A 72,089-nucleotide genomic window follows, 5' to 3' on the forward strand; every position below is an offset into this window, starting at 1 on the left:
TGGCCTGAGCTCTCTGTCTGAGCACCTTCCCCCAACACCTGTGAATACCAGCCATCTCCAAAGCAAAGGGACTGAACCGCAGGGGAGGACACGTGAACTCACCTGGTGGTGTGACAATGCAGTAGGAATAGGAACACCCACCGAAAGTATCTGCCACCTGATTTCTACTCTATGAATGAGGAGTAGGATAACTGCAGAGCTGTTCCCCCTCCACAAAGACTGGGAGCAGGGAAATGTGGGCGTAGGAAAACAGGAAACAGTATTGTGATATTGTGATTTATAATAAGAAGTACATATTTGGTCTTCATTTCCTTCCTGGCACAGAGCTCCTAAAACTCTTGGAATTTCCTGAACGATGAGAGTGATCAAGGAGACTCTCGTTATGTTAATGAGGCAACTTGGGCGTTGCACCTAAGGATAGGGGCTGGTTGCCCAAAGGAACCAACAATGTAATGGGCTGGAGGTTGAATCAGTTGCCAATGGTCAGTGATTTAATCAATCATGCCTCTGTAATGAAGCCTCCATAAAAACCCAGGACAGGGTTCAGAGAGCTTCTGTGTTGGTGAACACGTGGAGACGCTAGGAGAGACATGTGAAGTTCTGCATCCTCTCCCCATACCTTGCCCTATGCATGACTGCTCCTGAGCTATATATCCTTTTATAATAAATGGGTTATCTAGTAAGTAAAATGCTTCTGAGTTCCGTGAGCCACTCTAGCAAATTAATCGAACTCATTCGAGGAAGGGGTCCTTTGACCCTCCGTGTAGCTGGTCTGTCAGAAGCACAGGTTACAACCTGAACTTGCATTGGCATCTAAAGTCGGGGGCAGTCTTTGTGAGACCGAGCCCTTAATCTGTGGGATCTGATGCCATCTCCAGGTAGTGTCAGAACTGGGTTGAACTGTAGGACACCTGGCTGGTGTCAGAGAATGCTTGGTGGTGTGGAAAATACACGTATTGGAATTGGTGTCAAAACTGTCGGTATCTTCATCCCTTTGCAGATTCTGGACGCAGTCCCAATGGGCGAAGGCTAGTGTGATGAGCAGAGGTATGCTTAACATGTGGCTGCCAAACCCACTGTCAAGTGTTGTTACAGATTCATGCTGCATTTCCCATACAACTCCTGGACCTGCAGGCATTCCTAGCAGCGTCTAGGTCTTAGGGTCAGCAATAAACCCAGAAAGGGATAGAGGGGAAAAACAGACACTCTTGTTAGTCATAATGCATGTATTGGAGAACTGAAGACAACACTGGAAAAAAATTCTGCTTCCCACACACCTGCTGCCCCCAATTCTTTCCCCAGTAAACCTGAGAAATATAGAATTTTCCCACTTGAGAAGAACTTAAAAGGATGTATTAGGAGAACCTCTATGAGACCCTTCAAATGTGTTCTTCAGAATCCCATGAACAAGATCTAGGACTTGTATTGATATCTCTACACTCACTGCTAGAATAGCACCTTTTAGCTGATTAGTGCTCTGGGCACAATAAATATAGTAAAAGGTGGGAAAGCAGGGTAGTAATATGTGCTTTCAGTTGCAGATTTATTTACCTCTGCTTGTAATTAAATGGTTGCATGGGAGGAGATGGGCCCTGACTGATAGATCCTATGTTGTGAGTCAGATCCTGGCCTCAGAAATACTATTTCTCCTTTAGGTTCTGTAGAATCTACCTCTGGGGACTTCAAGATAGAAAATGAGATTGACCGGGAGAAGAGCCTGGGGTTACTAGATTAAGCAGAAAAAAAAAAATGACACCCAGTTAAATTAAAAATTCAGATTAAAAACCAAACAATTGGGACATGCTAATATTAAAAATGTATCGATTGTTTATCTGAAGTTCAAATTTCTAGTGGGCTTCGGGGATTTTATCCAGCAACCTCAATCTTCCCCTTCCCCAATGGGAAAGAAATTTGACGGCCCAACTGGAGAAAAAGAAACAAGCTGGTGGGGCTTCCCTGGTGGTGCAGTGGTTGAGAGTCCGCCTGCTGATGCAGGGGACACGGGTTCGTGCCCCGATCCGGGAGGATCCCACAGGCCGCGGAGCGGCTAGGCCCGTGGGCCATGGCCGCTGGGCCTGCGCGTCCGGAGCCTGTGCTCCGCAACGGGAGAGGCCACAACAGTGAGAGGCCCGCGTACCGCAAAAAAAAAAAAAAAAAAAAAAAAAAGAAACAAACTGGTAATTCCTTTTTAACATAAAGCTAATATTTCTAGATTAAGATAAAATAGCCTAAAAATACACTGAGTAACAAGTTTTCCAAATGTCATGGGGTCAAAACGTACGGCAAATTACATTAAGGTTATAATTACAGGTAGAATTGAAGGTCAAGTAGAATTATTCGCTTCAGTACTTCATATACTTAGTAAGCACCACTGCATGCAGGCAGCATGCTCAACACCAGGAAGATGGAGAGCAGGCTCATCGTCTAGTAGAGGAGAGAGACAGAGGAGGTGGTACACGGGTGGTACAGGCAGGGATCCGAAGGACACGTGGACCTCATGCCTCTCTTCTGCTGCCCAGAGAACCTGGTCTCATGAGTAAGGAGGTGAAGACATGTATTTTAAATACATAGACCATAACTGTCTGTACTGACTCTTGGTTAACGTCAAAACCTACATATTATCTGTCAGATGATAAAATATCAAAGCTGGAAATGACCTTAGAGACATCCCCCCGCATGACCGTTTGATAGAATGGAAGCCGGAAGTCCCGCAGCCGCTGGCATCAGGGCGGCCGCCCCCTGCTGTACAGACTCCATCTAAGTCTTATCCTGGCTGCTGCTTCCCCTGGGGAGGTCTGGCCACGAGGATGGAAGGGTCCATATCTCAGGTTCCAAATGACGAATAAATTCACGTTTCCAGAGACCAAAACTACCAAAGCCGAGAGAATTTTTAAAAGAATTGCAAGAGAGACTGCTGCCATATTGTAACAGTTCAGTTAGAGCAAAGTGAACAATGCGCTAAAGCAGCAACAAGAAGACAGTGATTTAGCCAGAAGTGGTGTGTGCTTGTTCAGCAGGTAAAATCTACTCGTGCCATCCTTGGTCCTCACACAGTTGTGTCAAAAGGCTAATCTCTGGGTTTAGTAAAGCAAACATTAGGAAAATTCACACAGTGTTGACAATCGGTTCACCAGGCAGAGAGAAGGTAGAAATCGACTTATAAATTACGGAAGCTAGTTATTCACTGCCAAGGCTCCGTCTTCCCTCTACTTGTTACTTTAAAAGAGCAAAAGGACGGGGAGGAAGAAGAGAGAATAGAGCTGAGATTCAGTCTCTGGGAGAAAAGGGTAACATGACCTCAAAGTCGTGGAGTACTTGTCTTCATTTTCCTCTCACTTCCCTTTCTTCAAATCCTCCTTGACTTAGGATATCAACCTCTCAGAAGTCCTCGAGGTCAGGCTGGGAAAACCCTGTGTTGTCTCCCCCGTAACCACCCATGTTCCTTTATGCATAAGTATGGGCTGACCTCTCCTAGAAATAGGAAAACGGATCAGGACGATTCCATTAAAATTAAATGATTAAGAGTTTCTAATCTTCCCGATCCACTCGCAACATTTTCCTGTTTTAACAAAACTGATGAGATTTTATGCATCAACACAGAGGTATTTTTAGTCATTAAGAGCGTCTTTCTCTGCTCCCCACCATCACCTCTAGTAGTAAAATATCGAGACTTCTGCATGGACCACTTTTATGGTACCTACTGGCCAGTCCCTAGTTCACTACCCTTCATTTCAATAAAATGCCCAATACTCATCTACCTTTTGCCCCATCATATTCAAAACTTTCCAACTTTTCTAAATTGTATGACTGCAGAAAATATTTATGTTTTATGCCTAGGACACCTCCTCTTTGGCTTAACCTATTTTGCTCTGTTGAGCTGAATCATATAAGCTCCCATATCAAACTAAACTACATCCAAAGAAAGCCCTACCACTGAACTTTTTAGTTTTGTGAGCAATAAGTTACCTCTTTCCTTATGTAGTTTAGATTTCCTATCATTTTCAATGAGAAGAACTTGATACAATTCGTATACTTAGGAATATCTGAGACACTAAATGAGGTATGCTGCTCTGAAAAGGGGTCAGAGCCCAGAAGGATTCTTAAAAATCAAAACTATGATCTAAATAAAATTTTCTACAGAGGCCTAGAAGAGAAAGTGGAAAAAATCCCACAATGTAAACCAAAAAGGTGAAGCAGTGGAAAATGTGGGAAAAAAAAAAGTTGGAGAATGGAGAATAAACTGAGGAAGTCCAATATTAGCCAAATAGGAATTCAGGAAGGAGGGGAAACAGAGACAACTAAAGTAAGAAAAAATTTAGAGTTAAAAAGACATAGGTCTTGGGAATTCCCCGGCGGTCCAGTGGTTAGAACTCTGTGCTTCCACTGCAGCGGGCATGGGTTCGATCCCTGGTCAGGGAACTAGGATCCTGCATGCGGCAAAAAAAGAAAAAAGAAAAAGAAAAAAAGCCGCATAAGTCTTCAGGCTGAAATGCCACGCTAAGATAAATCAAAAGAAATTTATACCAGGGTATATCCTTATAAAATTGCAGAATTCCAAGGAAAAAGTGAAGATCCTAAAGGTTCTAGAGAGTGAAAACGGTTCCTACAAAAGAATGGAATTCAAAGTAATATTAGATTTCTCAACAGGGTGCCTGAATAACATAAGACAATATCTTAAAAATTGGAAGGAAAAATTGGTATGGCTCTACAATTCTATATTACATAGTACTGGTCATCCAGATCAAGGCGATAAGATTTTTTAAAGATAAGAATTGGAAGGAAAAAGATAAAACTGATTATTTGCAGGTGATTTGATCTTCAAATCAGTCAACTCTTAAAGATAATAAGGTAATTGAGCAAAGTTCTTAGATAAAAGATAAATTAATCAATAGTGTTATTCCACACTCACCAATTAGAAAATATAATTGAAAGTAAGATACCATTCAGAGCAGCAAATTCAAGCATGAGGATAAAATTTAAAGTTTTATAGATATGCAATGACTCCTTTGACACACCCTTATGGAAAAAATTACATAGAAGCTGAAAACAGTGAGACTAACCCAGAGTATGATGAAAAGAAATTCCACAATGACAGCTAATCAGGACGTTTTAATAGCCACATATGTGGCTAGAACCAGACATTAAAACGTGTACAGAAGAATGTTGGAGTGGATTTCAGTCATCAAATCATATGATTTAGAGGCTAAAAGAACTAACTGATATGGCAAAGAAGCAGTGGTTCTACCTCTCAACAAGAATTTAAAAGAAAACTCTGAGAAAAAAATTTTAGAAACTTACCAAAAAATCATGGGCCAAATAGGAAGCATTTTCCTTCAAGTGGTAAAGTTTTGGTGAGGCAGAAGTATATTTGTTTCTCTATTGGTCCCATTCTACTGGGTCTGTGTTAAATAATATTATATTCCCACTCACAAAAATTAACTTGAAATGAATTAAAGACTTAAATGCAAGATCTGAAACCATAAAACTCCTAAAAAAAACATAGGGTAAGAGATCCTTGACATTGGTCATGGCAGTGATGTTTTGGATATGACAACCAAAAGCACAAGCAACAAAGCAAAAGTAAACAAGTGGGACTACATAAAACTAAAAAGCTTCTTCACAGCAAAAGAAACAATCAACAAAATGAAAAAGCAACCTACGGAATGGGAAAAAATATTTACAAACCATATATGTGATAAGGGATTAATATCCAAAATATATAAGAAACTCATACAACGCAATAGGAGAAAACCCACAAAAGATTCAATTAAAAATGGGCAAAAGGGCTTCCCTGGTGGCGCAGTGGTTGGGAGTCTGCCTGCCGATGCAGGGGACATGGGTTCGTGCCCTGGTCTGGGAAGATCCCACGTGCCACAGAGCGGCTGGGCCCGTGAGCCATGGCCGCTGAGCCTGAGCGTCCGGAGCCTGTGCTCCGCAACGGGAGAGGCCACAACAGTGAGAGGCCTGTGTACCGCAAAAAAAAAAAAAAAAAAAAAAAGGACCCAGAAACAGAGCAGTTGGGTGGTTGCCATGGGCAGGGAGGAGTGGGGGAAATGGGTGAAGGTGGTCAAAGTGTACAAACTTCCATTTATAACATGAGGGCTGCAGTGGACAACATGATAAATACAATGAACACCACTGTGTGTTATATATGAAAGTTGTGAAGAGAGTAAATCCTGAGTCCTCATCACAAGGAAAGAAAATTTTTTTCTATTTCTTTAATTTTGTGTCTATATGAGATGATGAACGTTCACAGAACTTTCTGTGGTAATCACTTCATGATGTCTGTGAGTCAAACCGTTATGCCGTGCACCTTAAACGTATACAGGATATCAATCATATCTCAATAAAACTGGAAGAAAACAAATCAGCCTCTCTGTTAACAATATCATTTTCTTTTGTGTTGTGAGCTAAATATTTCTTTATAGGGAAACAGCTGACGTTAGTGAACGGGGGCTCTTTTTTAGTTAATCAGATCTGTGTTCAAATCTCAGCTCTGTTTCATACTATCATCCATTAAGTGCAACTGGCTTGTTGATTCACTTTTCTCTCAAATGAGGACAATGAATCTCAAACAACTGTTATGAAGACAATATAAGAGATAACACAGAAAAAATGCTTTGGCACAGTTTAGTAAGAACTTGATAATTCATGGCTATCCCTATAGTCCAGTTAATGAAAAAAAAAGAGATTTTTAATACCTATCTATTTATGATAACTTACCACATATTTGCCATTTAATATACAATAAAGTGACAGCAAGATTAGCTGAATTCCTCATCCTAGAATTTTCTCTCCATACCCATTTTCAACCTCCAGTTGGGAGTAAAGATTCTCTACCAATGAGGCAGAACGTGAAGCCACTACAGATCCTTAGCTAATTGGCAATAGGATGGTGGGCTGATAGACTGCAGGAGAATGGAAACACAGGGATATTCATGCCTTCACTTGTTTTTTATTCCCCATATGTGTATTTACTAAACAAACATGTATGTCAGATACTGCTGGGTTCTGGAGTTAGAGCAATTTTTTAAAAAAAAAAAAAACAGGAAAGAAAAGAGAAACTTTTAGTGAAAGATTATATTCTTAAGTTTTTTGGTGCTAGGGGCTATTTATTGACCATTTTAGGACCCTATTAAGAAGCTCTCAGAAATAAAAACTAGTTTATTGCAGAAAGCCAATGAAAATATAACATCCAATAGATATTTTCTGGTCAAATATGTCTTTAACTAGAATTAACCCAGAGAATTAAATATCTTGAGAGTAGACAGGATAAAGGAGAGAGGGCTTGCTGGGCCCTACCTTCCCTGGGGAGAATAGACTAGCTCTGCCCTGTAGGTGCAACAGGGAAGCAGATGCCTTGCAACAAGAGGGAAGCTTTCTCCATGATCAGAGCTGTCTGAGGACCGAAAGGGCAGCCTAGGAAGGGCTAAATCAATGGACACAGAAGCGATTGGGTGACAAATGCAACTACCATTTTTTTTAAAACTACCATTCCTTTCAACTCTGAGACTTTTATCAGTGAGATGTTTCACATTGAGAGGATGTTGCCTCCAAAGTTTACGCTGAGAAAATAGACACTTGGGATATATTTTTGATACAATATTTGACCCAGTATAGATAGTGGAATTACCCAAGCTGCCACATAGTGTCAGACAAAACGGAAGAGAACTGAGTTAGCCTAGCAAGTCTTTTAGGGCCCTCGGATCAATCTGACACTAAGGCCCAAATAGAGTTAACCATCTAGAGAATGGCTGCTTTTACTCCGGCTTCTTTATGGATTGTAAGCCTGTCACATTTCACTTGTTTCATGACCGTCATCTACAAGCCACACTAAAAGTTAATTAGCGAAACAGAATCGTCACTGCGATTACAGGATGCAGAGAGTCTAGAATCAGGAATGTAGTGTTCGCCATAGAACTATCTGGCGAGGCCACAAAGACAGGAGGAGTGCCTGACCATGAGAGGAGGATGAATGGAAGTTCCCTAAGCAGCTCTTCCGTGGTGAGCTCAGAGTAAAAGAGGAAGAGATGCAAGGGCCAGTCACAGTCAGCACAACTCCAAACAACGTGATCAAACTGCAGAAACGGGTAGAAGCCAAGCTGATACATCAGTCAGAAACAGCAGCTAATGTTAAACACGTGACAGTGTTATAGGCAAAGAGCTTCAAGTGCAGACATTGACAGGGCCTAAAAATCCCACGTGATTCCAAACTTGAGGACACTGTGGTAGACAGGGGCAGCCGCCAACGGTGACTCAGGGTCACGTCCGTGCTGTGCCCTTCACTGCTCTCTGCTAAGAGATCTCACCTCTCTCTGAGACGAGAGATGGCACAGGGTTGGGTTCATCACAGGGTACCTCTCCCACCCTGGCCATGATGCTGGTCCAGGGTTGGACAACGGCCAAACCCTTAACTAGGAAGCAGACTCCTTATTGCCTCTGGAATTGCAGCACTGGAGGGGGAGGATTCTGGAGTGGCCTGAGCCTTGTTCTCTACCACTGGGGAAAAGCTCCTCTGAGATACTCTGTGGAGGCAAACAGGAAGTCGACCTGTGCCCAAGTTCCAGTGGCTTTCAACTCTCTGCGTCCAGCCAGCCCTCAGACTGATCCTATGCCTGCCCTTTCTGCAGTTTGTCCATACGAACCAACGCATTCTCTTTGGCTTTAATTAAAGTTGGGTACTGTCCACTTGAAAGCGGCCTAATGTCTATCATATGTGTAACGAGTTTATGGGAGAGTCACAGCTCTTTGGGGGAGTAAATGTAAAACAATTTTTTTAAACTATTGCCTTGAGCTCTACTGCATTGAGTGTCCCTCTCTTATCTTTTAAAGATATGGGCAAATTAACTGTCTTTCAGTTTTTACAGGGGTCACTTTTTCTGTAAAGAGGCAGATAGTAAATATTTTAGGCTTTGTGAGTCATATGTGATCTCTGTTGTATATTCTGGTTTATTTTGCAATCCTTTAAAAAAATGTCAGGACTTTCCTTGTGGCACAGTGGTTAAGAATCCGCCAATGCAGGGGACATGGGTTCAAGCCCTGATCCAGGAAGATCCCACATGCCACGGATCAACTAAGCCCGTGCGCCACAACTACTGAGCCTGCGCTCTAGAGCCCGCGAGCCACAACTACTGAGCCTGAGTGCCACAACTACTGAAGCCCATGTGCCTAGAGCCCATGCTCCACAACAAGAGAAGGCACTGCAGTGAAAAGCCCGTGCACCACAACAAAGATTTAGGCCCCGCTCTCCGCAACTAGAGAAAGCCCACGCGCAGCAACAAAGACCCAACGCAGCCAAAAATAAATAAATAAAATAAATAAATTTATTTTTAAAAATAATAAGAAAAAATAAAGAAAAAATGTCAAAACCGTGGGCTGGGGCTGGATTTGGCCCGAGGGTTATTAAAACACTTTTTTTTTAATTGAAGTATAGTTGATTTACAATGTTGTGTTAGTTTCTGGTGTACAGCAAAGTGACTCATATTTTCGTATTCTTTTCCATTATGGTTTATTACAAGATATTGAATATAGTTCCCTGTGCTATACTGTAGGACCTTGTTTTTTATCTATTTTACATTGATATAGAGTAAAAGTTTGTGTCTGCTAATCCCAAACTCCTAATTTATCCCTCCCCCCAACAAAACACTTCAGTTTTGAGCTTCAATCCCACTGTTGGGAGAGGCACGCTGCCCCGAGTGTCCCTGCACATTTCTGCTGAGTGTGCTAGACTGGCAGGCTTATGTGTCTTCTGACACTGAGCGTAGACAACTAAGTCACATGGACAACTGAGTCCAGGTGACTCCCAGGTAGCCCAGCATGATGAGCAGAGCCAGGATTAGGGCGAGGCAAGCAAGACACCCAGAGCACAAAATCTAAGGAGGCTCTCATACTTAGGTGCCAATCCTGCATTTGTGCAAGACTGAATCCTTCCCTAAATTGTGCACCGTGGGTGCCGTCCCTTGCCCCATCCTCCTCCCAGCCCAGACGCGCACCACCTAACCGCTCATTCTCAAGAAGAAGGAAACTGGCCTTCTTGCTCTTTCCTACAATGTTTACAGCTGGCTCAGAAAGCATTAGGCGTGGGCTTCCCTGGTGGCGCAGTGGCTGAGAGTCCGCCTGCCGATGCAGGGGACACGGGTTCGTGCCCCGGGCCGGGAGGATCCCACATGCCGCGGAGCAGCTGGGCCCGTGAGCCATGGCCGCTGAGCCTGTGCGTCCGGAGCCTGTGCTCCGCAACGGGAGAGGCCACAACAGTGAGAGGCCCGCGTACCGCAAAAAAAAAAAAAAAGTTCTTACTGAATATCCTGACACAGGTATATCTGTAAGACATGGGTCTTTTAAAACCACGCCAGAAAAAATCGCAGGCATTAACTTTGCGTCATTGTTAGGGTCCACTCTAAACTGGATCCACAACAGGAAACTTTTAGTATATATGATGATAGCACAAAGGAAAGCTGGTCTCTAAGGGAAAATTTTCAGGAGAAATTTAGAACCCATTCAAACATATTAAACAGAAAAGACAACTTCATCAACTGGAAAAACAAGTGTTTCCTTACTAGAAGGATAAAACTATTTTCTGACTCGATAAGAGCGCTTACAGTTCACTTCAACGTTCAGATTGCTTTATTGTCTTGTGCACCGATGGTTAACACAACCAAAAACATCTTCTTGTGTAGTTTTAGGGTTGGCCTTAAGGGGTCTAGATCTTTAGAGCAGTGATTCTCAAACTTCAGCATGCGTGTGTCAGACCCCTTTGGAGAGCTGGTTAAAACCCTAATTGCTGGACCCCAGCCCCAGTTTCTGACGCAGTAGCTACTGTTGCGGGCAGGGGAGGGAGCCTGAGAATTTGCACTGCTAACAGGTTTCCAGTGATGGCAGTGTTGCCGATCTGGGAATCACATGTGAGAAACATTGCCTAGGGCATCATTTTCTAGCTCAGAGCATCCACTGCATCCAAGCCAACCTGTCGTTTCTTTATAAAAATAGTTCTATGGTAGTGCAATCACATTCATTTATTTACTTCTCGTCTGTGGCTGCTTTCTTGGTGCAACTGCAGAGTTGAGTTGTTGCAATAAACTTTAAGGCCTTCAAAGCCTTTTTTGGCCCTTACAGAATATTTTCTATTTGGTGCTTTATAGAAAAAAATGCTGATCTCTGGTCTACTACATCATCATCTAGCCCTAGTAAACCCTGCCACATCATGTCCTGGCCTGAGGATAATTACAGAGGATAATCCTATAAGGACGTTGCCATGACTGGGGCTTATTTCACTAAATGTGCAATTTCATAAAATTTTATAATAACCTCAACTTTGCATGGGTCAGTTTACAGCTATATATAAACTAAAGATATTTGCTCAAAAGCCTGCTTTATATTCAGGTCATTATTTTAATTCCTTGAATGTAAAGGTTTTTTTAAAAAGGTCTCCATACACCTTGGAGGATAAAGAACTACTGAAAATATCTATGTTACCCAGTCACAAAGGAAAATTGGAAGGATACAGCATTTATTATGGTGGAGCTGCATCTCGTGCAGAGTTATATACACAAGAAAAAAAATCTCATGGAGTCAAAATTATGCTTGGAAATCAAAGTCACCTTTAAAAAATACAGTATACAACATTTACAGACCATGTTGGAAGCAGATTCTCAACGGTCCAACACAGCCAGTTTTTCCTTCAGTGTTCAAACAGATGGCTCAATCTTTGGGTGAGCACCAGATGAAATAGTTGGCTTGCATTTGAGGCCATCTTGTATAAAAAAATACTTATCTTTAAACACTAGAATCACACTCTGCACAGTGAGAAGCTCACGCCACAAGGCACAAAGAATCTATGACCAACTGAGGGAGCTCACTTAGTCTGGGGAGTATTCAAGAGAAATGGTAGTCAGAAGTGACCGCATGACTTAAATCCTCAAAGTCTCTCTTTCCCTCTGGCCCAGCACATACACTTGGACTCATAAAACTTCAATGTGCCTCTGATGGGACTCCCCTATGTTCATGAAGACACTCACAATAAAATAAAGGTCTTTGAGGGCTTCCCTGGTGGTGCAGTGGTTAAGAATCCGCCTGCCAATGCAGGGGACACGGATTCGAGCCCTGGTCCGGGAAGATCCCACATGCCGCGGAGCAACTAAGCCCACGTGCCACAACTACTGAGCCTGCGCTCTTGAGCCCTTGAGCCACAACTACTGAAGCCTGCGTGCCTAGAGCCTGTGCTTCACAACAAGAGAAGCCACTGCAATGAAAAGCCCTCGCACCGCAACGAAGAGTAGCCCCCGCTCTCTGGAACTAGAGAAAGCCAGCGCACAGCAACGGAAGACCCAGCGCAGCCAATAAATAAATAAATAACATAAAATACAATAAAGGTCTTTGAATGGTGGTTCATATCCCACTCCTGGTACCAGATTCTGTTATTGCTCTGCTCAGGTTGTAAATAAAAAACATGCCCAGCAGAAACAGAGACAGAGATGTAGAGAACAAACGTATGGACGCCAAGGGGGGAAAGTGGCGGGGAGGGGGAAGGGGGAGGGGAGGGAAGGGGGATGACTGGGGAGATTGGATTGACATATGTACACTAACATGTATAAAATGATAACGAGTAAGAACCTGCTGTATAAAAAAATAAAATTCAAAAATGCAAAGAAAACAAGAGTACTCAGAGATAATGGAGATAAATCTAAAATACAGTCAGCTAAAAGAGTTGGAACTGATGCCTCTGTGAAAGTTGAAATGGGGGAAAAGGTAGTGGACTGCCTTCTGTTTTCATAGAAAACCTTATAATACTTGTTCTTTCTTTAAACCATGCATATGTATAACTTTTGTTTTTAAAAGAATATAAGTTTCCTGATGGCACGGACCATGAGAGTATTGTTCTATTAAAATCCCCAGTGCTTCACCTGAAAAAAAAAGAAACATGCCCAGGTAAACTTAAAGGAAAATGATTTATTTTTAAGATATATCAGCATCACTAACGGCACTAGTACTTTGACAGTATCATCTCTGTTTATGTCAGGGCTTTTTAGCTCCAAATAATCCTAGTTAAAAAGCTTATTGGATCATTTTGTCACCATCCACCATCTCTGACCCATGAATAGACACCATGGCAAAATGCAAACACTCCTACGCCATTTAGACAAAGCTGCCATGGGCTACTTTCCTCTGACAAAGGCAACTTAGCAGGCTGTCATTTTAAGGCCCCAACTTCATTTAGTACAAATACCAAATACCAAGCCCTTCCAAATGATCACAAAGATTGTTTAAAGCCACGTTTATTCTTCACAGTAAGTTCACATGAAATTGTTTTTTAAAAAGATAATACCTGGTTTAAAAATTTTTGTTTTAAGATTTTTTTTTCTTTTATTTATTTGTTCTTAGTTCCCCGACCAGGGATCAAACCCAGGCCCCCTGCAGTGGAAGCACAGAGTCCTAACCACTGGGGCGCCAGGGAATTTCCTGTTTTAAGATTTTTAAGTCCAAGTTTACTTTCATTTCAAATAATATTAAAATATTGTCTAAATTGAGCCTCGCATAAATCTTGTGAAGATGGGTGTTAACCTTATTTTGCATATAAGAAATTGAAGAGCATAATTAAGTCATATAACATTTAGGATAGAGCTGGACTCTAAACCCAGGTCTCTTCTGATTCCAGGAAGCTGACTTAGTAGGTTTCTTGATAAGTAAATCAATGGCTAACTTCGGCATAATCATTACAGGAACATGAGAAGTATTTAAAATAGTACACAATTATTTTAATCGTTGAATGTATAAGTCCAAAATAGGATAAGTAGCAGCCCGGGAAATAAAAATTTTAGTTTTAGCAACGTGTGTAACAGGGCTAGTGAAAACTAGGAATGCCATCGATACCTATCTTGCTGAAATAGGATAACAAAAGTTTAAAAGGTTCCTGGTAAAATCGCCTTTCCCTTAGCACATTATTCATCTGACTAAAGCAAAAAGATCGAGTAAACAATCTGCATAAAGAATCACAAATATAGTTGTAGCTTAAGAAGTTTAGATTCATTAGAAAAATGGATAGTTTAATGTGTGAATATAAAATTAATGTAAGGAATTGAGTATAGTTACTCATACATCATTATTTGTTTGACTCAGTTTAGTAAAATGTAATTGTTTCCTACATTTAGTGTTTATGAGTAGAGATTTTTTAAATTGACCAAGCCACATTGCATTATAGCATCTGTCAATGATTAAAGAAACATCTCCCCATTAGTGATTTAGGAGTTCATGATCTCCTAAAGGCTACCATAATTCTCCTTTGAGATTTAATGAACATACATAACACAAAAAAATCTTCTGTCCCAATTTGTTTCAAAATCTGCAGCTGCTCATTTATGCCCAGATAAAATGTAAAATATCTGATCTAAATTTACATAATATTAATCAGTAAAGTTATGGTATTATTACCTACACACACTCAATATGTTTATTACCTGCATCTCTACTTGCATGGATGATCCTCAACACTTGGGACTTTCCTGAGTACTGGAGGACATTTGGCATCCCTGGCCCCAGCACACTAAGTCCCAATAGTTTGTTCCATTACTATGACCATAACAAAGGGTGGGCATGAACCGTACACGTGCCCCCAGACATTGTGAAAACCCTATACCACTCTCCTCATCCCCTTCAAGAACCACTGTGATAGATGTTATAGCAGACCTGGACAAAGTTGACCAAGATAGCCAGTTCTTTGGAAGAGGTTTCTAGGAGACTAGATATATTCAATGTAAGATGTAGCTGGGAAATTTTTCTATACTAACTTATAATTTGACTTGCTGACTTCTTTACTATTGAGCTGGGTTTAATTTTGGAGTAATACATCCCTACGATATTGATTAGGAAGAACGAATATCGTTTATTCTAGTAGATAATTGTGTTCATTTAAGTTACAGAAGGGTTCTGAGTCAGAACTCGAAACTCGGGAATACTTTTCTCTCTTCCACCCCACCCCCAATCATCACACAGGACCTGGACCTCTTTTTAACTTGAAAGAATAAAATATAATGGAAAATCAGGCTACCTCTATAATTTTCACATATCATTTCAAAATTTTTCTTTAAAAAAATTCAGACTTAATAAATTACTAAGTCAAATATTACTGATTTTATAGATCACATTTATATGTTAGTTTTAGACATACTTTTGGAAAATTGTTATGCCTGTACGTATCACAAATATATTACACTGCAGAGCCCTTGCACAATTATTTATAAGAACTACAAACCAGAAAGCCTTAACTGAATAAGACTGCATGGAGGCAACTATTAAAACACATGTGAATCTGAAATCTAAAAAGTAGGTAGAGAATCAATCTGCTTTCATCCTTTTTCTTGAATAGTTCATCTGCAAAAGAAGGGGGGAGGTAAAATTTCATAAGAAAACTTTCAAATCTTCAGCTGAAATTGAAACCACTCCTGAGAGAGCACACAGGCACAGAATCTTTGTACTGAAAATAAACCAATATCCATTACATTTGTGTACTTGATAGTTATAAATCATAATGTACATTATAGATCCCTGCATCTACATATGCACATAAACTGGCTGTATTTACTTTAATAATGAGATTGCTTCTGTAGAGCAAATGATACAATAAATGTTCAACTATTTTGAATGGTTGCTATTTCTATTTTATAGTCTTCATATGTCTTCATTGTTTTGAAAATGTAGACAACTGAAATTAAATAGTCACTACCATTCCTCTACAGTAAGTACTGATATGCTATACATGAACACAAACACTTATAGAAACATACTATGCATTCCTTTGAAATAGGTGAAGAAAAATAACAGCCATAACTTGCTAAAAAGTCATGTAAGATAGCTGCCTTTCTACTGATGACATTTTCGCTTCTACAGTTGTGAATTAATATTTTTTAATTTGGAGAATTTATAAATATACAGGAAATGTGTGACACCCATTAACCAAGCCTCACAAACCAACATAATTCCATGTCTATGTAATAGTAGAAGCTGTAATTTATAACATATACCAAATAACAATTCAAGCTTATTACAACTATCAAAGGCTTCTTCATCCTAAAACATTTATGCTTTTGAATAGTTGCTAGCTCTAAAATGTTTATGTCCGTTTTAAGTATTCAATTGATTAAATTGAAACCTTCTCCCCAGCAGTGCCTTGAGAAATTTTTGAATTATATTCTTGCCCTTTTAATATATTTTTACTTGGATCATGACCTAGATTCTGGGTATCTGGAGAATCCGAACATTTGTGGGTATATGTGTTGTCGAAATATTTTAAAATAGGTAATACTACTGGGGGCTGAAATAAAAAAGAATTTCAAGGTTAAGAAACTTCAAATCTATAAAGAATATCTGCTATCAAATAGGTGGCACCATGCTGGATGCTATTTAGGGTACCCTGACATTTATAACGGGAAACACTTCAGAAATAAGCCCAAGGGCAAAATGAATACACTAAAAATCATACAAAAGCTGAGTAACTAATAAAACAGCAAAGATATTCAACTAAACATCAATGGTTTTGTATATAAGCTTTTGCTCTGAATTTCAATTTGAGCAGTTTCTGAAACCTGCTGGTTGGAGGAAAGGGGCTTTCCTGAACTGAGCAAAAAGTAACATCTCTCACGAGACCTTTAGATCTTAGAGGTACAAGAACTAATTCATGGTTTTCAACCTTGGCTGTATATTAGCATCACCCCAAAGCTGTTAAAAAATACCCATGCCCTTGCCCCATCCCCAGAGACTGGTTCAAGTATCTGGAGTGGGGACAATGTTATTTATTAAAAGCAGGCAAATAATCCTAATGTGCAGATAGGGTTGAGACCCACTGAACTAGGTGCAAGGATCAGAGAAAGCAGATCGTAATCTAGGAGTCTGATGATCTTTCATGGAAATAAACTCATCCATGCTAATATAAAAAATATGAGTGACTGGAGTATTGAGACTGAGCACATTCTCATTCTGGCTAATTTTAAATAGGCTTAAGATAAAACTAATTCAACTTGTCTCCTTAGTCCACTAGGAATTTAATAATAGTAATATCAGAAAATTCCTAACTGGCCAATCCAGCAAGTCTCTGTTCAGCCTTAGAGAAGGATCCAGAGTTCAGCTATCAAAAGAGCAGTGCTTCCAGCCCTCCTCTGGACTACACTCGCTTCTGAACCTCATTCTACATTAAGTGTCTCTTTTCTATATCTTCTCTCTCTAGGATCCATCCCACTAACATCTAAACATCTCAGTCCCTCCTATCTTAAAGCACGCATCCCTATATCCCTTATCAACACCCTCGCCCACAATCCTATTCTTCTAGTGTCCCCTAGCTCAGTGTCCAACAAGCCCATCAGTGCAGCTGCTAAGGATCCTGGGGGTCTCCCCTCACAACGAATCACCATGTCCTTCTCTGATAATGCATTAAAAAAACTCTCAAACGTGACACCTCTCTCCATGCCCACTGCTTCTTACCAAGTCCAAGCCACCATTGTCCCTGCATTGCAAGTATGGTAATAGCCTTATAATGTGGTATCCTCCGATCCATTCTTCTTTTCTCAGGCCCATTCTCCACATGGTAGCCTAAGTAATCTCTTGGGCAAATTACCAAACCCATGTTTCAGTCTTTCCTTCCTTCCTTCCTTCCTTCCTTCCTTCCTTCCTTCCTTCCTCCTCCCTCCCTCCCTCCCTCCCTCCCTTCCTTCTGCACGAGGGATCTTCGTTGCCGTGTTTGGGATCTTAGTTGCGGCATGCAAACTCTTTGTTACGGCATATGGGGTCTAGTTCCCTGACCAGGGGTTGAACCAGGGCCCCCTGCATTGGGAGAGTGGAGTCTTAGCCACTGGACCACCGGGGAAGTCCCCAATCCACTTTTTAAAAATTAACAGACCTCATAGAAGTATTGAGATCAAATGAATACTAAACAAGAGCAATTAGCAACTGTGAAGCATAATAAATGGTAGTTATTAGTTTATTAATGTACAAATACTTAATAGCAATTGAACTATTTGCATTAGTAGAGGAAACAAAATATTCAGGGACTAAAAGGGCCTACAAAGTCTTGTTTAATCTGGCCTCCACCAACATTTCCGTCTCATCTTAGACTCAACACATCAGCCTTACTCTTACTTAGCCTTCACAAAGCTGTTCCTTTTGCCTGGAATGCTCTCCTTGTCCCACTTGGCCAATGAATTCCTGCTCATCACTCAAGTTCTGGCTTAAACTTTAATTTCTCCAAGAAGCCTATCTTGACTCCGCCATCCCCCTTCCCAGACAACATCAGGTCTCCCGAACCTCCTGTGCTACTTCCAGGTACATCATATTTGTAATGAGCTGTTCCATGATCTTCCTTCCTTCCCACTAGGCCATGAATCCCATGAAGGACCATGTCTATAACTCCATCCATCAGCACCATGACTGGGACAATATAGGTTTTCAAATGTTTAATAACTAACTTTAATGACCTAACTGAAACATACCCTCAAGTGTCAGCATGAGTTGGTAATTGTTGGCATTTCTCCATCACTTTGTCTCCATTGAGCTTCACCAACCAGAGTAAGGAAAGTATCTTCTTTTTCCTAGTATTAAACTTGTATTTCTAACATAAGTTATGGAGGTGACAAACCATCTGCTTGGCCTATTTTGCTATGACAACACTAAGAAATGGTATAATGAAGGAAAAAAGTTTATCTGTTTTCCCATCCTGTATCATAACTAATAGCTCAGTGATCAGGATCTTAATTTAGAATAATTTTTCTTTAACTCATTACCTTCTACCAGCCTACACTTGCTACTTACTATCCAATCAGAGAAAAAATTCCTGTAGATTGTCATCCCCAAGAGTTTTACTACATGTTTCCACAAGAAGTTAAATAAAATACTAGTAGTCCTTAATACCAAGCACCATAAGTATCTTCATCCAGAAGTCTTTATACATTGTTTATCGTCCTTCAGTAAAAAAACACTAGTTTTTTACTGAATTTAACTCTCAGTGGGACCGGAAACACTTGGATTTCTTCTCACTAGGTACATCTTGCTTTAATTCCATGTGTGTCATGTGAATCTAATATTTTTTTAAAAAGACCTTATATCGCCTGGAAGAACTTGATACATTAAAAAAAAATCAATAAAATCAAAACTAAAAGTATAAATGCCCATGTAAAGAAAGTTTTACAAAGCTTTATTTTTACATACGAATTTCCTTAAAGCAGTACACTTTTTCTCTGAGTTTCTACATGGAGAGGTAATGATTCTTTTTCCCTTAAAATGTTATCTCCTAAAATGGAGCCCTGCCTTCTAGCTCAACTCTTTCAGTCTGCCTTAGGGTTTTCACTCTATTTTTTCATTCATTGGTAAGGTCAGGGTGACTGATTTTCCATGTATTGCCTTTTTCCATTACTTACCTACCAGTCTTCTAGTGCATTTATCTTAAGCTAAAACTTTCCCTTTTTTCCCACCAATCACAAGATTACTTTTTCTTCTGAAAATGTAACTGGATATCTGAAATATCTGTGTCCTAATAAACTATCCTTCCACTTGGAATATTTAAACATGAGAAAATGGATACTTATGCAACTCATATTTTCATGTTTAAGTCCTTATTGGAAGAGAATAGATTAGAAAAGAACCTCGGGAAACAGGCTAGTCCCGAAGCCATCAGTAATGAGGAGGCTTGGAGCTAGGCTTCAAGGTGGGCTTGATAAGAACGGGGCAGGGCAAGAGGAGGCACAGCTTTGAAAGTGCCCTATGCTGTTGTAACTTACAAAATAAACACGCTTAGGAATGAAGAGACAAAAGACACAACTAGGGCTTCCCTGGTGGTGCGGTGGTTGAGTCCGCCTGCTGATGCAGGGGACACGGGTTCGTGTCCTGGTCCGGGAAGATCCCACATGCCGCGGAGCGGCTGGGCCCGTGAGCCATGGCCGCTGAGCCTGCTCGTCTGGAGGCTGTGCTCCGCAATGGGAGAGGCCGCAACAGTGAGAGGCCTGCGTACCGCAAAAAAAAAAAAAGACACAACTAAGTGGTCAAGGGTACAGCAGACCAGGTAAGCACTGAAAGAGTTTAAATGGTTAGGAAAGACTGGCAACAGCCCAAGCGGGCAGAGAAGGCTCCGTGGAATAGCCTTGAAGAATAGATAGAATTTGGTCCTTTGAGAAAAGAATGCATTTACTGAAGACTAAAGATGTCAACTCAACAACTAAGAATGTCAGATCAATTAGAAGAGCAGGACAGGTTACAGAGAATATTGAGAACATAAGAATAATTTAGATTTGACACAATAAAAGTCACTAAAGGCTTAAAGCTAGGAGAGTAGAAAATAAAAATATATAATTATTTTGGCAACTATTTGGTCACTAAGAAGGACCTCTGAGATTTAAACCTCAAACCTGGGGAATTCCCTGGCAGTCCAATGGCTAAGACTCCATGCTTCCACTGCAGGGGGCATGGGTTCAATCCCTGGTCGGGGAATTAAGATCCTGCATGACACGCAGCACAGCCAAAAACAAAACAAAACAAAACAAAACAAAACAAAAACCCCAAACCTGACACTTATTTGTTACATTTAACTCCAGTTATTTTATTTTCAACCTTCAGTTTCCTCTGTAAAATGAGTACTAAAATCCCAGCTCACTGGACCCTTGGGATGATTAAAGGAGATTACACAAGTAAAAGCCCAAGTACATGGCCTGGAATGTAGTTAACGCTCAAGTAATGTTACATGTTACTAAGAAGCAGGTGGCAGTAATCCAGAAGTACAATAATTACTCCAAACAAGAGAAGACTCAAAATAACAAATACCCATCCCCTAGACATGGAAGTACTACTATCATTGTTAGTTTACCATAATAACTCATTCGTAAACACTCCCCAAATGTTGGGCACACACAGTATTACACTCCATAGTGTGGCAAACACTAAGAAAACCTAAGAGATACTCCCTCCCCTTACAGATCTTGATCTCAATAATAAGTAATATACTTATGGAAAGTAACGGACCATAAATGACAGGTCCCAAACCTAAGTAAGTACCATAGCAGTTAAGATAAAGAAAGAATCATGGGGTGAAAAATGACCACAGGGGTGTAATGGATTTGAATAAAAAGCAGTGGGAAACACTTTGTACAGTGTGCAAGTTGCAAATATTTTTATTAAAGAAATGGGCATTTCTCTTTAACGTGTTAAAGAACTTCTGTAAGTCCAGTAAGAAAAACCAAATCCTTCTCCCCCTGCCAAAAAATGAAAAAGGACAGAGACAACTCACAGAAAAAAATAAACAGCCCTTAAATACATAAAAAGCTCACTCTCAATCATAAGCGATCCATTTGTTTAGACCACAAAGGGCTAAGTATGAGATAACACAGTTGGAGAGAATGAAGGAAAGCAGGAAACCTCATATCCTGCTGGTGAGAGAGGAAACTGGAATAATTTCTAAGGAAGCAGGAACTATCTAAATTAAAAGCCCTCACAGCCTTTGACGTAGCAATTCTACATCTAGGAATCCATTCTACAGATATACTTAGGTAGCAACATTTGTAGAAGCAAGGGATTATAATCAAAACACTGGTTAAATAAACAGTGGAACATTAGAATGTTAACAATGTGAAGCTGTGAAAGAAGGAAGCTACTTTATACAGGGATATAGAGTAATTTCTAAGATACGCTTTAAGTGAAAAAAGTAGGGTGCAGGGCATTATCTTGTGTGGGACAAAAACATGAAAAAGTTGGTAAATTTACAGACTATCCTTGATGGGCACACAAACTTAGTAGCAATGGCTGTCCCTGGTGAGGGGAACCAGGTGACTAAGGTTCAAAGGAAGAGTCACTCATCACTGGATACCTATCTTGAACATGTTAAAAAATTCAAAGTGTATACTTCCTACCAATCGAAACAAGTGAGAACAAAATAAATCAAAACATTCACTATTATCAATACTGTCCATTTGTAGGATGGACAGATGACTTGCGTCTTCTTTATGCATTTCTATAATTTCCATAAGAAAATGTTTTAAAGGAGATGAGAGTGTAAAGGAGGAAATTCTAGATAAGAAAGAATATGAGCAAATCTAGAAGGCAGGCTGAATACAGAATATTTAGGTTATAATACAAGGCAAGCCTAAATAAAGCAGACTTTTTTTTTTAAGAGTTTTACAAACTGTATTGCACTGATTAAAATTCTAGATCTCCATCTCATATTTTTAAAAAACAGACTGTTTTTGAAACGAGATATACAACTGCGCTTCACATATAGAAAGGCTGTGGTAATGCTGCAGAATGTATGAAAGATTAGGTTGGGGGCTAAGCTCTCACGGCATTTTTGGTGCTGGACAAAGCAGTGCAAACTAATCCATGGGCCTTTGTTGACATTAAAGCAGAAAAACGACAAAGGTACTGTTAAGATTAATGTGACACATCAGAATGTGGCTACTCTACAGTAAAAGTAGCCAATTTCTGGCCACAGGCATGTTTCTTGTGGCTCAGGTAGTGTTTTAAGGGTCTGGAAAAGCAACAAAGTCCAGAAACTCTGATTGTTAAAAGCCCACAGTCCACATGAGAAGACATGGTTTCCCTCCTTAGACAGGCTGGGCACTCTCCGTGTGTTTTCCTACGTTGTAGCCTAAACAGACTCACTCCTTTCACGTACCTAACTCTTCTGGCCTCCAGACAGAGCTCTGGATTGCTAACAGACACCCGGGTGACGTCCCTGGACTGCTGGAACGCTGGTAGTAGGAGACGGGAGGGCTCAGCAGGGGACCCAGGACGCAGGCTGCCCGTGAGAGGCGGAGGCTCGGGAACCAGGCCAGCCCACGCAGTCTAGTCCTGGCTTCACCACTTATTAGTTCTGCGACCTGGGACTAATGAGTTACTTCATTTCTGTCTCATTTCCCCCCGTCTATAAAATGGAGACATAACAGTACCTACCTCACAGTTGTTAAGAATTAAATGAACAAATAGTTGTAAAGCACTTAGCACAGTGCCTGGCACAGAATTAGTTTTTGTGAAATTTATTGCATGACCTCGGTTCTAAGAGAAATAAAAATTCACAGACTTTACACTTGGTAGGTACAGCAAAGGAGAGGGGAACTCTCAAAGACGACAGTAAATGGAGATTTAGAAGGTCTCTACACAGAGGTACCTGAAGACAAGAGATGAGTTCTTCAAGGGTCAACATTCAGACAAAAATCAAACAGCTGAGGACTTAGCCTCGAAAACAAAAGTCCCTCTGACTGGATACAGAAAGATGAGTCACATAGAGTGTGACTAGAAAGGCACAGTGTCTTGCTTGAGACTCAAAGAAGAGAATCATGTCAAACTTCCAGTAACAATAATTCCATCTTATACTTGTACCAGTACTATATATATGTAATATTCTCCTAAAATAATTCTATAAGAATCAGGATATTATAAGTTAATTTTAACTTCATTCAATGGAGCATTATACCCCTTTCTCCTGCTTTTTGAAAAAATAAAAACCAAATGACAAAATAAATGGGGGAATTTGCCTAGCATTAATCAGCCAGAAATAAACATGCCCAGAAAAGAAAAAAAATACAGCCTGACATTTTTCCTATTTGCCCAATGAGTTATACAGCACCCTCCATTTATTTTTTACTGATTAAAAAAAAAAATTCTTTGTTCATTCTCTTAAAAAATATTTGAGCATTAAATACTAGCCAGGTACTGCTACAGACTTTCTCGGTTCTCAGAGAGCTAAGTAGGGGACAGACACTGGTAAATATAATTTTAATCTAATGCGATAAACACTACAATGCATATATGTACAGGGGCACTGATCCAAACCCAGGAAGAAGCAGGTGTGGTGCTGGGAAGGAGATGAATGGAAGATGCCTGGGAATTAGTCGGGTAACGCACTTGCAGCGAGGGAGTGAGGAGAAGGTGCCGGGCAGTGTGTATACAAACAGGCTTTAGTGAAATCAGTAATGCTTATACCACAAAAATGCAATATCCATTCAATTTTAATTATCTTACCTTTTATTATTTTACAATATATTTCAAAAAATGCTGTTACAGTTGCCTTAACTGCTCTATATATAAGACCTGGAATCAAGGAACACTGAGAATTAGAACACACAAACATCAAGCTGTAATACCTACTTGTGCTGAACAATTACTATCAAAAGGATGTCGTTTTTTAAATAAGCAGATGTGTGGCAATGTAAAATAAAATACAAACCTGTTAAAACAGAACAGTAAACTTTGTTTCAATGGCTATAGAAAGGAGGTGGTTTTTTTTTTTTTTTTTTTCCCCAACACATCTGGTCTGGCAGCAAGTTGTACTATGCATTTAAAGCAATACATGCCCTGAAAGCTTATATTTTCAGTTGTGCGCATCACCTGAATCAGAGCCCAGGTGAAAAAATATTACTCTCCATACCCTCAACACCCCTCCCTCCATAAGGTCACAATGTTCTTAAACTCAAGATTCTTGTTGGCGAACTATTTTACAATAATTCTTCTCCAGTGACACTGGATGCTTTTAGTTTTCTCTAAAAGAGAAGCAATGAAAATGCAAGGAAACCCTCCAGGGTCCAATTTTCACTTCACATTCTCCAAGGAGTAAAATAGCAGCTCTACATGTTGATGAAAAAAGTTTTTGATTTCCTCCTATTAGTTTTTAATCATATTAGCATTAAACTTTATCTGGAGTTAGTTGGATTTCCAAAAGAAAATTTTTTGTTGCCAAATATTTCAGAAATTTAATAAAGCATTACATATATGTAATTAGCTCTTAAATCTATACCAAAAATATATATGTATATACATTTATATTTATTTATCTTACCTTTGCTGAAGTCCTGTTTTTTCTGGCAGAAAGTTTAAGTGGACGGATAAATGCTGGCTTTATTTCTTTATAAGCAATAATTTGAGTCTTTTTTTCTTTTCATTCAATATGACTGCATGTTCATAATAAATTCACAAAAGGCAATACAAGGAAACACCTACTGAATAGGCATCTGCCAAGCAATTCATGTTTTAAGGTTAGACTCTACCAAATAGCACTATGGCATTATAGGCATTCCATTTTTGTTTTCTTTTTTCAAGTTTGTCAGTTCTTTACTACTTTTTTTTTTTTTTTTTTCTTAGCAGGGGATAGTGTATAATCACAAAGTAAGGCCTAGAGACCATTTACAGTCACTCCCAATATTAGGGTGGACATAATTCTCAAGAGCTGATATAAACCAAACTGAACGGTAGTCAACTAGGACCACATTTGGTCACATTCAAATGGTCTTCCAATAACACTTTGCTGATATACATGTTTCCTTCTCGACTGATTTTGTGTTAATCTTTTAAAAATTATAACAAATAAGACTGCCAAGTTTTTGTAGAGTTGTATTTTTAGGGGTTTGTTACGTTGCTATGAATATGTTTTAATTCACAAAATGTCACTAGTAACGTCCTTTCTATAAACATGGTTGGCAAAATAAAAAAGGCACAAAAGGGGAATTATGAGAAATGCTTTCAAAGCAAGTATCTTTCACGAGAAAGAAAGAGTACCAGAGCAAGTATCTTTCATGAGAAAAGGCAGAGAAAAGTGTTCAGTAATTCATGCACAACTTGAGCTAAAAAAAAAAAAAAAACAAACTTCTCTTCAGATAGGTCCTGAGGCTTGAGAAAACAAGTTTTCCTAATCACGTGCTTTGTGTAAAATAAAATGTAAAGCTGCACAAATACATGTTTGGTTTAACAGTGGACCCATGTTTTTTTAAAAAGTGAGGCAATTTAAACAAAGGAAAACAAAACCAAAACACCTTCATAAACAAAGCAATTCCACCTGTAGCCTCTGTCCTTTTTACCACTTAGTGGGGTAAAATGTCCAATAAAATGTAAAATGCAGCATTCTTAATCATGTAATCTAGAAACTTTTCATGATAACTTATTGCAAATTGCACTTGACAGTTCACCACAACAATGGAAAACTGGCCCCTTGTTCGTTTACACAGTCCTTGAGCCCCAAACTGAAGTCACCAGTAAAACGATCTGGATAAAAAGTTTGCAGCTGTGCTCAGCCAGCTAGCTCCACCCTCTGGGTGTGAGCCCACCCGGGACACTGCTTTGTCCTGTTCCTTTGTGGGACTCTCGTCCTCAGGCAGGTAGTCGGGCAGCTCTGTGTTCTGTTCTACTTCCACAGGCGTGTCCTGGAACGGGACCAGCATCTGATGCAGAGAGCATGTTAAGAGTTGTTACAAAGTCAACCTAATTGATGTAAGTACATGTCAAACGTTAAGTCAACTTTACTTCTCATTCTCATCACCATATTTATTCTCAGAGGCTATATTCCTTTAAGAAGTATCCTCTTCTATGAAGGTAGGCCCAATTGTTGAGCACTATGTAAGCGCAGAAGGAAGAAGTACACATGAAAATGCTGATGCTTTTCTCCTGAGGCTCCAGGAATAAATGTTCAACCTCTATTTAAAGACGACAAAAACAAGCATCTGGCTGCTATGGGGCCTTGAAGGGCCAATGAACCTCCTTTCTATGGAAACTCTAATGAGCTAAAGCCATATAGATCCCTCTTGCCCATCACAAAGCTAGTGGAAAGAGTAGCAAGATGCAAAGATTATCACTATATATACTTGCCCAACGATGCGCTGGATCTTTATTTTTGGACTGGCAAAACCAATTAAGGGTTAGAAAGTATTTAAAAACCAGTGCAAGGAAACCACATATCCTTTATTTCCAAATAAAATCAGCAAGACATCTCCACTGAGATCAAGAACAGAGTCTGAGAGATCCTGAAATCCAACAAAGATCTCTCTATATTTCTGAAAGTGTTAACTGTTAACCAAGAAACATTAGAATAATCTGACTCAGCCACATCGCTATATACTCAGCAGCTATTCGTCTAAAAACACTAGCAATCTGCTGGCCACAAGGGATCATCAAGAGGGAGTCAAGCATAAAGCAAACTAAACAGAGCTTTTACCTCTTCTCCACTTTCGCTTTTCACAACTTGCTGAGCCTTCATAACCTTGGTTGATGCTATTGCCGATGCCAAAGCCTAGGCCAGATAAAAAGACAACAATTTTGAACACTGATGTGTTTACCTGTAACCTCAAGCATATTTAGCCATTTAAAATACCAACCTCTGCTTTCAGATCTGAACGGATTCGCACCACACATCTTTGAACAGCCATTTGAAAAGTAAAGCTAATAACGCCTTTAATTTTTAACAAAGCCTCTTCACACAGGTTTCTCCGAGACTGAAAAAGTAAAAGCAAATTGTTATTAAAACTAGCAAAATAATAAGGGAATAAATCAAACCAAACAACACTGAACTAGTCTTTATATTTGGGGGAAAGGAGGGAACACAGGGCAAGGGAAAGCTAATGTCCCTATTTCAATTCTACAATCACATATTTGAGGGCACAGAAAGGGTGGTGCTTAGTCAAGTTTATGAAAATTTATAAGATCCAACAAAATAGTAATTCCTGCTAGATTTTTTTCAAGCTTCATTACTAATATTTAATTTTAATCATTTTAATCAGAAATAAATTTGCCAGTGTTAATTTAAATCTTAAACCAAACAGAATGGAAGAATAATACAGAAAACATGCTGAAAAGCAGTTTCCTCAAGCTCAAGGGTGGGTAAACTACGGTCCAACAGCTGTTTTTGTAAATAAAGTTTTATTGGAAACACCCACACCTATCTGTTTACATATTGTCCAAGTCTAGTTTCACCCTCTAGCAGAGTTAGTAGTCATAACAGAGACCATATGCCTGCAAAACCGGAAGTGTTTACTATCCAGCCCTTTAAAGAAAGGGTTTACTGACCCCTGCTCTAGCTTTAAAACCTCCAGGGATAAATTCTAACAGACTGAAGTTAGAATTAGTGAGCATTCAGTGTATGAGCCACTATTTTTTAAATCACTTGGTATTTATATCACCGCATCCCTCATTCGTGGCATTCTCGGTGGTTACCACTGCATTCTCAAGGGTTATCAATATCCACTTTTTGGTTCTCATTTTCCTCTTGACAAACACAATATAACATACGCCCTTCAATGCTTCTTTGACTTCTTAATAATACACTACCCTGGTGTTCTGCTTACACCACTGAGTATTTCACCTCTGTCTCATTTTATCTCCAAGGTCCAGTCCTAAAACTAAGTGATTTTCTTTCTACTTCATCCCTCAGTAGACTATTCAGATCACTTCAAACATCACTACCATGTGGAAGCACAGAAGTCTACGTCCAATATGATTTTATTTTCATTTGTCTACAAACACATCCACGTGGATAACAAGTGGTCATCTTAAACACAAGATCCAAAGAGAAAATGAATTAAAAAGTAACTACAGTTCTCCCCATCCCTCCCTCCTCCTCCAACCCATATATCAAATCAACATCTCTGAATTATCCTGTTTCTGTATTGAAACCAGACTCCGATTCAGTACTTCTGAGGGGACAGGAATCGGCAAATGACACCAAGTCTCTGGGTCATAGCCTAGGAAGCACTACCTTCAATTACCTGATTCATTCTTCTCTTCTATTGAATAAAATCAGTCTTCAAACTTATTCCCACGTCCTTCAAAACAACTCACATCATTGTTTATCTCCTACTTAAACTATTTTTCCACTTCTGCGTTTCAACACTATTCAGGCGAGGGTCTCGCATACAGTGGTGCATAGCAGCGCACGGGGCTCATGTACCGCACTGCCCCTTCTGCAAAGCGCCTTTGGTGGATTAGTGCCCAAAAGGTCCATGTTTATCTCTGCCACATATTCAACACCAGGTAAACTTAAAAGTGAACAAAAGTTTGCATAGCATATACAACATGAAAGTTAGGATACGACTAGTCTAATCTGTTTCCTTATTTTAAATGTGAGGAAACCAACAAATATAAACGTTAAGCAACTTGCCTGGTTTAGCACAAGAGTCCGACGTTAAATTCCAACTATGTGTGACAGCGAAAAACCAGATTCACAATGCCAACTCATCTTTATTTTAACACAAATTAACACATTTGCAACAGGTAAAGGGGGGGTGGTGTCCAATTCCAAGATGTAAACATGAGATCTTCAACAGAGCAAATAGGATCAGGAATTAGCTGTAAAGGATGAGTAACTTCTTGATGGGGATAGAGGGTCAAGACTGGGTTTTAAGAATCATAAGCAGATAAAATTAGGAATTGGGCAAGGAGGTAGATGGGTCAAAGTTAACTGCCTGGCAATTGCTAGGAGAAGGGTCGGGGCCGGGGAGAGAAGAGAGGGAGGGGGGAAGGGGAGGAGGAGGGAGGGAGGGAGGGGGAGGGGGAGAGTGTCTGTGTATCAATTCAAAAGATGTAGATGGTAGCCTCTCTCCAATTGCTAAAGACTCCATAGTAGCATGATTTGCAGCTGAGGAAATAAAGCAAAAGGAAAAATGCTTGTGACAATCCAAAATCAGGAATACCTTCCTAAAAGCCTTGATACATACACTAAAATAATGTACACTGCTTTCATGACTAGTGAGAGTAGACACGTTTCCCTGCGTAGCTGTCCAAAGCAGCAGTTAAGAGCGGGGTTCTGCAGCTAGACCCACGCTGCCTAGATTCAAGTCCCAGGTCCTTCACTCACCACTTCTACTACACCAGGAAGCTATTTCAATTTGGTGTGCTTCCGTCTCCTCATCTGTAAACTGGGACTATAAGTAGACCTTATAGTTTTATGAAAAATAAATGAGTTAACACACCGGAAGGGTACCTGCAAGTACTGCAATAAATGTTAGCTGATACTATTTACTGGAAATTACATCTCTTGCAGGAATTTCCCATTTTCCTGTTCGATTTTCTTCTGTTGATTTTTTTTAATATATATTTTTTAATTTTTATTCTTTTTAATTAGAGTATAGTTGCTTTACAATGTTGTGTTAGTTTCTGCTGTACAATGAAGTGAATCAGCTCTATGTATACATATTTCCCCTCCCTCTTGGACCTCCCTCCCACCCTCTCCCCCCATCCCACCCATCTAGGTGATCACAGAGCACCGAGCTGAGCTCCCTGTGCTATGCAGCAGGTTCCCACTAGCTATCTATTTTACACATGGTAATAAGGCCACTAACCTGATGTCAATTATTCATTACAAATATTTTCCTACTTGTTTTTACGTTTTAAGAATACATTTGACAAAGCAAAAACTTTACTGTTAAACTAGAGCTCTTTCCTAAAGCAATTTCTTCCACATCCTTTTATTACTCTTAGGTATCTTCTAGTTGTCTATGTGTGAAGGCTTGACATTCATGGCTCCCTTTCTTGGGAACATGCACTCTTCCACAGATATCCACTGGCTCACTCCTAAGTTTTGGTTAAATGTCAGTTTCTCCAAGAGGATTTTTAAACCATCCTATTTAAAACTATAATCCACCATCCCACCCCTTAGCAATCCCTAGCTACCTTCCCTTTATTTTTGTCCATGGAACTTACCACTTCTACTATACTATAAAACTTGGCTTGTTGACTGTCTCCTCCAACTATGATATTAGCTTAATGAAGTCAAACATAGGATTTATGAGAACTTTTGCTTATTTTGGTCACTGCTGTATCCCTGGTGCCTAAAATAGTGCCTGGCACATACTAGGTGCCAGGTTATGCCGCCAAAACATTACAGTACAGTTTCAGTTAACTTGCTTTTTTTTTTTTTTTTTTGGATTTTAGCAATTACATTTTTAAGATATAGTGGCCTATATATATTTCAATATATTTATTTATTTACTTTTGGCTGCACTGGGTCTTCGTTGCTGTGCACGGGCTTTCTCTAGTTGCGGGGGCTACTCTTCATTGCGGTGCACGGGCTTCTCATTGCGGTGGCTTCTCTTGTTGCAGAGCATGGGCTCTAGGCGCGTGGGCTTCAGTAGCTGTGGCGCGTGGGCTCAGCAGTTGTGGCTCGCAGGCTCTAGAGTGCAGGCTCAGTAGTTGTGGCACACGGGCTTAGCTGCTCTGCGGCATGTGGGATCTTCCCAGACCAGGGCTCGAACTCGTGTCCCCTGCATTGGCAGGCGGATTCTTAACCACTGCGTAACGAGGGAAGCCCCCTATGTGGCCTATATTTTTGTGTGTGTGAGCTTTGTTGGGTTTTATTTGGTTTCTGCTAGCTTTAAAAAGGAACTGTACTGTTTTCATTCATTAACATTAAACAAATAGTACTGGTGACAATTTATATATCTTAATATCTTTCATTCAATTAATTTACATTTACCAGAACCTGCTTTCTAGAAACTTTTTGGGATCTTGGCCCCAGTTTCGATAAGATAGTTTTTAACTTATTTGGCAATGTCATGGATAATATGCATATGAAAAGTTTTCCCCAACCCCTGTTTACTGAATCTTAAATCCTGAGGGCTAGGTGCCCCAATACCACAACTAGAAAAAGCTGTGGATAATCCAATGTAACCTACCTGGCACAGCTAAAGAGATAAGTGGTAATCCACTAGTTGCCACCCCTAAATATGTGAAGGTATATAACTTATCACTGCTCAAGATAACTTCAGGGAGACCTGCAATTCCAGTCAAGATGGAGTAACAGGGACCAGATTTACCCTCAAGGCTTAAACAACTAAAAATACAGACAAAATAAAATGAATAAAACAATGATTTCCAGGTGTTGGAAAGCAGGTGCCCCCCGAGAGAAGGGAAGCAAATGAAGTGAGGCTCACCAGCACAGCAGCGTATTGCCTGGAAAATTTTTAGGCTGCGACTCACAAAGCAGGAAGCCAAGCAGAACCAGCAGTCTCCCCAAGTTGAGGACACAAAGTTGAAAATTCAGGGAGGTCAAGGCAACTATAATTCATAGCACAGAGCGTGAGAGGACACAGTTGCACAAAGGGGGCCCCTCAGAGAGAAGACACACACCAGAGATTGGCAATGGGCTCCCCTCTGGTTTTCAGCTGAGTGAGGAAGGAAACAACCAGGCTGGAAAGGAATAGAAGGAACCATCCTGCGGACTCACACAGGGCTGGGAATACTTCCTGTCCCCATCAGCCAGAGCAGAGAAAACTGATGTACACAGCGCATAGACGGAGAACCCAGAAGAGTATGGCCTCAGTAGCGTAGTAAAATTATCCCTAGGTTAAACGGTGCTGTAGTCTGCCTACCAGAGCTTAAAGGCAAGACTCAAAAACATCCAATGTTTGCAAGTAACTTAACTGATCCAGAACAAAATTCAAGAACATTTAAAGGCTTTGCATACAAATACATGCTGTATCCCAATATGTAAAATCTGTAATATCTGGCATCCAATCAAAAATTATGAGGCGTGCAAAGAAGAAAATACAACCTATAACTAGAAAAATCAACCTACAGAAACATACTCAAAAATAACACATGACTGAATTAGTTGACGAAGACATTAAACAGTTATTCTAACCATATTCTGTATGTTCAAGTAGACAAAGTATAAACTGTTAAGGAGATATAAAAAAGGCTCAAATCAAACTTCTAGAGATAGAGGGAAGAAATAAGATACATTACATATAGAAGAACAAAAAAAAGGACAGAATTCTGAATAGAAACAATACAAGGGAGAAGACAGTGGGACAATATTCGTAAAGTATGGTAAGAAAATGAACTGTCATCTAGAGTTCTATACACATAAAAATATCTTTCAAAAGAAAAATACAGTAAGGACTTTTCCAGATACACAAAACTCAAAGAGTTAGAGACGTCAACATCCATCTGACTTTTTTTTTTTAATTTATTTTTTGGCTGCATGGGGTCTTTACTGCTGTGCGCGGGCTTTCTCTAGTTGGGGCGAGTGGGGTCTGCTCTTAGTTGCGGTGCACAGGCTTCTCATTGCAGTGGCTTCTCTTGTTGCGGAGCACGGGCTCTAGGCGTGCGGGCTTCAGTAGTTGTGGCATGCAGGCTCAGTAGTTGTGGCTCGTGGGCTCTAGAGCACAGGCTCAGTAGTTGTGGCGCATGGGCTTAGCTGCTCTGCGGCATGTGGGATCTTCCCGGACCAGGGCTCAAACCCGTGTCCCCTGCATTGGCAGGAGGATTCTTAACCACTGCGCCACCACGGAAGCCCATCTGATAGAACAGCTGGACAGAAGATCAACAAGGAAGAAGACGACTTAACACTGTAAACCAACTAAACCTAACAGACACTTGTAGAACACTCCAACCAAAGGTATATAGATTCTCAAGTGCACATGGAACATTCGCCAGGATAGACCTTTAGGCCACCAGACAAGCCCCAACAAGTGTAAAAGGATTGAAATCACGCATATGAAATGAGATCAGAAATCAGTAACAAAAGGAAATTTGGGAAATTTATGAATATATGGAAATTAAACAACAAACTCCTGAACAACCAATGGGTCAAACAAGAAATCACCAAAAAAATTAGAAAATACTTTCAGATGAATGAAACGAAAAACTACAAACCAAATCTGATGGTATGCAGAGACAGCAGTGCTTAGAGGGGAATTTATAGCTATAATAACTACATTAAAGTAGAAGAAAATCTCAAACCAATTACCTAATATTCCATTTAAGAAACAAGAAAAAAGGGCTTCCCTGATGGCGCAGTGGTTAAGAATCCGCCTGCCAATGCAGGGGACACGGGTTCGAGCCCTGGTCCGGGAAGATCCCACATGCCGCGGAGCAACTAGGCCCGTGCGCCACAACTACTGAGCCTGCGCTCTAGAGCCCGTGATCCACAACTACTCAGCCCGTGAGCCTAGAGCCCGTGCTCTGCAACAAGAGAAGCCACTGCAATGAGAAGCCTGCCTGCTGCAACTAGAGAAAGCCCACGCGCAGCAACAAAGACCCAACACAGCCACAAAAAAAAGAAACAAGAAAAAGAAGAGCCAACTAAACCCAAAGCAAACGGAAGGAAGGAAATAATAAAGATTAGAGCAGGGGAAAAAAGAAATAGAGAATGGGGGAGGGGTGGATAGAAAAATCGATGAAACCACAAGTTGGTTCTTTGGAAAGAGCAACAAAATTGATAAACCTTTAGCAAGACTGACCAAGAAAAGAGAGGAAGAAGACTCAAATACTAAGAGCAGGAATAAAAGAGGATATATTATGACCAATCTTACCAAAAGAAAAGGATTATAAGCGAATACTGTGAACAACTGTATGCCAACACATCAGATAACCTCTGTGAAGTGATATATTCCTCAAAAGACAAAACCATAAACTGACGCAAGAAAATATGAATAAACCTATACAACAAGTAAAGCAACTGAATTAATAATCAGAACATTTCCCACAAAGAAAAGCCCAGGACCAAATGGTTTCACCGGTGAATTCTACTAAATGTTTAAAGAAGAGTAACACCTATCCTTCACAAACTCATCCAGACACTTCCCAACTCCTCTTAGGAAGCCAGGATTACCCTGATACCAAAACCAGAAAAAGACAGCACGAGGGAAAAAAAGACTACAAACCAATATCCTGTATGAATACAGATGCAAAATGCCTCAATAATATACCAGCAAACTGAATCCAGAAGCACATTAAAAAGATTATGCACCATGACCAAATTGGGATTTATCCTAGGAATGAAGGGTTGGTTCAACATATGAAAATCAACGGATGCAATACATGATATTAACAGAACTAACTCATCTCAAGAATAAAGACAAATAATAAGCAATTTTTTAAAAACATGGACAAAGAATGAACAGACATTTCTCTAAATGAGAAAATCTGTGATAAATTAAAGACATACACAATAAACCCTAAGTCAACCACTAAAAATGGCCAATAAGCACGTGAAAAGATACCATCATTGTAATTAGGTAAATGCAAATCAAAATCACAATAAGATACCACTTCACACCCACTAGAATAGCTATTTTTTTAAGAAATGGAAAATAAGAAATGTTGGCAGGGATGTGGAGAAAATTGACCCCTCACACCTTGCTGATGGGAATGTAAAATGCAGCGGCCACTGTGGAAAACAGTCTGGCAGTTGCTCGAAAAGCTAAACATATCATCCAGCAATTCTACCCTTAAGAATATACCCAAGAGAAATGAGGACATATATCCACACAAAAACCTGTACATAAATGTTCATAGCAGAATTATTCATAATAGCCAAAAGGTGGAAATAAGCCAAATGTCCATCCTCAGCAGACCTGTACTACTTACTATAAGAAATGTTAATGGAGTCCTTCAGGCAGAAGGAAAATGATATGAGACGAAAATCTGTATTTACACAAAGGAATAAAGAGCTCCAGAAATGGTAAATACGTGGGTAGACAGAAAATACTCTTATTTTTTAATGTCTTTAAATACTTGTAAATGGTTAAGATGGATGGTAATTCTATGCTAAGTGTAATTTACCACACAAAAAAATTTTTAATCAAAAAAAGAGAATATTTAATGTAATAACAAAGTAATCTGGGGTTTATAACATATGCAGAAGTAAAACATATAACAAGAACACAAAGGCAGAGATAAGGCAGATGAAAGTATAGTGTTATAAGTGTCTCATGCATGAAGTGATTAGTGTTAATTGAAGCTACACTGATAAGTTAGATACAGAAAATAAACCCTAAATAAAATTCAAAAATACACAAAATAAACCCTAATTCAACAAACATAAAAGAAAGGAAGGAAGGAAAGAGAATTAAGGCAAATAAGCCAACAAAGGAGATAAAATGCAATCATAAAAAACTTTCAATTAGTCCAAAAGGCAGAAAAAGAGGAAAAGAGAACAAGGAACACATGGGACAAATAGAAAGCAATTAGCAAGATGGTTGTTTTAAATCCAGTCATACCAATAATCATACTAAAGGCAAATGATCCCAGCACTCCTGTTAAAAGGTAGAAATTTTTCGATTGGATTAAAAAAGCAAGGCCCAACTATATGGTGCCTATAAGAAATCCATGTGAAATACAGACACAAATAGAAGACACACACTATAATCAAAAGAACGCTTGAACAGCTAATATTAAAAGCAGACAAGGGACTTCCCTGGCAGTCCACTGGTTAAGACCTTGCCTTCCAATACAGGGGGTGTGGGTTCGATCCCTGGTCAGGGAGCTAAGATCCCACATGCCTTGTGGCTAAAAAACCAAAACAGAAGCAATATTGTAACAAATTCAATAGACTTTAAAAATGGTCCACATAAAAAAATATATTAAAAAAAAAAGCAGACAAGGTAGAATGAGTTGAGAAAAGCCTACACTGTACAACTACTACTGAATAATACTTTAAAAGACAGTACAGCTGGTATTACATTTTCCTTAAACGTTTGGGAGAATTCACCAATGAAGATAGCAAGGCCAGAAATTGTCTTTATGGAAAGGTTTTTAACTACAAATCCAATTTCTTTGATAGACATAGAGTTATTCATTCAGGTTATCCATTTCTTCTTGAGTGAGCTTTGGCAATGCATCTTTCATGAAATTTTCCTGTTTCATCTACATTATCAAATTTATTGGCATAAAGTTATTCAAAATATTCACTTATTTTCATTTCAGTGTCCATATTAAAAGATCTATAGCAATGCTGTCTCATTTCTGATACTGATATTTTGTGACTTCTCTCTTTTATTCTTCATCAATTTGGCTAGAGGTTTATCAATTTAATTGATCATGTCAAAGATCAGCTTTTGATTTCCCTGATTTTTCTGTTTTCCATTCCACTGATTACTGGGTTTTTTTTTGTTTCTTCTGCTTACTTTGGATTTAATTTGCTCTTCTTTTTCTAGTTTTTAAGGTAGAAGCTTAAGTCACTGAGACCTTTTCCTTTTTGTATATAAATATTCAGGCATTTGGCGCTAATGAATTCCCCTCTAAACTCTGCTTTAGCTGCTTCCCACAAATTCTGATACTACATCTTTTTTTTTTAATTATTTTATTTTTTTATTTTTGGCTGCATTGGGTCTTCGTTGCTGCGTGCAGACTTTCTCTAGTTGCGGAGAGTGGGGGCTGCTCTTTGTTGCGGTGCACAGGCTTCCCATTGTGGTGGCTTCTCTTTGTTGCAGAGCAAGGGCTCTAGGCATGCGGGCTCAGCAGTTGTGGCTCGCAGGCTCTAGAGCGCAGGCTCAGTAGTTATGGCGCACAGGCTTAGTTGCTCCGCGACATGTGGGATCTTCCTGGACGAGGGCTCGAACCCAAGTCCCCTGCCCTGGCAGGTGGATTCTTAACCACTGCGCCACCAGGGAAGCCCCACATTTTCATTTTTATTCAGTTCAAAATACTTCCTAATTTCTCCTTTGATTTCTTCATTGACCCATGGATTATTTTAGAAATGTGTTAGTTTCCAAAATTCTTAGGGGGTTTTCCAGGTGTCTTTCTGTGATTGATTTCTAACTTACTTTTCATTGTGCTCAGAGAACACACTTTGCTTGGTTCTCATTCTTTTAAATCAGGACTTGTTTTATGGGACACAATATGGTCTATCTTGGTAAATGTTTCATGTGCACATGAAAAGAATGAATATTATCTTGCTGCTGAGTGGGGCTTTCTATAAGTATCAGTTAGGTTAAGTTGGTTGTTAGTGTTGCGTCTTCTATATCCCTGTTGATTTTCTGTATACTTGTTCTATTAATTGAGACAACGGTATTCAAACCTCCAGCTCTAGTTGTGAATTTATTTCTCCTTGCATTTCCGTCAGTTTTTGCTTCATATACTTTGAAGTTCTATTACTAGGGCATAAATATTTACAATGGTTATGTCCTTTGAATAACTGACCCATTAAGCACAAAATGCCCCTCTTTATCAGAATAAAATGCTAATATTGGGACTTATTCTTTTCTTTTTATTTATTTTATTTATCTATTTATGGCTGTGTTGGGTCTTCGTTGCTGCATGTGGGCTTTCTCTAGTTGTGGTGAGCGGGGGCTACTCTTTGTTGCAGTCTGTGGGCTTCTCATTGTCGTGGCTTCTTTTGGTGCGGAGCACAGGCTCTAGGCCCGTGGGCTTCAGTAGTTGTGGCATGCGGGCTCAGTAGTTGTGGCTTGCGGGCTCTAGAGCGCGGGCTCAGTAGTTGTGGCGCATGGGCTGAGTTGCTCTCCACGGCATGTGGGATCTTCCTGGACCAGGGCTTGAACCCGTGTCCCCTGCACTGGCAGGCGGATTCTTAATCACTGTGCCACCAGGGAAGCCAGGGACTTATTCTTAAAGATTGTTAGCAGGTGACGCTGAGATAACCAGTTAACATGATTTCTCTCTCCCATGTTATGAACCACGTGTTTATAAAAGTCTTACCGTATCATCAAGACCATCTATATGCAAAACCACTGTTTTGGCACGTTTGTTTGTGGTTCCCAGAAAAAACTGAGCTTTCCTTCGACGTGAATTCATTTCACTGAAACTATCACCATCTGCCATATTGGAAGACTGAAGAATTTCATAGATTTCAGAGGCCAGCAGTTTTGTTTCTCCTGGAGTTGTAGTCCTTGAAAAGAAACATATAAATTAACAAAGTAGTCTTGTCACTTCTACTGATTCTGTAATTTTATTCCTCAACTTGGCAAAACCTTGTTTTCTTCATTCTGATCTATACTTTATTTCTAGAGTCACACAGGCTACATCTACTTAGATAAAGCAATTACAGACCACAGACTGGCAAAAATGGTTATAGGAAATAAATACTCCCACCACCACTATTTTTAACTTCCTTTATTTCATAGTTCAAAGTGTCATCATTTTCATTCGGTAATAAATTCCTTTCTGGAAGATTTTCAATTCCTATCTACTTAAAACCAAAAGATTTTAAAAGAATAACATAGTCAAATCAACATGATGGTCCCACTGTTGTTCTAAGTATGTTTTTCTGGTATACTTCATAGGACTAATTTTATTGCTACCCTTCCTAAGAAACAGTTAAGGGAACACCTCTATAGACACAGATCTCCCTAAAGCTAAGTAAAATCTTGTCTTAGGCAAAATGAAATTTGCAAAAGCATATAAGCAAAAATGAAGTAAAAACGAAGTTACAAGAAAATGGCTCTGAAGAACCTAGGGGCAGGACAGGAATAAAGACGCAGACCTAGAGAATGGACTTGAGGACATGGGGAGGGGGAAGGGTAAACTGAGACAAAGTGAGAGAGTGGCATTAACATATATACACTACCAAACGTAAAACAGATAGCTAGTGGGAAGCGCAGCTCGGTGCTTTGTGACCACCTAGAGGGATGGGATAGGGAGGGTGGGAGGGAGACGCAAGAGGGAGGGGATAGGGGGATATATGTATATGTATAGCTGATTCACTTTGTTATACAGCAGAAACTAACACAACACTGTAAAGCAATTATACTCCAATAAAGATGTTTAAAAAAAAAAAACAAAGTTACTTCTTGATCTGGGCACTATATGAGGTATCACAAATATCTATGCATGTTGCTGTTCAACAAATTAATGATAAATAATTACTGCCTTATTTTTTTAAAATGCTTTTAAAACCAAAATGAAAAAGCCAAGAGCATCTACATATTTGGAAGCAGGTATCTTAGTCTTAAAAAAAAAATTACTATTCAAATACTGTGATTCAAAACATTCAAGTACAAAAAGTCTAGAGTTATATGGTACAGTTGGCCATAAACATAAGAAAGACTGTATAATTAAACAAGTATTAGTTGCCCTAATCTTCTTAGGCAAGTGAAAATTGAAAGAGCTGATTAATGCCCTGGATTTAGTTCAGTCTTTAAAATATGACATCTGAGAAAAGACTATCTTGAAAAGCTCTTTCATCTAAATAACTGGAATTCTGCTCAGTAATTTACTATTCCATAATGAAGTATATTGATTCCTCACCACTTTTTCTAAATAGTTATCTATATTGAAAATGTTCAAAATGTTATTCATAAAACACAACTGAAAGGTGAACTCTGATCTTCATTATATATCAAAAATAATTTTCATTTTGAATGTATTTCTTCACTGGTCATAAATACCAATTCACTCTAATTCTATATAGATGCTACTAATAACATTTTATACTGCCTATAAAAGCCAGTTAAGACTTCCATATACTTCATGAAAGCAGTGAATATACTATTTTAATGTTAAAGAGTTGCTATCATCTTTTGAAGATCTTCACAACTTTTCCTTTAGGGGTTGGTTTTGCTTTTTTTTTTTCTGTGTTGTTCACTAAAAAAAGTGTTCTTATAACATTTATGCAACTCCGAAAATCATCCTTCATTTTTCAATGTAAAACCAATCCTAACTTAAAAAGGGTTCTAAGAAGGCAGTCAGCAGCTCTGCTTAGGTAACAATGAAGTCCAAAGGCAGGAAAACTATGATCCTTGAGCAAAAGCCCATCATTTATATATCATCTCTGGCTGCTTTAACCCACAAGGGCAGAGCTGAGTGCCGCAACAGAGACTGTGAGCCCAACAAAGCCTAAAATAGTTACTATCTGGCTTTTTATTTTACAGAAAAAAAGTTGCCACCCTCTGTTCTAAAAACTTTACAAAAAACAACATAAAAATCAAGGCAAAATGGAGCAGCATTTTCAAGAATCACAAGAAAACAAAAGGTGAACCACGGATGCAGTCCAGTTGTCCTTCAAGTATCAAGGTTACAGAAAAGGAGTTTTAAACATGAAAGAACTCAAGGAATACTAGAGTCTTCCTTGAGCAATCTACTAGAGAATTAAGCTTCAACCAAGAAAGAGATGACTGGGAAAACTTCAGCAAAAGGACTGATGAGGAGCATTTTACACATTTAACTGTAGATCTAAATTTAAAACTAAAGTGGAAAAGAGAATAGAATATATAAATGTTCTGATAAAGCAGAAATAATGCAACTTAAAAAAAGGAAAAGGGAGAAGAAAAGGGAAAAGTAGAAAAAGTCATTGACTATGGGAGTGAAAAGACTACCATTAAAACTAACAAGCAAGATGGTGAAAGTTTAAATAAGAAAACAGAAAACTTAGAACATCTCTTTAAAGTATAAGTACAAAGGTAACCACTATAACAATAAGACAAATCAGAAGAAATTTTCAAGATAAAAGAAGAAAACAGCAGGCACAGAAACACAACTATTATAATATACATGGTAATTACAACAAAAATGAGTTATGATGAAATATATCAGTAACGGCAATGAATATAAATGGACCTAGCTCACTAAAAGATTTTCTTTTTTTATTTTAATTTTATTAGAGTATAGTTGATTTACAATGTTGTGTTAGTTTCAGGTGTACAGCAGAGTGATTCAGTTATACATATACATATACTCATTCTTTTTCAGATTCTTTTCCCATATAGGTTATTGAGTAGATAGAGTTCCCTGTGCTATACAGTAGGTCCTTGTTGGTTATCTATTTTATATATAGTAGTGTGTGTATGTTAATCTCAAGCTCCTACTTTATTCCCCCCACTAAAAGATTTTCATTTTGACTCACAAAACAAGACACAACTAAAAGTGATTCAGAAATAAAGGAATGGGCAAGTGTAGATGAGGCAAATAGAAACAATGAGAACAGGAATTGTGTACTACTATCACACAAAGTAGAATTCCAGCCCCAAATCCAAGCATTAAACATGACAAAGGACACATTTTTTTCTCCTAAAATACATACTTCATAATGACTATATATAAATTATGAAGACATATATACCAAACAACAACATGTATGGAGAAAGAATAAAGCAAATGTTAAAATAGTAAAACAAGGGACTTCCCTGGTGGTCCAGCGGTTAAGACTCTGTGCTCCCAGTGCAGGGGGCCTGGGTTCGATCCCTGGTCAGGGAACTAGATCCCACATGCTGCAACTAAAAGCCCGCATGCCTCAACTAAAAGACCCCCGCATGCCGCGACAAAGATCTCATGCCGCAACTAAGACCCAGGGCAGCCAAAATAAATAAATATTTAAAAAAACAAAAACACAGTAAAACAAATGGTAAAACGTTAAAATTTGGGGACTACCAGTGTACTTATCTAGGCATCAGTGTACTGTTTGTACAACTTTTCTGAAAGTCTGATGTCATTTCAAACTAAAGTTTAAAAAAATATGTATGTATAAACATATTTAAATGAAAAGATAAATGGCATTATGGATTTTCTTTTTTATATTTTTGAATTTTTATAAATAAACCACATACTGCATACTTGTAATAAGATTTTAAAATAGTATTTTAAAGAAAATAAAAGAACACAAAAGAAAGGCATAAAGAAATGAAGCACATGCTTTTCATCCAAGATTTTAGCAAGAAGAATAGACCACCATTACTATGGCACTGTTTTAAAATCTAGAATTTTAGGAAGTTCTCCAGATGAAATGAAGTATTTTAAAGTTGAGATGCCACATTTTATTAAACTGACTTTTATTTATAGCATACTTCATGTTAGATATTCACAAGTGCTTTTATAAAATACATTTTGTATCAGAAGTATTACTCCTGAAATACCAATTAACAAATGTCTTAAACTGCATTTAGATATTTTCCTAGATTGACATTTTGAAAATTCTCTCCACAAAGGGATCCAGGGTTAAAAATAAAATGTAAAAAGGTTCTAAGCTCTAAGGACAAGTTTTCATTTATGGAAGATTAAAATTAGAACACAATGCCAGATTCATTTTGAGTGACAGAGAACTTAAAATTCTCTTCTCAATTGAAGAACTGAAAGTAACAGTGACTTTGAAATCAATCCAACTGTCCATCTGTAAGCACCAATTTGACCTAAACATTAAGTCAAACCTGCTGTTGAATAACGTGCTAAAATCTCAGCAAAATTTTGTAGCAAAACATAATTTGGTGATTAAAGGGAAAAAATTTTAATATGCAGAATTTTCCCTATTTTATAAAACATTGTTCTCTGCTTCTCATGTTAAGAATAACCTCCACTCTCCCCACCTACTTCTGCTTTCTGGTTTCCCCTTTGATCACTCCAGATGAAGGTTTCTCTTCAGTCAGTAAAGCAGCATCCCTCCACAACAGATTTTCTTTGTTCTCTGGGTCTTACTGGGGTATGGAAAGATCCTTTTGCTGCTTCCCTAGTTGTATAGTTCCACAGAATCATAGCTAAATCTCCCCCTAACTCAGTACTCCTAAACAGAGAGAAAAACTGATCCGAATCCCACCCTGACTGCCTAGCTGTCATGGGGCAGCCACATCAATGAAAACAATTGGGGTATACGATATAGATCTCTTGTGCTATGGCTTACCAAGATGACCTACATAACAATGGAATAGTGGTAAATCAGTCATCTGTATCTGCCAATGATGTCAAAATGCAAAATAATGTCTAAAGAACATATGTCTACAGTGTCAAACAATTATGCATATATAAAACTCACCCTGCTCTATATGATCAAAACTTTTCCTTTTGATTTTTTAAGAATTTTTAATACAGGTACCCAAAAGAAAAAAGTAAATGAGGAGAAAATAATAATGCCAGAGCAATCTAATTTCTTAAAAAAGGAAAATGAGGGACTTCCCTGGTGGTCCAGTAGTAAAGAATCTGCCTTCCAATGCAGGGGACTCGGGTCTGATCCCTGGTCAGAGAACTAAGATCACACATGCCGCAGGGCAACTAAGCCCGTGTGCCACAACTACTGAGCCCACTTGCCCTGGAGCCCCGGAGTTCTGGAACCTCCTCACCACAACTTTAGAGACCACGTGCCCTGGAGCCCTGCACCACAACTAGAGAAGAGAAAACCCACATGCCATAACTAGAGAGAAGTCCACGTGCCACAACAAAAGATCCCGTATGCCTCAACAAAGATCCCGCATGCCGCAACTAAGACCCGACGCAGCCAAAAATAAATAAATAAATAATAAATAAAAGAAAATCATGTCCAAGCCATGAGATAATTCACAACACAAAGCTAAACATGCTAAACCAAAACCTGATTCTAATACTTCACAGTCTTAATGTTTACAAGCTAAAACACATAGTTTTATTGACCTTCTGATAACAGTAACTGATAAATTCTAAGATGATTATTTTGGTAAACAGAGGTGACTTAAAAAAGCTTGAAAGGTAACCTTCAAATCTGAGATCTCCAACAGCCAAATGAGCTGGAAAATATATATAAAAATTATTACATCATATCTCCACTTTTGAGAGGGGTATAGGACCGAATTATAATGGCATATGCAATGAATGCATACCTGTTTTACTGCTGGAGGAGCCAGCAACGATCACCAGTGTTGTAAAAAATATACCTCATTTGTATTAAAGAGAAGCTGCTTGTGGCAACCGTGGAGACACACTGCATGGATCTCCCTTTAAGAAGGAAACTTGCCCTTTGGCTACAGGGAGTAGAATAGTAGAGCCACCAGCAGTAGTGGCTTTGAGATCTCTCACACCATTCAATCCTTCATTCCAAGGCCTGACCATTCCCAGGGAGACCCCACTCAATGCCTGGGCAGCGGGGGCACTATAGGGCCTGGCCATTTCTGCCCAATGCAAGACTCATCTACAGGGTGATCCTCGCTTTGGAGCTCCCCCTTGAGCTGTCTGTCAGATTTGCACTGCAATCTGAGACTCTCCTTGCCCCATTCGGTTTCCTCTTCACTTTCCTTTTACAGATGTCAGATCTACATTGCAGTCTAACGACTATAGTCCAATCCTTCTTCATTCCCTTCTACCTCTACAGACCATATCTCACAATAAACCTCTTCCATTTCTAACTCCATCTCAAGATCTCCTTCCCAGATGACACTGCAAGATAATGACCTGAACTGACACAATACTTCTCTTATAAAGATACAAGTTGTTGGTCTTCCCTGGTGGTGCAGTGGTTGAGAATCTGCCTGCCAATGCAGGGGACATGGGTTCGAGCCCTGGTCCAGGAAGATCCCACATACCGCGGAGCAACTAAGCCTGTGCGCCACAACTGAGCCTGCGCTCTAGAGTCCGCGAGCCACAACTACGGAGCCCGCGTGCCACAACTACTGAAGCCCACACGCCTAGAGCATGTGCTCCACAATGAGAGAAGCCTCCACAATGAGAAGCCGGCATACCACAACAAAGAGTAGCCACTGTTCGCAGCAACTAAAGAAAGCCCGCGTTGGGCTTCCCTGGTGGCGCAGTGGTTGAGGGGTGCCTGCCAATGCAGGGGACACGGATTTGTGCCCTGGTCCGGGAGGATCCCACATGCCGCAGAGCGGCTGGGCCCATGAGCCATGGCCACTGGGCCTGCGCGTCTGGAGCCTGTGCTCCGCAACAGGAGAGGCCACAGCAGTGAGAGGCCCGCGTACCGCAAAAAAAAAAAAAAAAAAAAAGTGCGCGTGGCAACAAAGACCCAACACAGCCAAGAATAATAAATAAATAAATAAATAAATAAATTTATTTAAAAAAAATACAAGTTGTCTCCCTAACGTTAAGATGTTAAGGAAAACCCCGAACTTTTTGGCCAACCCAATATTTTAGATGTATCTCTCATTTACAGATACACACATACATATGCACATACCACAACCTTAGCCAACTAAGCTAAGAAATTGTTTTATAGGTTAAATCTACAGTACCTCTAAAACTTGCTCTAAATGTTTAAAGCTCAAATTTGAAGCATATTTTAATATTAACATTAACTTTTCATATAATTTCTTACATTTAAAAATTTTTACCACGTATTTTCAGCTTCAATAACCAAACCTGTTGAAGAAATACACAATCTTAAATTCATCATATGAATAAAATAATCCTACAGAAGCCTCCATACTATGCTTAATCCTGTCACGATTTCCAAAAGAATATGCCAGTTAAAAATAATTACATGGCATTAAAACATACTAGGAACAAGAACAATGCAACCTCATATTTTATACAACACTTCAGAATTTACAGAGGATTTCTACACGGATCATCCCACTGAATCAAGCACTTTGAAGTTGTTACTGCAGGTGTATGGATAAGGAAACTGAGGGTCAAAGAGACCATTTGTCTCAAGTCAGAACTGGATTCCAAATTTTACTAATGGAACTGACTTCAAACCATAGGTAATGATTAATACAATTGATGCCAGTCAATATTTTCTAATATTCCTAACTGATCACCTGACTAAAAATTTAAAAAAACCTTCAGTCTCTAACTTGTCATTATTAAAGATCAAGGCACCTATCAGGGGTAGCATGATTTAAAAAAAAAAAAAAAGATTATTAAAATAAAATTTATCTAGAAGCCAAGAACACTAAGAAAAAAAATACACTGCCTTGGAAGTCAGTTTGGATGGTTGTCCACTGATATAATTTAACTTACAGTGTTTGGGAATTATAGAACTTTTGTGAGCACTCAAGCCAAAGAAACTGCAAGTTTTAAAAATCAGTAAATTAAATGGTTATTTATTATAGTCTTAAAGGCAGTCATGTCTTCAATAAGATCAAGATACAAAGTTAACTAAGATAAAGCCTCAGAAAGCATAGTTTTTTGCTTTCAGACATAGTGGAAATAACAAAACACTTAATCTTCAATTTCTAGCCTTCTACAAGGAAATCAGCAAGGCCTAGGAAAGGAGCAAAACCAGACGTTCCCAGAGGCAACACAGCTGAAGGACTACAGATAAGAAACTCGGCCTCTCTGTAATTTTCTCACCCATAAAACTATTATCTGTCTAACCTACCTCAAAAAGCTGTAAATAGCAAAATGAGATGATAGATATAAAAACCTTCCTAAGATGAAAGGTACAATTAAAAACCACCCATTTGCTAGAATTCAAATTAAATGGCTCTAAATCTCTAAGAGACATCGCAATGCTTCTCAGGAAAATCTCACCAAAAGCCCTTTTTGTCATGATACAGATCAAGGTTCTTTTCAGTAAGACTGCGAGGAAGAAAAGAATTATGTACTATACTATCATGCTGCACATTTTCAAATGCCACCTGTGTTGCACTATTAGCAAATCCATTTACATCTACTTCACAAAACTTCATACAAGGTAAGGCTGTCTCTTTTTAGAAATATTATTCATAAGTACAATGTGTCTCAACATTTTAAATAAAATTTGAGGGCTTCCCTGGTGGCACAGTGGTTGAGAGTCCACCTGCCCATGCAGGGGACACGGGTTCGTGCCCCGGTCCGGGAAGATCCCACATGCCGCGGAGCGGCTGGGCCCGTGAGCCATGGCCGCTGAGCCTGCGCGTCCGGAGCCTGTGCTCCGCAACAGGAGAGGCCACAACAGTGAGAGGCCCGCGTACCGAAAAAATAAATAATAAATAAAATAAAATTTGAGCATTTTCATAAGAACTACTGTTAATATCAACGTTTAGAAATAATCACAACACTGACCATCAGAACATTTTTGGACATATAACCCACGAAAGTATGCCGTCACATTAGAGTACAAATTTCAGTAAAGTAACATGACCCACTTTTCTACTCCATTAGGAGACACTATCTATTGTACTTACTTCTGTATAACACTTTGCAAGCTTAGCATCATACCCAGCTCTGCTTTCATCTTTTCTCTGTTAGCACGGCACTCTGCCAAGTATCGAAGAGCCTACAGCGAGAGCAGGAAGAGGTCAGTCCACATGCCAGACTACTCAAAATTAAACCCACTACTAACCTACTGCGAGAAGAAAGAGCGAAAAACGGGGTTTTGCTTTTAGAACCAACTCGTTTTGAATGTTTAGAGACTCTTCTTTAAATGTGATCAGCAGAGCAGTCCTCGAGGGGACAAAAATAATCCTTTGATTATTTTTGCAGTAGCTGAATCTGCTCTTTGAAATGAAGGTTCCCAACTTATCTGCAAGGTCAAAAGTAGGCTGTTCTGGTTTTATTTTCACCACTTCATCTTGACAAGGATACAAGGAACTACAGTCCATTTATTCATTTCAGGGAGCAGTTCCAATAGCCATCATTTCCCTGGGTGTTTTTTACATATTAATTAAAATAACTGCTGAGAGGGACAAAACATACCACCCCCTTTATGGAATGAACTGTTTCTAGTTTTATAAAACACCTTTAAAATGTCTTTTTTTTTTTAACTGAAAACCAAAAGATGAACTCACTCTCACAAATTCCTATTTTGTGAATTTAACTTTTCTAGGATGCTTTTCTCTTAAGATTTAAAGTACATTTTTGCAAGTATTTCCTTCACACGCTGATTCTTGAGGGATTTTATTAGCTCTTCTACAGACTTCCTAATCTCTGATCATTCACTGCAGACTTTAGTGCCTGATTCGCAGGGGAACACCTCTGTGAACTACACCATCCAGAACTGCCCTCTCAGTTCACTGACCTTCACATTTCCTACTAGTCCTCTACACTACATTTCCACAGTGCCTGGTCCTTACCCAAAATGGTACCGTCCACGAGATCACAACTCCAACAACCTGTCTCTGACTGCAATCTCCTATCCTTTCTGTAACTAGTCTTACCTTGATTTTCACTTTGGTCCATATAGGATTAACTGCCAAGGGAACTGCCCTCCCTTCATAAAAAAACTAACAAACGGGACAACTGGACGAGAAGCAGCATAGGACTGGAATCCCTGAGAGAAATGATGAGGCAGATCCTACAACTGCCCCCATCTTACTGCTTTGGAAGCAGTTCCAGACTGCAGCACAGGGAGAGGGAAGCCCAGTGAAGTCCAAGGGTCTTGCGAAGTTAGGGAGACAGAGATGAGAGCTGGGGAGGTTCGGGTGGAGTAGCATAATAAAAAATACATGTTTGGTCTTCGTCTAGCCCCTGGCATAGAGTTCCTAAAACCCTTGGAATTTTCTGATAGGAGTTTGTTATTCCTAAGGAGGCCCTTTAGATCACACTTGGGTGAGTTCACGTTAAAGAAGTGTGTTAGGCTGTGTCCCCTAGATGGCCTCGGGATGCAGCAAGACCAAGTGACTAGAGGGTGGGAACTTTCAGCCCCACCCACTGACCTGGGAGGTAGGGAAGGGCTGGAAATTGAGCTCTATAAAAACTCTTGAACAAGGAGATTCAGAGTTTCTGGCTTGGTAAGTACATCCACCTGCCAGGGTGGTGTGCCCCAACTCCACAGAGACAGAAGTTCCTGCATGCAGGACCCTTCCAGATCCTGCCCCATGTGCCTGTTCATTTGTATCCATTATAAAAATCTGGTACATGCAAGTAAAGTGGCTCCCTGAGTTCTGGAGCCATTCTAGTAAATTACTGAACTGAGGAGGGGGTCACTGGAAACACCCAATTTATAGCTGCTCTGTTAGAAATATGGGTGACCTGATACTTGCAACTGGCCTTTGAAGTGAAGGCAGTCTTGTGGAACTGAGTCTTAAACCTGGGGAATTTGATACCTAACTCGGAGTAGTTAGTGTCAAAATTGCATTGTTGGTCACCCAGCTGGTATCCACAGAAGACATTGGCTGGTGTCAGAAAATACCCCAGGCAGCTAGAATGTGCAGAGCAGAGTAACAGAGAGGAGGGATCAGCACAGCAAGAGAGCTCCAGAGATCTACGGAGGGGTCCCCAAGAATCTATGGTTGAATGCTGACTTACACATGCCTGAAGTAAAAGACCAAAGGGCCAGGGACTAAAACCACCAGAAAGTAGGGAAAACCATTCCTGGACCTCACACTGGGCTGAGAATAGTTTGTGACACCACCAGCCAGAAGTGAAAAGACCTCACAATGCAGGAGGAATCAGGGTGAATCCTCAGAAGAGCATCCCATTAGGAGTCTTGAAAGGATCAAACTGATCCCAAGTAACTTAAGTGCAACCAAGAACAAAGCTGAAGAACATTTATAGGGATACCAAAAAATCCAAAGCCCATACGATAAAATCTGCAATGTCTGGTATCTGACTAAAAATTACCAGACATGAAAAGCAGAAAAATATGACCTATAATCAGGAAGAGGGAAAAGAAAATCAATAGAACAAACCAAGATATGACAGAGGTAAAATTAGAAAATAAAAGCATTAAAATAGCAATTATAATTATGTTCCATATGCTCAAGGATGAGTAGAAAAACCTAAGTATGGTGAGAAAAAAAAAATGGAAGATGTTAAAAAGACCCAAATGTAACTTCCAGAGGACAAAACATAATGTCTAAAATGGAAACCACAGTGGATAGGATCAACAGCAGATTAGGCACTATAGAAAAAAAGATCAGTGAGCTTTAAAATGCAGCAACAGAAACTATCCAAAACGAAGGACTGAGAGAGAAAAGAAAAAGGCTTAAAGAAAAAAAAAAAAAGGAACAGTGACCTGTGGGACCACATGAGGTATCTAAAACACATACAACTGGAGTCCCACGAGAGGAGTGACAGGGAAGAGACAGAAAAAACTTGAAAAAATGCTGCATCACAATTTCTCAAAATTGATGAAAACTATAGATCCAAGACCAACAAATCCCAAGCAAAACAAGAACAAAACCAAAACACAAAGAAAACCATCCATATTAAGCACATCATAATCATCTGCTGAAAACCATTGATAAAGTCACAAAAGAAGCCAGAAAAAGGCTTATATATTTTATGGAGAGGAACAAAGGTAAGAATCACAGCAGTCTTCTCATTAGAAATAATTTGAGCCAGAAGATAAAACAACATCCACGGGACTTCCCTGGCGGTCCAGTGGTTAAGACTCTGTGCTTCCAACGCAGAGGGCACAGGTTCGATCCCTGGTCAGGGAACTAAGATCCCACATGCCACTCGGTGCGGCCAAAAAAAAAAGAAAAGCAAAAAAAAAAGAAAATGAAACATCTTATAAAGCACCAGGGGGAAAAAAGCCAAGAACAAAACTGCATTACAAAAAACGTTAAACTTCTTCAGGCAGAAAATAAAAGACACCAGTAGAAATACAAATCTGTATTAAGAAATGAAGAACACCAGAAATGGTAAATATGATGGTAAATATAAAATACACTTGATTTTTAAAACTTTAATCTCTTTAAAAGATAATGGCTTAGAGTAAAAGAAAAAAAATACTGTAGATTTTTAAAACATACATAGAAGTAAAATGTATGACAAAAAATAGCAAAGGATGGGAGAAGGAAATGGAAATATACGGTTGTATGATTCTTACATTATACATGAAGTAGACCGTAACAAGTTAAAGATGTATAATGTAAACCTAGAACAACCACTAAAAAAATTAAAAACAAAAAGGTATAGCTAATAAGTCAACAGTGAAGATAAAATGAAATTATGAGAACAGCAACATATTCTTCAACCTCTCTGGGAACTCTGAGCCCCTGGCTCCCTCTACTCTCTCCTTACTAGGTCCCTCCATGACTTGACTTCCCTTCCTATTCAGCCCAGCACCTACAGTCTGTTGTTTCAACTACTCTCTTGCCCAAATCCTAAACTCCCTTAATTACCAACTTGCCTGGCCAAGAATCAACCCCAAACAAATCCAACTATCCGGCTCTCAGGGCCTATGGCAGGCCTGAAGCAGGGTGAAAAAGAGTTTCATAAGCTGTAAGCCTCACATCAATTCAGCGTTACCAAACTAAGCAGCCCCTCAACGCTTGTGAACAATCTCACCATCCTCTTCAGTTAGCAACCTTGCCCATTTTCTGTACCAACTGTGAGAGCCTTCTCCTCAAACCTTTCCCACTGCAGCAGCCCCTTGCCTTCTGAATTTAAATAAGTTCAAGTCTAGTCTATTTAAAATAAACAACCCCCTTCAACCCCAAGTCTCTGTCAAGAGACCAACACACTCTCTCCTCTCGTTCCAATTCTCATTGAAATAGGACCCGAACTAGGGGCCACGCAAATTTCCCCATTTTTTACTACTGTTCACTCATATCAATGACTGTTTTGCCTAAATAAACGTCATTCTATGAAGGTAAAATAGGAAATCTGTATTATGTACTTTGATTTTTGAAAAGAAACAGCCTATATTGTTTTTCTGTATGAACTTGTGAAATTACACTAAATGGGAATTGATCATGGATCCTTAAGGACAATGAGTTTAAAATTTTCTATGACAGTAATTTTCTTTTAAACTTTCTGCTGTGAAAATTTCAGAAGACACAAAAGTAGAGAAAATGTGTGGTGACCCCATGTATCCATCATTCAGCTTCAACAATTATCAACCACTAGGCAATCCTGTTTCATCCATCTCCCCTGCCGCTAACCACACTGGAGCATTTTATAGCAAATCTCACAGAACATATAATTTCATTTGTAAATACTTCAGTATATCCCTAAGAAGTTAATGTTTTTTTAAAAATTAACTTAATGATAATACTATTACAATACCCTGCAAAAGCAGTAAGCGGTTCTTTAATATTATCTACTGTCTTGTCCACATTCATTTCAAGTTATCTAAAAATATGTTTATGGTTGATTTGTTCAAATTGGGATCCAAGTCAGGTCCACATACTATACCTGGCTGATATGCCCCTTAAGTCTCTCTAAATCTGTAACAGTTACTGCTATGCCTTTCGCACACCCCAACTGCCTTTTTAATGCAACTTATTGTTCACTGAACTGGATTATTTTGTCTTCCAGAAATTTTCACATTCTGTATTTGCCTGATTGCTTTGTATTGTTCTTTAACATGTTTCTCTAGTCCCCATATTTCTCATAATATGGTAGTTCCTTGTGCATTATTAGCTATGATCCTGTATATTTTCTCTTTTCTTCTCCTTTATCTTTCCTTCCCATCTTGTATTAAAACAAGTGCCACATCCACCTACTAATGAACAGATAAACAATCTGGCACAACTATATAATGGAATGAAGGAACCATATAAAGGAATGAAGTACTGATACATGCTACAATGTGGATGAACCTTGAAAACATTAGCTCAGTGAAAGAAACAAGTCACAAAGACCACATATTATATGCTTCCATTTATATAAAATATATACAGGCACTTTTGCCAGAGACATACGCAAATACAAAGAAATAGGAAGTCATGGCTGCTTAGGGAAAGAGGGTGGGGCTGAGAACAACAGGTAAAGAGCAGAGCTTCTTTCTGAGGTGATGAAAATGTTCTAGAATTGATGGTGGTGATGGCTACACAACTCTGTGAATACACTAAAACTCATCAAACTGTACACTTTAGTTAAATTGCACGGTATGTGATTACATCTTAACAAAATTGTTACAAAACAATAAGTGCCTCTTTGAGTGTCTTTCTGTACTGATATAATATAATCCTTAAGATTTCTTCTTAAGTGAAAAAAAGGAAGTTGCAGAACATTCCATGCATGTAGTATGCTACCAGTTGTGTCAAAGAATAAAAACAGTATAGTATGCTACCATTTGTGTAAGAGGACTACATGTACATGTTTGCACATACAGAAATACATACAAACTTACTATTATTTGCTCTACACTTTTAACTTTTTACCATGTCATCTAATACTTTTTCAAGTTCTCCTTAATTGCAAAATTATAACACTGAGACTGAACTTACTAAAGGCAACTTACGAGCAGAGCTGAGTGGATGACAGGGGGGTTGGGATGGTCCATAAATAAAATAAGGCCGGGCAGACATCCCTGATCCTGGACAATGGCTCTACGGTTTAATGGATCTGCTGCTAGATCCCGGAGCTGGTTAACTACCGAGAGAGCATCAGGTTCTTCATTCATGGTGGAGGAGGACGAATTCATCTTCTATGCCATACACGTGAACAAAATCTTCTTAAATTCTGTAGAAATGGTTGGCAAAATTAGTTCTAGACTAGTGACGTATATTATGGCATTTGTTAAATAATCAGAATCACAGCACTTTCAGAAAGAAACAGATGAATCTAAATCACAAAAACTTAAGCATTTGGCAATTCCAGGCTGAGAACACAGGACGCTAACTAACTAAAAAAAAAAAAAAAAAAGTTATTTATGTGTGCACAATGTTTAAAGAACATATGTCATCCTCATTATTCCAGTAAACTTTTTAGCAATACATATTTTAACACCAAAGTCACAATAAACAAGATCTTTACAGCTCAAACTTATAACCTTTGCTACACTTCTCAAACTGTAACACTGCCAGTGTTTTTTTCCCTCTGGAACACTTCTGGAGCCTAAGACAAGTGTCTCAGGGAAAAGTGGCTGGCTGACAGCTTTTTTTCTAAATCATCTGTGAACAAAAGCCAGTTTACTGGGTTTACAAAAGATAACATCCCTTAAGAAGGAGGGAGTCAAAGAAGGTCATGAACAAAGAAGCCAAGAAGGGGACCTTGCCCTGTGCCTCAGGCCAGTGGAGTCTTCGACATCAGGGTGGATCTGAACCGAATCTAACCATGCCTGTCCGTCCCTGAGTGGGCCAAACTCAGAAGAATGAAACAGATTTTGAGGTGAGGTAATTCATTTGGGAGATAAGGAAACAGTCACAGAGAAGTTAAATAATTTGCCCCAAGTGACAAAAGCTAGTTAGTATAGAACTGGGCTAAAAGCTTATTTATTATCTCCTAAACTGGTCAGCAGTGGTTCCACTTCCCATACCTTCCTTTTAAACTCAGCATACCTTTTTCCCACAAAAGTAAACAAGATATTTTAGAAAATGTAACATGATAAACATACAAGCCGAAATACAAAATAACAAGGAATAATTTTCACAGATGCAGAAAGTTAAAAATAGTAACTTCCATTAACCAAGTTACACTATATATATATATATTTTAAATATATTTCTTATTAGGACGAATATAAAGGTGTTGGGGGAGGAATTCCCTAGCGGTCCAGTGGTTTAGACTCCGTGCTTCCACTGCAGCGGACACAGGTTCAATCCCTAGTGGGGGAACTGAGATCCCGCATGCCATACAGCAGGGCCAAAAAAAAAAAAAAAAAAAAAAAGAATATAAAGGTGTAAATACTTTCCACAAAGTAATGAGTTAGTTTAATGCTAATTTCAAAAACCATGCCAACTGGGGGAGGCTGGCTGGGAAATTATTCTGTAACTCCAGACAGCCTACTAAAGTTATTTGGGAGGAAAAAGGTAATAAAGCTGAAATGGCCTTCCTATATATTGAAATATACAAAGATATGAAGAGTAAAGCAGTAGTATGGGGTGGGAGGTAGTTGAGAGATACTTCTCCCAGGAAAGCTGTTTATACAGTCCATCTAAGAAAGCAGGCTCTACGTGAATCAGACCCAGGCTCCACCACTTGGTAAATGTGATTTTAGGCAGATGGCCTAAACTCTTTGTCTCAGTTTCTACATCTGTAAAATGGGATTAGTCATAGCAGCTATCAAGTGGTATACTGTCCAGATGAAATAACAATACACGTAAAAGGCTTAGGTGACACATATAAGTGCTCAATAAATAATGGTTGCAAGTTACATGGAGTCAAAAATCAATGAAAAATAGTAAGATTATTCAATAAAAGGTATTGGAATAACTTTAGCAATTTAAAACCACTGCTAAGATCTTTAACTCATAACACATGGGGGAAAAATCATATCCCAGATAAAATACTTTAAAAGTTAAATTTTTGAAGTTTGCAAGCAAGCGTAAAATAAAGGACTCAGAGAAAACAAGGCTTCAACAGGATAGTATCTGGCAGATAATTTTCTCAAAATGAAAATATACTTACTTCAGCAATTTTAAAAAGGATTTAACAAAAAAGCAATAGACTGAATACTGTACACAGAAATAAGACTGAAGGGTTTGCCTCTTAGGTGCTTCTATCATCAACATCCTGAATATCGCTGTTTACAGGCCAGCTTACGCATCATGAACTTTATGTGCTGTCACCAGCACAAATCCTATCAAAAATGAAAACTGCAGAACCAATCACTGGCCCAAAGGTCCAAGAACCAAGTCACATTTAAGAACCAAATACCCAGAGTAATGGCCTTTTGCATACAACACTGGCCTTGAAACTGGAGTGCTCCATTCTCATCTAAGGAGTACTTAGAGGACCACTAAGTAGGAATGATTCTGAAAGTTATAGCCTTTCCTGTTCCTTTGAGATGAACAAAAGCCAAGAGTTAAAACTTCTAACCTTATCAGCCCATTCAGAAGGACAGGGCTCAAATTAGGATCTGCCCAGGAAAATGTAGGGAATAACACAAGGTATACCTTTTACTTTCTCTTTTGTTTAGTTCAATTCGGGCAAACAAATCCTTATGACAATGAATGCACCCCAAACTTTAACAGGCACTCTGATCACCTAAGGGATCTTATTTTATTTTATATATATATATTTTAAGGGATCTTATTTTAAAAAGCCAATTCTAATTCAGTAGGTGGGGTGAGGTCTGAGATTCTGCAGTTCCAACAAGTTCCCAGGTGAGGTCTATGCTGCCAGAATGACGCTTTAAAAAGCTAGGAGTTAATTGATAGATGTGAGGCACCTGTAATTAGGTAGCTGCCTGAAAAAAGCTAGGAGTTAAGTGATAGATGTGAGGCACCTGTAATTAGGCAGCTGCCTGATTTTCTTTCAACCAAGATGTACCATTCAACTCAAAGAATTAGCTCTCATATACAGAGTTTAATATATATACACAGAGCTACACAACCACAACTTAAATCCATATTCAGTTAAGCGAGTTTTTAAAAAAATAACGTAAGCCGTGACATCAAACTGGCTTGACCTTTACTAGCAACTAACTTTGAGAAGTTGGGTTGCCTCCTTTGAGCCTCAGCTTCCTCTCATAATAATCCTGAGTGGTTGTCAGGATCAAAGAAAATAAGAACTTCAGATGGTGCTAACAGTACCAGCAATTAGCAAACAAGAACGATACTTGATCCTGTGGGAACCTCTATTTGGCCACGTGTTGGGGTACACACATAAGTACACTACCACGAAAGGAGGTGCTGTAGGCACAAACGCCCCCAAGAACTGTTTTTAAAATACAGAGATGTGAACGCTGGTCTCGCTTGAATGAAGCCGAACCCAACCATGTCATTCTGCTCTTAGTAGACACGCAGGGGCATAAAGCTAATAGAAAGTTACGAAAGAACAACCTGGGGGGATGAAGAAGTGAGATGACACCCATTAATAATGTTAGGGTTTGTGAAAATAGGACGTGCAGGGGACGGGGAGGAACTGAACAAAGCTAACATTTTCCCAGGACACGCGGGAGCACAGAGCTTTAAAGCACCTGAGGGACGCACTGCCTCAAGACAGGCAGAGCGCCCCGCCCAGGCAGACTGGCCGCCTGCGTGCAGGGGCCGCTTTCTGCGGCCTTCCCGGCTCCACCGCTTTGTCTGCCGTCGCTGGACCCTACTTACCTCTCCAGCGTTCTAGGAAGCCGGGGCCTGCCGCAGCATCAGGGCCACACCAACGGATAACGTAGAGGAACCCAGCAGGCGCGGAGCGAGTCCCTCCTTTCGCAGACGCGGCCTCGGCGATGACAAACGACCCTGCTGACTTTAAGAGCCAAAAAAGCTAGGACGCTGGCGGGGAAAGGCTTTACAGACTCTCCCCCATGACCCAGCCACTTCGGCCGGTTCTGCCCTCCCATTGGCTAATACCATTCCACAGAGAGTAAGATATCCAATCAGCGAAGGCCTTCTTAGACTAAAGCATTCATTGGTGAACAAGGGAAATGCCCGAAGCGTTGAACAGGAGGGTCTAGGGAGAACCCGGGAAGAGTGAATTGGGCCAAACGACTCGCCGTCCATTAAGCGCTAAGCAATGAAACGTGGTTCCCCCTGAGAAACCGTCGCGCTTTCCCGACTACAATTCCCAGCGTTCCTGCGGTAGAGGAACCTGTCCCCTACGGCCTTCAGAAATTCAAATTGAACGTAACTTCTCTAGCAACTCTTTCAGTTCCAATAGGGCAGCTTTGTAATATTTCACTGGCTTCTGTGAGTCTTAATTCAGAATCTTTTCAATTTTTTTTCTTTTTACTGAGGACAGTAGCACTGTCTTCGTAGAAGCGCGAAGGTAGCAAAGTACAGTTTTTGTTTCTTTTAAATAGAAACTTCTTTTTGGAACTTTTTTGTGTGTGTAAGGAAAAAGAGCCTTATGATCAGGGAATTTTCTCAAATTCGTGAAGAAGTATTTTTAAAACGTTGTCTTCTATTTAGTTTATCAAAGTAAGGGTTTAAATTCTTGTTCTATTCATGGCAGTCACTGAAGTTTTTGTTCTGTTTAGGTATAGGTTTTATGTTCTTTAATATATCTCTAAATGTAAGTGTAATTTAAATCCCACAGGCCAGCCTGATTATAATGCTTCCGTTGCACTCAATAACCTCACTGAAAAAATTCTGAATTCTCTTTCACAGTTTGATTCTGCCACGTACCTCCTATATTAAAGTCCGAAGGAATTTGAGAGGCCTCTAATGGAGAAAGAGTGTGAGTGAGAATAAATATCCCCGGCTGTACAGTAGTCTCTCCTAATGTTTCTCCAATACTTTGATTCGTCTGTAAGTGAATTTAAAAACCAAACGGTTACTTCAGCCCAAATTCCTTTGCCTTCACTTGTTCTTCGTTATCCTTCTCTTCCTCCTAATAAGGTCAAGCAAAATGGGGCAAAGTTGAGTAGAAAAGATCTCTTTCACACCGTTTGACCTATAGCAAAAACACATCTGGCTGGTTTCTACTTTCCAAAGTCACAAGAGGGCGTGGTAGTAAGTGAATACTGAATCTAAAATAAAAAGGAGAAAAGAGATCGTGCATGATGTCCAGTGATAGAAGCACCAGCCTCATTTGTAAAAATCAGCCAGACCAATTAACTGCTTGAACTGGAAAAAAAAAAAGAAAGAAAGAAATAGGGGAAAAAAGGAATGGTAAATGTAGAAAACTGTAAAAAAATATAAGAAGTACAAAGGAAAGAGGTTAAACATAGCCCATTTGATTGAGTAAATTAAACTTTGTTCAGTATTGTTATCAAAAACAACCCAGGAAAATAAACTTGCTATTTTTGCTGAGGTTAATTTGTATATTAGAAAAGGAAAAGTCATTTGGGGTTTTCCCAACTAATTATTGATATAAGTTTTTGGCACCACCCAGAATATATGTTCAATAGAGTTTTTGACTTTTAGAAGTTCACAATCTAAAGTTAAATATAGTCACACTTCCACATATATACAATGGAATATTACTCAGCCGTAAAAAAAAGAATGAAATAATACCATTTGCAGCAACATGGGTGGACCTGGAGATTATCATACTAAGTGAAGTAAGTCAGAGAAAGACAAATATCATGATATTGCTTATATACGGAATCTTAAAAAAAAAACAAAAGACAAATGAACTTATTTACAAAACAGAAACAGACTCACAGACTTAGAGAATGAACTTATGGTTACCAGGGTGGAAGGGTGGGGGGAAGGGGTAGATTGGGAGTTTGGGATTGACATGTCACATTGCTATACTTCAAACAGATAACCAGGGACTTCCCTGGTGGTGCAGTGGTTAAGAATCCACCTGCCAATGCAGGGGACACGGGTTCGAGCCCTGGTCTGGGAAGATCCCACATGCCACGGAGCAACTAAGCCCGTGCACCACAACTACAGAGCCTGCACTCTAGAGCCTGTGAACCACAACTACTGAGCCCACGTGCCACAACTACTGAAGCCGACACACCTAGAGCCCGTGCTCCACAGCAAGAGAAGCCACTGCAATGAGAAGCCCGTGCACCACAACGAAGACCCAACGCAGCCAAAATAAAATAAAATAAATAAATTTATTTTTTAAAATTAAAAAAAATAAATAACCAACAAGGACCTACTGTAAAAAAAATAATAAAAATATAAAATAATAAAAAAGTAAAAAAAATAAACCTTTGTAGCTGGAAATAAGTAAATAAATATAGTCACACTTCTGACTTTACAGTATCAAAAAGACCAATTCTTCCTAGCAAACTGCCATTACAGAGAGTAGGCAACTGATGTTAAAAAGCAGGGAATGTATTCACAAAAAATAATTACCAGTTGCATAAGCACTATGGATTGTAAGCACAGGAAAGTCTTTTAAGGTTTTAAGAATTTATATCCCCATATTAAAAATGTATGAACTCAACACCAGTGAAGTTATACTACCTGCCATTGTGAGTCATTGCTTGTGTTTAACCGCAGGCAGGACACAACTGGAATGCCAAGTTTCTCAATGGCTGTGTTGCTTAAGACACATGAATCACATAATGGCAGTTTTATTCATTCAATTATTTAACAAACATTTTTGGAACACGTACAATGTGCCAAAGACAGTCTTAGCAATGGGTTCAAAGATGAGGAAAAACATAATCACTGTCCTCAAAGAGCTCATGGTCTAGTGCAGTGGTTTCCAAAACTTTTTGATCAAGCGTCCCTTTCAGCTTAAAAAAATTTTTCTGAGAACATAGCTCTGATATATGTATATGTATTTATTAACAAATGCTATATATATACTGATGTAGACTTTAAAATATGTCAAAATAGAAAATTTTAAAGGATGAGAAATAATTATAAATAGAAGCACTGAATATAATATTGTATCCATTATTACCTCATTTACCAAAATATTAAATTCCAGATGGATTAAACACTCAAGCGTAAAAAATAAAATATTAAAAATCCTTTAGGAAAATCTTGGAGACTATAGCAAAGAAGTAGGGGAGACCTTAAATGAAAGTGGGAGCCAAGAAATTTTTATAAAAAGGAAGAAATGGTCATATTTGACTTGTTTTAAAAAAACTTTTTTTTTTGGTATGGAAAAAAGATACATAAGCAATGTCAATGATAATAGATTTGGGGGTAACTTTGCAACTCGGTGGACAGATAGTAACATTCAAAAATTGATTACAAATTGGGAGTTCCCTGGCTGTCCAGTAGTTAGGACTTGGTGCTTTCACCTCCGTGGCTCAGGTTCAATCCCTGGTGGGGGAATTAAGATCCCACAAGCCACTAGGCCAAAAAAAAAAAATTGATTACAAGTTGTCAAGAAGGGCGTAAATAACCCTATGGAAATTAGGTTAAGAATATAAATTGGTAATTTAATCAAGAGAAAATCCATATGGCCAATAAACAAGAAAAGACATTTAAATTCACTTGTAATAAGGGAATGCAAATTAATATAACAATGAGAATAACCACTTGATGCTGATCAGACTAGCAAAAATCAAAATGACACAAATTTGCTGGTGGGGATACTGGGTAGGAAGAGGACTCTCAGGTAATGCTGTGAAAATGTAAATTATTACAGCCTTTTAGAATGCAATCTAGAAAAATGTATTATTAAAAATAATTCATATTTGATACAGCAATTCATTTCTAAACCACAGAAACAAAAAGCAGCAGTATATAAAGACAGTAAGAACAAAGATGTTTATTGCAGCATTGTTCATGTTGGAACAACAACAAAAAAACCCTGAAACAACGCCAACAAAAATATCCAACATCAAATGAATGCATATCAATAGTGGAATGTTTTAGTAAATGAAGGTGTAGCTAAAAACCATGGACCATTATGAAAACTATATTAGAAAGTCATTAAGAAAAGGAAATTAGAGCTCTAGGAAGAGACACAATGTTTAGTGATAAAAGTAAGATGCTTAAAATTATAGGTAGTATGATATGATTGTGTGTGTGTGTGTGTGTGTGTGTGTGTGTGTGTGTGTGCGGTAAGCGGGCCTCTCGCTGTTGTGGCCTCTCCCGTTGCAGAGCACAGACTCCGGACGCGCAGGCCCAGCGGCTATGGCTCACGGGCCCAGCCGCTCCGCGGCATGTGGGATCCCCCCGGACCGGGGCACGAAACGGTGTCCCCTGCATCGGCAGGCGGACTCTCAACCACTGCGCCACCAGGGAAGCCTGTATGACCTGATTTTTGAAAACAATAACAAATATCCTACAGCATGTTTATATATCTTTATATGTTACTGTGTGAGCATGGAAAATATATAGAGAGATATAATCTAGGTTTTCAGCATATATTACATGAATAAATAGGGTAGGATCTGGGGGACTAGGAACCCACCACACCAAGAAAAGCTAAAAATAAATAAAGTAACTTTGGGAATTCCCTGGGGGTCCAGTGGTTAGGACTCTGCGCTTTCACTGCAGGGGACCCGAGTTAGATCCCTGGTCCTAGGAAAATAGGATCCCACAAGCCACGCGGCACGGCCAAAAAATTTTTTAAAAATAAGGTAACTTTACTAGGGGGTTGTAAATGTAGTTTTATATATAATGTATAAATTTGCATTAAGTAAAATCATATATGTAATAAAGTGTATCTATGTGTTAGGTTAAAAGGCAAAAGGGTATTTAGCAGTTCCAAGGAGCTATTGTACTTTTGTAAGTGTGAGAGTGACAAACTGGGGGTCACCAAACAGTCTGAGGAAGATATATAGGAGGCAGGAGGCTGGAGGGGCAACCAGTGAGCCCTACTTAGTGCCTCAGCGTCTGTAGGACCTAATTCAAAAAAGCTACATGGTGCCATATGGTTCAGACAAATCTGAGTTTGACTACTTGCTGGCTGTATGACTTTGTACTAGTAGTCACTTTGCTGCTGAGGACCTCAGTCTCTTCTACAAAACAGAGATCATGGCACCTGCCTTCCAAGATTGCTGTGGAAATTAGATAAAATAGTGTAAGTGAGAGCACCCAGACCAGTATCTAGAAGACGTTCCATAAATGTACATTTAGTCCCATGTCTCTCTGTAAAAAATCTGCTATCTAGAAAAGATCTGATAAAAGCTAATCTATAATGATAAAATTCAAGAATGCTTGAATACTGAGGGGGGGAAAAAAGAAATGTCACTGGTTACCTTTAGAGAATTTGAAGGAACCAACTCATTTTTCTGAAAACTGCTAAATAAAGAGAGAATCAAACCAAGCATTAAATTTGCCTTTCGTAAATGTACTACACTTCAGTGTAACAAAATTGTTGACACGAGATAATTATTCCGAAAACTGGTAGCTATTAAGAAACAAGCATCAACCTGCTTTCCTTTACAAACATGCCTCAAGGTAACCAATTAGCTAACAAATGAAAAGGGATGATAACACATCCCTTTGTGTTACTGTTTTGCAAACCATAATCAGATCACGGATCTAGGCAGTGATCATCAATAGCTGTTAATGTTACAAAAAGAAGCACATGAACATTATGTAGCTTCTGATGTAAGAATACACCACCACATATGAAGTATTCTTGCCAGAAAATTGAGCCTGAATCAGATCAAGCCTTTATATCTAATCAGCAGTTTACAGAAAATAAAAGGAGACAAAGGAATTGGTAAACGTTGCCATAGGAATGCAATCAGCAGAGTCCTGAATGTGGGAAATTTCTATGGGACAAAAGTCTCAGTTTCTTCACTAAAACAAAACAAGAAATAGTGGGGTGGCTGGAGGGGCGTGCTATGTAGATTAAAACAGATTTCAGAGACATATCCACAAAATGTAATGCATGGCTTTGTTTAACATTCCAATTCAAAGAAACCAACAATAAAAAAAATAAAAAATAAATGAGACAACCAGGTAAACGTACACACTGAATTGATGACATTAAGAAATAATTATTAATGTTTCAAGCCTGATAATAGTATAGATATGTTTTTCAAAAGACTGCTTCCTGGCGCTTTCGCTGCCAGGGGCCCGGTTTCAACCCCTGGTCAGGGAACTAAGATTCTGCAAGCCGCATGTCAGGGCCACAAAAAAACCAAAACAAAATAAAAAACAAACAAAAATAAAATAAAAGACTCCTTATCTTTTAGGGATACACACAGAAATATTTATGGTTGAAATGACATGCCTGAGATTAGCTTCAAGAGAATCAAAGAGTTTGCTTGTATGAGGACTTGTGGTTTATTCCCTGGCATCACCTCTAAAAAAGAAACAACAAAAAGAGTCAAAGAGGCCAAGAAAGGGCATAGATGAAACCAGTAGGACTAGGTGGCTGGTTGTTGAAGTTGTGTGATGGATATGTGAGGATTCATTATACTGTGCTTTTTACTTTTGTGTACGTTTAACATTTTCCAGAATCACAATTTTTTAAAATAAATTTATTTATTTATTTATTTATTTTCTTCACTGCTGCGCGGGCTTTCTCTAGTTGCAGTGAGGGGGGCTACTCTTCATTGCGGTGCATGGGCTTCTCATTGCAGTGGCTTCTCCTGTTGTGGAGCACAGGCTCTAGGCGCATGGGCTTCAGTAGTTGTGGCACACAGGCTTCAGTAGTTGTGGCTCGTGGGCTCTAGAGCGCAGGCTCAGTAGTTGTGGCGCACGGGCTTAGTTGCTCCGCGGCATGTGGGATCTTCCCGGACCAGGGCTCGAACCCGTGTCCCCTGCATTGGCAGGCAGATTCTTAACCACTGCCCCACCAGGGAAGTTCTTGCAGGCGGATTCTTAACCACTGCACCACCAGGGAAGTCCCCAGAAATACAGTTTTAAAAACAAAACCATTTAAAAACATAAAAAAGAGCTCTGTGGGTCAGTGTCTATCCCAAGATCTGGTTTAGAGAAGGAAATATCACAATCTCTGGAACACAGTGACCTTTTGACCTATTTGGATATACATCTTTAAGGATATACTGTACATCAGATCACTTTGTACACTGATCTGAGAAAAATAGTTTCAAGGCTCAGAACAACCAAATATATCCAATAGTACATGATTAAATCACAATTGCTTAACAATTCTTCATTGGACACCGTGGTAAAACATTCGTTTGTACTGAGATTTACATGACTGACGCAGATTTAAAAGTTATTCTCAACAATACCTGCCTTGAAGCCAAGAGCCCTGAACTATTAGGCATTAACCGGCATCTTCTGACTGTCCCCTTATGTGAGATCACATTGGCCCACCAGTTAGCTCTGACCAGTAGTCCTGCAGCTGCACCTCTCCTAGACACATCCAGCCTCCCTTTGTCTTAAAGTGTCCCTCACATGGGTACTTCACTGTCCTACCCAGTGGTCTTTTACCAGCTAGATGTTCCTAGATTCTAACTCAGGACCTCTTGAGGCCCATTTCAGTGTGATATATTTTTTATAGACAGGCAATCAGAACTGTCAAAAAGCAGAACTAGAGAAAGGGTCTCGATTTCCAAGGAAAGTATTGTGTAAGGCTTGCAGCTTATTCAACCTGTCTCACCAAATAGGGCTGTCCTTAAACCTAATATGAGAAACAGACTGATGGACACATTTGGACATTTGTCTGTCCCTTACTTTACTAATATCAGGGTCACAATCACATGAACTGACTGTTTGTCCTTCATGGCTATTATTAATTGGGCCCTTGTGATAAGGCATGCATTGCCCTTAGTATTTTATAAATGTTACACAATCAGTCCTCAGGGCTACCCTTCAAGGGTGACTATTTTCCCCACTGTCAGGAGATTGAGGTCAGGAAATGGAGACCTGCAGAGACTTACAGTTGGTAAGTGCAGAGGCATATTTGAATATAGGTCTGTCAGACTTAGAAGCCCACAGTCTTTCTACAGTAGAATTCTGCCTCACCATCAACCAAAATGAACAAGTGGGAATCTAACCTCTTGTTAAATCTCTGCGAGGAAACTGGCCCACGCCTGGCCTTGGTCACCTTTCTATTGCCTAATATACACTTAATAATGATAAATCTCTTTGCCTAAATAACAGCATTATAATCATTTAATTTCCTGTTAGGAATCTGGAGGCATATAAAGGTCAAGGGACTTTTTCAAGCCTGTATGTTGAGTAAGAGAGAACTCTGCTGTTTTTTTCTCCCCTATATAATAAATACTTCAACTAGCAGATGAAATTTCAGTTATTCTGGATTCTGCCAAGAAAGTTGAGCCATTAATTTGGGTAAAGAATTCCAGGATCAGATACCCTAAAAAGAAAAGTCTATTGTCTTCTAAAATCCCCAAATGGATTGCCCTGTAACCTTCTACATTTTAAGAATTAGCTATACAGAACAACCACCTAAGATTCTGGGAAGGAGCCTGGGTATATCAATTTATTTTTTATTTTGTAATTTATTTAATTTTATTATACAAGTTAACACATATTAAATATACAAAAGTTATTGAAATACAGAAAAGAATACAGAAAAGTAAAACCATAATTCTACCACCCAGAGAGGAACACTATTGACATTTTGTTATATATATCCTTCCAAAGAGTTTTCTATTCATATTACAATATATTCACATTTGCTTTTTAAATCAATATGGAATCATATTTTATATATTTTTAATTAATCATGCCTCTCTATGGGTATATGTTTTTTTGTGTTTTTTTTGTGGTACATGGGTCTCTCACTGCTGTGGCCTCTCCCATTGCGGAGCACAGGCTCCGGACGTGCAGGCTCAGCGGCCATGGCTCACGGGCGCAGCCGCTCCACGGCATGTGGGATCCTCCCGGACCGGGACACGAACCCGTGTCCCCTACATCGGCAGGGGGACTCTCAACCACTGCGCCACCAGGGAAGCCCGGTATATGTATTTTTAAACAAATTCCAAAGTGAAATTTAAGAACCACTGATCTTATGAAGGAGTCAGAAATTGTATTAGTTATCTATTGCTTCCTAACAAATTACTCCAAAACGTAGCAACTTAACACAATAATCATTTATTATCTCATAGTTTCTGTGCATGAAGAATCCATGTGTGGCTTAGCTGGATGTTTCTGGCTCAGGGTCTCTCTCAAAGCTGCAATCAAGGTATCAGTGGGGCTGCAATCATTTCCAGGTTCAAGTGGGAGAGAATCTTTTTCCAAGTTCACTCATATGGCTGTTAGCAGGATTCAGTTTCTTATAGGCTGATGTACAGATGGTCAGAGGCCTCCCTCAGTTTTTTGCCATGTGGACCTCTCCATAGGACAGTTCACATCATGGTGGATGGCTTCTCAGAGTGAGTGAAGGAGAGACCAGGAGAGAGCAAGATGGAAGCTACAATCTTTTTGTAACCTAATCTTGGAAATGACGTCCCATCTTTCTTGCTGTAGTCTATTCATTAGAAGGGAGTCACTAGGTCCAATCCACCTAGAGGAGAGGAAATGACACAAGAGCATGAATACCAGGCAGAGATCTTTGGGGGCCATATTAGAGGCTGCCTATCACAGGGATATAAACAAAGAATTAAAAAACAAGGCAGCAATATATGTGCACCAGGAGAGGTTAGATTCAATGATATCCCAGGAGCAACTAGTACACCCAATATCTAGATTTTCATTTCTAAATACCATTCCAGGACTCCTTGAAGAAATGGAGAAATGGCTGACTCTAATGCTGGGGCAGGGAAAGTACAAGATCAGCCTGGAGCCCCTTGTAGTTCAAGAAAAAAGATGATCAAAAAGCAAAAAAGGAGGGACTTCCCTGGCGGTCCAGTGGTTAAGACTCCGTGCTCCCAATGCAGGAGCAGTTCGATTCCTGGTCGGGGAACTAAGATCCCACATGTTGCAGAGCACAGCAATAAATAAATAAATTAATTTAATTTAATTAAAAAAAGCAAAAACGACACATGAGCCAACCTAAGAGAGCTTCCAATGGTCAAGCTAGAACAGTTTGAGCAACAAAATAAAAATCATATACAGAATATAAAATGAAGTATACAATAAATATGCATGCATATTTATAAATTTATTGAATACAAATAAATAAATGGGGGGTGGGGAAGGAGATGAATCTTCTTTACAGAAGAATTCCAAATAATTTGTATGGATATTCTACTCCAGGGGGTGAAGCTTAATCTCTTACTCTCCTTCAGTGTGGCCTGGATTTAGTGACTTGCTTCCAGAGAATATGGAAAGAGGGAAAAAATGCCACTTTACAGTGGAGAAACTAGCAAACACTACCATGGTCCAGGTGATCGGGGTTAACATCAGCAGTAATTAAGTCATCATGTACCCCTGATATGACGTGCTGAGAAGGGCATTCCACCCATACGGTATTTTTCCCAAAATTTATAATCCCAGTCTAATAATGAGAAAAAACATCCGACAAATTCAAATTGAGGAACACTATACAAAATACCTGACCAGACTCCTCAAGACTGTCGTGGTCACATCAAGGTTATGAAAAACAAGGAAAGACTGAGAAACTCTGACAGACCAGAGCAGTCTAAAAAGACATGATGACTAAATGCAATGTGGCACCTTGGATTGAATTCTGGAACAGAAAAAGGATTAGTAAAAACCGAGTTAAGTCTGGAATTTGTACCATGGTTGGCTCCTTAGTTTTATAAATGTACTATGATAATGTAAGACGTTAGCATTAGGGGAAACTGGGTGAGGAGTACACAGGGACTTTTTGTACTATCTTTGCAAACTTTTCTGTAAATCTAAAGTTATTCCCAAATAAAATTGATTAAAAACAAAAAGCAGAGCAGCCTACTTATAATTTTAAAAGTGTGATGACTGCAAGATTTCCCCCTAGGTTAGCTTCTGGCTGAGCACATTTCAAACTCTCTTTCTCTTCCACCAGCTAAATACTTCTAGTGCTAGGTGCCACGGGACACTTCCATTTGTGAGATGGAATAAAGCACGGCTAGGAGTCTTCCTGGAAGCCATTCCAACACTGGGAGAGTCAGCAATAACTCAAGGGAAGTGGCTCAAATTCATCTCAACTCTTTTTCCCTCACCCAGATTCCCCAAATGCCCACGGCCACTCCAGGGTACCTAGGATGAAGGGAAATGTGAAGGAAAGGAAATTGGAACGGAAAAAAGCCTTAACCAATCCCCGTTGAGGAGAGCTTTAAGACATCTTCCTTTTAAAAAGAGTCGAAAGCTACATGTGATAAGGTGAACTCGGTGCTGGGGGCCCACCTTGGGTCTTGGAAAGACCTGTTGCAAGTCCTGGGGCCCGGGCAGAAGCTTCCTTAGCTTAGCATAACTCCACCCGGGAAAGATCTCAGGAGAAACAGCTGAACTTTGTCAGAAATGCCGCCATGCTTTGCCCCGCCCCTTTAGCTCAGGAGATGCTGCTCTTTCATCCCAGCCCAAGCATTAACTCCTTCCGGATGTGCTGAGAACCCGGGGCAGGCTTAGGCAGGTCTCCCAGGCCCCTCCATATCTCCATGATAACATTTGGTAATATAAGTTAAGTTTGTTGTTAGCCTGTAGGCTCACTGAGGGCGTGGTTCAAAGCTTTTTAAAATCTTTGTTCTGTCATAGTGGGCCCCAACAAGCCCTTGTTGAGTAAATGAATTAATGCTCTTGCTGAAGGAGGGAAGCCCTCGCCAGGGAGAGACTGGGGGTCCCAGGATAAGAACATCGGCGCTCCGCTGTCTGCAGACTGACCTCTGGGATCAATTACAATGGGAGGGTAAGAGATGCAGCTAATCAAGCCAATCAGCAACAGCCTCTTGAAAGGCCATACAGAAATAGGTTTCTCATTCTACCTGTGAATCTTTTATCAGTACTACACACGTTACCATGCTTAATATATTGTTAGCTATAAATGTAATAATCATATTTTCATGACAGAATGATTTGCAATCCAGAGTGTCCTAGGATATTCAGCTATTAAAAACCATGTGTCCCAATGAATCAGACTAAACAGATGCTGGAACTGAAGACTCAGTAAAGTAAAATCCTCATCCATCTGGCACTTTGTACAACCCCACACCCTCACTCCCCCTAAAGACAAACACACCGGGGATACAAAGTCTGTAAAAGGCAGACGATAAGCCGGGTGAGCGCAAGTCCCTACAGCGCGGGATGAAAGAGCTCCACACTGGTTAGCTTAACAAGGGCTTAAGATTCACAGCTTCTTTCAAGGTAATGCACACTTGCGGCTACATTCATCATGTGGTTCTCCCTACATGCCTAGAGCTTGAGGTTTACAAGGCACTTCCCAGGGCAGGGAAGTGAAAACGAAAAGCTAGGTCCACGAGAAAGCGCACGCCCCAGCCGAGCCCCGCGCGTGCGCACACTGCAAAAGGCCGCTCCAGGCGCTTCCGGCGGTCCTCTGGCTTTCCGCTCCCGCTCTCAGAGCCCGCCTCAGGGCCGGAGGAAACCGCTGATTGGTCAGTCTGGCCCGGGCTCGGGGCGGAGATCGGATGATTGGCAGCAACGCCCCGGGTCAGCCAAGCTGGAAGCTGGGGTTGCTGCATGGGGCGACTGGCTGCCGCGCGGCCGAGGTAAAGTGGGGCTAGCGACTCTGGAGAGCGGTTGGCGTGGGGTCTAGGAGGCGCCCCCGGGCCAGACGGCGGTGGGCAACCCTGGTGACAGGGTAGGCGCTGAGGAAGCCGGGCTCGGGTTTGCGGGGAGGCCGGCGGGCTCCGCGGGCCGGTTGGGTGTCTGCGCCGCGGCTGGAGGGAGGCGGAGAGGATCTGGGGCAGCCGGGGTGGCTGAGGACGCGGGTGGGGCTGGAGCTTAGGCGGAGCAGAGGGAATTTGGCCGACTTGCCCCGAAGGCTGACACTCACCCACCCCGCAGCTGCGCCCCCCAGCCCCCGGGCTTCGGTCGGTCGTCCGGAGCCCGCAGTTGGCCCGCCGGCCGTCTGAAAGGCCCTTGGCTGCGGTTCCCGTGGGTGTTGCTCTTTCCCGGGACCGGCGGCCGGACTTGGCGGGCGCATCTCCCGGCCAGGCCTCGGGGATTCGGAGGGAGGAGCACGCCTACCGGGCGGCCGGGGAGGTTTAACCAGCCTCCGCTGGCCGGCGTTACTGTTAACTTTCCGCCGCCCAGGACTTTCCCAATGTCTTCCTGACCATGACCAGGATTTGCATTAAGCCCCAAGGGGAAAAAACAAAAATCGACCTTTGGACATTTAAAAACACATTTTATTATGGAAATGTGCAAAGTCTGCAGAGGTCGAGAGAATAGTGTAAAGAACTCGGTGTACCCATCACTCAATTTCACCAATTCAACAAGTATCCTTAAATGGCCAGGCTTGCTCCCTCTCCCCGGGTTATTTTGAAGTGTATCCCAGACATATCTTTTCATCTCTTTTACATATTTCTCATGATCAGTAACCATACTTCTTTTCCAGTCATTTGCTTTCTAGAGGTTGAGTAAAATGAGGCACACTTGAAGGCGTAGGCAGCGTTAATTTAGTTTGCGCTGCAGGAATGAGGGCAGTTCCCTGACGGTGCACTTTCATTACCTGGTGCTCAGCTTTTCAAAATCACTGAAAACAAAGGTGCCAGATAATCTAGTTTTGTCTGTAGCTTTACTGTTTTTGAGTAGCCTTATGTATTGATGATTTATTAAAATCTTTTTTGTATTGATAATTTATATTTACCGAGTTTTTGATATGTATGAAGCACTGTGAAATTGTTTCCACCTATTCGTTTAACTTTTACAACAGCTGTGTGAAGTAGGTATTATCCCATTTTACAGGTGAGGGGAAAAGAGGCTTAGAGAGGTTAAGCAATTTGCCTGCGATCACACTGATGTAAGGGGCAGGGGACTGAAATTTAGGATGCTGACCCTGGTCACTGCAAAGTTCTTGCTCTTTTAACCATAATTGAATGTCCTAAGAATTGTGGAGTAAACTAACTGCTGTGGGAAATGCTGTTGAGCTACAAATCCATAATGGGGGGAGAAAAAAAAAAACCCTGGGTATTTATGCGTACAGTAGTCAGCTAGGTATTTTTGTTTCTTTGAAACAATAAAAGGTTAATACAATTGAATTTAAAGTTATGAGCAAAGTATATAAGTGTAGTTCAGTAAATAGAATTTAAAACATTTATTTTATAGCATTTGTCCAGTTAAAGAGGAAGGGAAAAGGGAAAAAAATATGTATCAATGAATAATCTCCACCTCTCTCGGCACTTAGCATATACTGGCAATGTATACTGGATACTTTCATCTGTATCCCTCATCTTTTCTATCTTATATTACTTCTTAGAGAGCATCTTCATCTTCATCCAAGTAGTTTTAGAGCAGTAAGGACTAGAAAGAGACAGCTGGGCTTGTTCGGAGGACAGCAGAGAAGACCTGTTAAACTGGAGCTTAGGATTCCTACTGTAGGGGAGTAGTTCAAAGGTCTAGAAGTAAGGTTAGACTTACACATGGAGGAACTTGAGTGCCAAGTTTAAGGAGTTTGAATTTGAGCAAAGAAGTGACATGATCACAGTCTCATAAGAAGATAGGGAGCTGGCCCTGTCAAAAATGGCTTCACCTGAGATGTGAAGCAATTAGTGAATTAACCTGGTGGAAATAGAAGTTGGTAACTGGTGAATGTATGGATATAAGGAAAGGAGTGGAGAAAAAAAAATACTCTGAAGGAGAGGAAGAGGGACTTCGCTGGCGGTCCAGTGGTTTAGACTCCGCACTCCCAATGCAGGGTACAGGGGTTCCATCCCTGGTCGGGGAACTAAGAACCCACATGCCGAGTGGTGCAGACAAATTTTAAAAAAAAGAAAAAAAAGAGGGGAAGAGGCAGCGTGGTGCAGCAGGTTCTGAAGTGCTGATAAACTTCAGTTTCTACCCCTTTGTTTTCTTCGGCAGTCTTGGTGATGAGTGTTATTACTATATAACTGCTTTTTGAAATGTTAACTACTCAGCTGTTCATCTGTT

General features: G+C 39.7%; 1 protein-coding gene across 2 annotated transcripts; it reads right to left on the reverse strand.

Annotated features, from left to right (window-relative positions):
• Positions 1-25,976: 25,976 nt before the first annotated feature.
• On the reverse strand, positions 25,977-53,386 carry ARMC1 (armadillo repeat containing 1; the record flags this gene model as incomplete). 2 transcript variants are annotated; one of them, XM_079722568.1, is made up of 6 exons in its annotated part: positions 25,977-26,150; positions 26,939-27,013; positions 27,099-27,215; positions 38,158-38,347; positions 47,253-47,344; positions 53,204-53,386. In XM_079722568.1, the coding sequence occupies 6 exons, from the start codon at positions 53,384-53,386 to the stop codon at positions 25,977-25,979; spliced, it is 831 nt and encodes a 276-aa protein (XP_079578694.1). The 2 variants fall into 2 exon arrangements, with proteins under 2 accessions (XP_079578694.1, XP_079578693.1); XM_079722567.1 differs by having other exon boundaries at positions 25,977-26,168.
• Positions 53,387-72,089: the final 18,703 nt, after the last annotated feature.

The sequence above is a fragment of the Hyperoodon ampullatus genome (genome assembly GCF_949752795.1).
Source record: "Hyperoodon ampullatus genome assembly, chromosome: 17".
Lineage (NCBI taxonomy): Eukaryota > Metazoa > Chordata > Mammalia > Artiodactyla > Ziphiidae > Hyperoodon > Hyperoodon ampullatus.